At 41.6% G+C, this 72,089-nt stretch overlaps 1 protein-coding gene and 2 long non-coding RNA genes across 3 annotated transcripts; 2 read left to right on the top strand and 1 right to left on the bottom strand.

Moving 5' to 3' along the window:
- The first annotated feature begins 6,240 nt into the window (after nt 1-6,240).
- On the top strand, nt 6,241-8,570 carry LOC135495176 (uncharacterized). The gene is made up of 2 exons (XR_010448534.1): nt 6,241-6,372; nt 8,355-8,570. It is a non-coding gene; the product is annotated as an uncharacterized LOC135495176 (long non-coding RNA).
- A 3,694-nt stretch (nt 8,571-12,264) lies between these two features.
- On the bottom strand, nt 12,265-19,816 carry LOC135494922 (uncharacterized). The gene is made up of 7 exons (XM_064783258.1): nt 19,748-19,816; nt 17,540-17,605; nt 16,621-16,644; nt 15,543-15,632; nt 14,791-14,889; nt 14,090-14,167; nt 12,265-13,468 (listed from the first exon to the last, which is right to left on the bottom strand). The coding sequence occupies exons 2-7, from the start codon at nt 17,598-17,600 to the stop codon at nt 13,140-13,142; spliced, it is 681 nt and encodes a 226-aa protein (XP_064639328.1). The 5' UTR covers nt 17,601-17,605; nt 19,748-19,816; the 3' UTR covers nt 12,265-13,139.
- Nucleotides 19,817-38,237: 18,421 nt separating this feature from the next.
- LOC135495109 (uncharacterized) lies at nt 38,238-44,602 on the top strand. The gene is made up of 2 exons (XR_010448513.1): nt 38,238-39,836; nt 42,500-44,602. It is a non-coding gene; the product is annotated as an uncharacterized LOC135495109 (long non-coding RNA).
- Nucleotides 44,603-72,089: the final 27,487 nt, after the last annotated feature.

The raw sequence follows: 72,089 nt of genomic DNA, 5'->3' as shown, positions 1-72,089 counted from the left end.
ATTCGGGAAAAACTCCCTAACAAGACCACAGTCAGCTACGAACTTTGGGCTACAAACGGCCCCCGCCAAATATTGATATATCTTGGGACAGTCTTAATGCATAGAGTCTATCAATATCCAACCCTGTTTCTATATTATCGTACCGGTATAAAAGTTTGAAATTTCCTAGGATAGATTAGAATGTCCGGGGCAAAATTATTCTGTAAATTACACGCATCAAATCATATATACCAAAAATCCGCCAGAATACAATAGGGCTGGGCACTCTTTCCAGAGGGACATATTCGTATTCTACACTTGTCTTGAGAAAATAAAACTTTCAGAGAAATATGACATGACCAAGTGATTGAAAATGGCGTGGCGGTTTGCCGCTTTCCTTCTTCATCATCATCGTTGCATTCGGCTTTATCACTGAATTAAACGGTTCCGGATTTCACTGTTTTGTTGTGTTTTTTGGTCTAGCGCGCGATACGTTCTGAACTTTTGCTATAGGCCCTACCATTTTTTGAAATCGATGTATATTGTGTTGTGTCATTGCGAGAAATGCCGTGGTAAAATATCTTTCGCTGCATGGTATGCTCCCACCTGGGATTTGTGGGAGTGTTATCATTTTAAATGCCGGTACAGTCAGTCAGATCGAACTTACATGACAAATAAGTAACGTATTTTGCCGGAGCAATTGGGAAAACGATACGAACGGTTGCGAAGTGCAAGACGTTGTGGCGTTGTTATGTGTGCGCTGTGCATGGTGGGACACCGGAACGTCGTGACGTTGCTATTGGTTGGAACGCATGCTGATGTCACAACAGAATGAGGAGGGCGGGGCTCCCAATCGCACCCTCCAATTTCGAAATTTCTTTCGACAGTCATAATTCAAATTGTCATAATTTTCCGGTTGGGGGGGGGGGGGGGGGGGGGCTTTTCGGCGGTGGGCACTGACGTTTCAAAAATATGTTCAAAAGTTGTTTTTTTTGTAATAAGTATTTTTTATCGTAAAGCTCACATGAATATTTTGTACACAAAAAATTCTGATAACAATCCTTTTTGTTTACAATATTTTCCTTTCCTGAAGTGCAGTGTGCAAAATGAGAAGTGCAAATGGGCGAAAAAGACTTGGAAATAAACGATGAAAAAAGTACTCCACGTGGCACTAGTGATCGAATACGGCAATATTTCCTCCTCCTCAATATCATCACATTTCGGTCACATTATATGTGTTATACGTTTCTGGATTTTACTGGTTATTTTTCAATTTGTTTCGATTGTGCGCAGTGCCTACTGATGTTTGCTATCCAGCTTCGAAATCAGTGACCAAACTAGAAATGGTTCGAGCCGTTCGGAAAGTATAAATCCAGTATGATTCTTTGGCTAGCAGACGATTTTCTAGGAGAAGGCCTACATAAATTCTTTCATTTTTCGTTTGAGGTAACTTTTCAAGTCCATAGATACGGAGGTCTTTAATAGAGTGATTACTGCTATTAAAGTGAGAGCGAATCGATGTGGGTTTCTCATTGTTTATGCCAGAGCGATGTTCATTCATTCGGGTTTTGAGTGTCCTTTTAGTCTGACCCACATATTGATAGTTACATTTGGCACTTTCAATGAGGTATATGACCCTTTATGAGTTACACGTTATGTTTTGTTTATCATAATGTTTTTTGCCGGTGACTCTACTGGTTACTGAGTTTGATTTCTGCATATATTTGCAGTTGGGGCATTTGCTGTTGTTGCATTTGTTGCTGCCTTTTGTTGGTGGGGGTGCGAACAGTAAGAGGGTTTGTCTTCCTATCTCATTGATTGTGCCAGTGTTGGGTCTATAAAGACTATTTTCTTTGATATCGGCTCTAGTCAGAATGTCTCTCAGGTTTTTACATCTACGGTAGCTGATAAGTGGTTTGGCTGAATTAAGGGCAGTCCTGAGTTTATCAGAGCTTTCTAGGACATCCCAGTGTTTATTTACTATTTCTCGTAGATTCGGAAGTGATGGGTTGTACGTTGTAACTAGAGGAATGACAGTGTCTCTGCTAGTTGCTGTAGATTGTTTTTGCAGCAGTGTGTCTCTGTCTAGAGATCTGGTTTTAGCTATGGCTTCATTGAGGTCGTTTAGCTCGTGTCCTCTGACATGCAGCATCCGGATGAGACGTTTGCTATGTTGATCATAGTCGTCAATGCGTGAACAGATTCGGCGAATCCTGATTGCTTGACTGTATGCAATACCTCTATTGGTGTGGTCTGGATGACAGGAGGTTGAGACCAAATAGCTATGACAATCTGTGGGTTTAGTGAATAGGGAAGTTTCTATGTTGTTATTGTCCCCAATACTAATAGTGACATCTAAGAAATCTACTGAGGTTTCACTAATGTTAGCCACGTATTTGATGGTGGGATGATGTTCATTTATGTCTCTTATAGTTTGATCTGGTTCGTCTCCGCCGTGTGGCCAGATCATGAAGATGTCGTCAATGAATCTGACATGCATAAGGGGTTTATGGGGTTGGCGGTTCCAGAAGTCTGATTCCCATTTAGCCAAAGACAGGTTGGCATACGATGGGGCCATGGATGTGCCCATGGCTGTACCTGATTTTTGTAGATAGTGTTTGTTATTGAAGCTGAAGTTATTAGTTTTGAGTATGAGTTCAGCAGCATCCGTTAGGATGTCTGTTGGGATAGTACATTGTCGTCTGGTGTTGAGATGTTCTCTCATAGCAACCAGGCCTTCATCATGGGGGATGTTAGTATACAGGGATGTAACATCTAAGGTGACCAGGAGTGGTTCGGGTTTGTCCGGCTTTGGTGATCCGAGATCAATGGTGTTTAGTTTGTTGATAAAGTCGGTAGTGTCCTTTAAGTATGTGTGTGTCTTGTACCAGTGGTCTTAAGTGATGGTCGACAAATTTGGATAATGCCTCTGTAGGGCTATTGTTGCCAAAGACAATGGGTCTGCCAGGGTTGTTCTTTTTATGGATTTTGGGCAAGCAGTAGAACATGGGAGTGCGGGAATCAATAGGTTATAGATAGTTGTAGGTTTTCTCGTCTATGTACCTATGGTCACGCATGTTGTTGACAAGTTGTTGTGTCTGCAGTTTGTGGCGGGTAGTAAGGTCGGTAGCTTGTTCTTCATAGAATTTTGTGTCAAGTAATTGCCTATTACATTCTTTGATGTAATCAGAGGTGTTGAGCACCACTGTAGCACCACCTTTGTCATCTCTTTTTATGGTTATGTTGGGTTTATCTCTTAGGGAGCTGTGAGCTTCTCTCTCATCCGGAGATATGTTGTCAAACGTTTTCTTGGGTTGGATTCTGTTGAGGTTGACAGAGATGGTGGCGATGTATGATTCAAGGTGGCCATTGCGGTCAGTGGGCGGGGTCCAATTTGATTTTTTACGTAGTTGGTAGTCACTGGGGTTCGTACCTTCGGTCTTAGTGTCTGTTGCGTCATCAATGTTAAAGAATTCTCTCAATCTGATTCTTCTGAAGAATTCTTCTGTGTCTTGGTTGAGCTGATGGTTGTCATATGATTTTGAGGCAGGGCAGAAGTTTAAGCCTTTGCTAAGTAATTTAATTTCATCATTAGTTAGTTTGTAGTCACTGAGGTTTACTACCGATCTTTTTAATTCGTTTTCTTCAATGGATTTTAATGTCTTGGGTTACCCCATAGCATATCGCCTAGTGGATTTAGGGACCCCCTCCCACAGAACTGTCATAGCATTTGGGTCCAGACCTAGAGCATTCAGGCTTACCGAGCGTTGTTGGTATTGTCTTCGTGGCTGATTGAGCTGGTTGTGCGGCACTTGTGGAATCCTGTTGTTGTTGTCTGTTTGTGGTCGGCGTTGCTGCCGGTTCCCTTGATTCCTTTGTCTGGAGTTGGATCTGGGTCGTCTTGTCTCTCGGGAGGTTCCTCCGGCGTTTTTTGATTGTCGTTCGCGGTTGGTACTGCGTTTACGTTCACTTGGACGTTCCTTTCCCACCTGGCCAGTGCTAAACAATAACTTGATCGATCGAGATAATAAGTCAATCGATTGAGATCGAAAGACTTCAGGAAAACTTGTTTTTGTTTTAAAAAGGTTTTATGTCATGTCCTTTTCAGCCATAGAATGGTATGGAATAGATTCAGTTCCTCAAAAACGGTATTGATCGACAATAGCGAGTGAATAAAGTACAGAATAAAGTACATGTACATTGTTGTCATAATTCTAACTTTATCGCCTTTCACATCCGTCTACCTGGCATAAATCTGAATTGCGTCCACTCGCGCCAGCCATATCCATAAGGCTAGTTGCGAGCAGGAGCAGGTTTCATACGTCTACATCGGGTGGCTCATTCTAAAAAATCCGATTATCATACTTGTGTGGCGAGCACCTGGAATACAAGTCACAAAGTAAGCAGTAGGGTGTTATGTACTTCACGAAGTACACAGTAGGGTGTTATGTACTTCACAAAGTACACAGTAGGGTGCTATGTACTTTACAGAAGATAAAGTCGAAGAATGCGTTTCCTCAATCTTTTTTCTTCAAGTAGAGGAAACAATCGCTTATTGAAATGTAAGGAAGATAATTATCGACTTTAAACTGGCTCATTCCTATAGCATCCGGTGACATGTGTCCCATGTTGCAGAGGACGACTGGGATTAGGTCAAGCTTGGGCTAGGGCTATGCTGTCCGAAAGTAGCCAATTGAATTACAAGTAATGTCAGGAATTGCCCAACCATCCCACTGATCTTCCCATTATTGTTTGGGAATGCTGAAAGACAGATCGACAAGTCATTTTTCTTTGTTTCCTCCTATTGAAAACTTTCTCTTTTTAGCTGTCTATTGGAAACACTGAACTATGGAGAACAATCAATCAACGTTTTACCGGAACGCATAGTACCCGCCCCTAAAACAAAAGTACTGCTTAATCAACAACAATCCATTTTACAATCATTGCTTTACCAACACGAGAAACATGACAACGATCTGTGTATGCTACTCTAGAACTACCCACTCCTCGAAGCCCTCAGACAAGAAATCCGACTAAAAGTGTCAAAATACACAATAATTGTACGGGGACGTGGTGAAAATGCTGTGGACAACTCAGTAAACCTATGCCAACAACAGGGACTGTACGCAAAGAAGAAGAAAAAAGCCATTAATTTAACGAAGATGTACATGTGGTATACGTACTGAGTTACGTGTAAATGGTAATGGCGGTACACATCAGATCAAGCTGGGAACCTAGATCAATATCCAGAACGCGGTTATTACTGGAATTTGCCCCATCATACACTGTAGGAACACCAAGCATTGAAGATATATGTACCGTCGAGACAATAGTACATTTCACTTTCGCATATTCATGAGCGAGCTCGCGTGACAATAGTACATGTACATTTCCAACTCCCCAATATTCACGAGTGGATCTGCGAGAAACAACAAAAACATCTTTTTGGGGCTAAAATGGCGGGTCCCCCCCCAATGACAGATTTGGTTGACGTAGGAGCCGCTGTCAAACGATAGATCGTGGTGCACTCTCAGTGCACAATCTGGTACGTTGCCAATGTGTAGACCGCCACCCATGCATGCGGATGCCGCCATTGTTTTTCAATCTGGCGTCATAGTGTGACAATTCTGGCGCATAAAAAGGTAAACGGGTGAAAGGTCGCCCCTGCCCATGTTTTTGATTAATACGACACGCCATCATTGAGTATATCCGACCACCAAAGCATGCATGTGAAAGCAGGAACTCCCGGCCTATGCATCCTAGCAAGTAATCAATTGTGTATTACGCGGCCGTTATATTTTCGCCGTCGAGCGACCTTTACATAGATTAGATAAAACCTATTAGTGCTAAACAAATTTGAATGTCTGAGTACAGCGCTTCATCAGCTGATACCGGGCATCCAGGCAACAAGAAATCAGCCGGTCAGTTCGTGTTTCTTACCGATAGAGGTCATGGAGACGTCGGTATTGGCTGCCATCTTAACTACAGCTGCAACACATGAGCTAGGGACTCACTCCACAGTTTCAGAAATAAGCAAAATAGTGATTGGAAGTAGTTCGTACACAAATTATGGTGGCTCTTAAATGTTCACACATGCTGAGCACAACAGCCCAAACCATTTCGCGTTGTCGAAATCCCCGGAGAATGATAACGAGCGCTGACAGGTGAACCACTTGAGGCGATTCTTTTCGCAGCTGAACTAGACTCTTGAAAACAGAACGTATCAAATAAATCCCCGCCGGTTTCATCTACTTTCTCATTCTCTCATCCAACGTCGAAAGGACTTTCATCAGGATTTGCCGCCACACCCCTCTATGTCAAAATGAACGTATTGGCACTCGTCGTCATCGCTGCTGCTCTGCTGATGTGTAATGTTGAAGTCCAGGCCGAGACGTAAGTACATGTACATTTTATTATTTAAGTATTACGGCATTCATACTAGCGACTAAAGGTCGACGCCACGTCGATTTCTCTGGTGTCCAGGCAAAACGTCCCCTTGCCAAAATGTCCCCTGTTAGCAATAGTCAAATCTTCCGCATGCCAGAACATCGAGTCAAAACGTCCTTGCTGCTAACACAGTCTTTCAAAGAAAGAGTCAGGCAACTAGGGAACATTTGCTTTCAACATCAAAGCCACCGCCCTTTCCGAAAGACGCGCTTTGGGACAGAGCTCTCTCGGGTCAGGCGTTCACCCAAGCCAATCTTGAACAATTCTTCGATCACCTGAACATAGCCATTACAAATTCTCCGTTTTAAAGCAAACGCCAGCTTCAAATTCACTGATTTCTATAAAACTATTTAGATATAGTGTCAAAGACAACTATGATATAAAAAGCGATATGTTTCGTCCTTTCGCCAGTTTTGAGAAGTAGTGATGACACTGATTTAAGAATAATTTTCGAGATGCGTTTTTCTGCTCCACATCATCACGTATTTTTGTGCCTAAATTGTTAGATCGTTCACATCAATAGTAAGTCAGCAATTTGTGTTGTATACATTTGTTTTTCGATATACCGCATTTGCAGAGTATATTTTTTCTTTGAATTGTTGGTTGTTTTATTATTGTTCTGCACCTCAAGTCAGTTTGTAGCTGAATTAAAATTGGCCTCGTCATGGCTTTAAGTTCGTTGCCCGAGAAAGCTGTGGGATCAAACAATGTCAAAGGAAACTTGCCGTGACCTGATTCTTTACTTGAAAGAGTCTTTCAAGTAAAGAGTCAGGTCAGAATTTGTAGTATGTTCAGCTGATCAAATAATAGTTCAAGTCCCAGTTGTGCGGAATTGGCTTGGGTCAACACGTGACCCGAGAGAGCTCTGTCCTGAAGCGCCTCTTTCGGAATGGCTCTGGTGTTGAAACTATATGTTCCCTAGTGGTTGCCTGACACTTTATTTGAACGACTCTGGCCTAACAAACACAAATTCCACCCCTCTTCAATGACTTTTGCCTAAATTAATGCTCATCTTTTGTGCTTAATTACTTTATTCATTGAGGCCTGTTGGATTTGAGTATACTGTATAGACACGGACACATCATCACCTATTCTCTAGTATAGTTCTTGGTCAAAATAGAGATTTTTATTTAACTAAGAAAAATATCCTGACTCACGAAAAATTCATGCCACGAATATTTCCATCGGCCGGCATTCGCGAAAATATTGTATCGCGATAATTTTCTCTTCTACACTATTTCTTTTAAGTTTTATTAGCCGACACTTTTACACCTTTCCTTGCACTTACACTTGCAACTTTGTAGGCTACAGCCCAATTCAATTCCGTTCTAAACATTGCATTCGAAGAAAAGAAAACGAAATGCTTTTATCAAACAAATATCTCTTTAGCATCTTTAAAATTGAAAATTCGAAATAGACCAATTATGGTAGATTGTTGTGTAGCAGAACCTAAACGCGAGGACAATCTCTCCTGACCCGAGGACGTTTGGGTTACCATAATACAGAGGTAGTACATCATTTACGACCGCCTTATATCATGAGACCCAAGGGATGACGCTAAATCGGTCACAGACTGCCGGGGGCCATTTCAAAACGATTTAATTTTGATTCTCTGAATGAACTGATAGTTTCGTTAAATGTATCTTAAATCTGGCAAGATAAAATTTGCTAATGGAAGTCAGCAATTAGGTAAAATTAAATTTGTAAGGCGCCGTTTTTACAATTTTTCAAGATCGCCATTCACTTGTCAGTCCATTATGTAAATGTCTCCCAAATAGGTAAGTTTTTAAGGCCTTTCGGAAATTGCCCAGAGTGTCCATCTGGCGTATACAATAGTCAAACCAAAATCTGCAGGCCAAAATCTGTCAACAGATTGTTTCTATTCTAATTTGTTTTATTTCTACAATTCTTATTTTGTTTTTTTACAGACGCGCAGCCGAAAAATTGAAAGACGGGGCGGACTGCTTGAAAAGTACCGATTGTAGTTCAGAAAAATGTCGTAGGAAACCTTATCCGGAGGCGACCGAAACCGACCTTTATTGCGAGCCGTAGAGTGCTCGTATTGTCTGTACTCTGGCAAGTCCGAATAAAATCATCCACCAGATGTTTCAAATCTAGGTGCTAACAACGAGATCGAAATTTAGCATCAGTCTTCTGAATTTCTTATTGACCACCTCCATTTTCCCTCATATGAGCTTGAACCAACACTGGTTTAACAAGTGCTTCTTGCAAAACTAAACGACGTCGGGTAAGGCTTGGAGGTGTACTGCAGCTCTAAAGAAGCTTGACTGAAGCACTGCGCTTTCTATTACAAGAGCATGATTCAGAAATTGTGAAATAGTATATTATGCCCTTTTTTTGTGAAATAGTATATTATGTACTATGTGTGGATAAAGGTTTTATTGGTAAAACACTAGAAAAGAATTTTGGTGTACATGTAGTCCGTTATTTGTTACCGCTAGATGACAATAATGCTGATCAGAGTCTTCCAATCTCTGCTCACAGAAACAGAAAAAAGACGCGTTTAGGCCTATAGGTCTTTGAAAGCACATTTCGGATTATCCCTCCTATATACCTTTTCTGAATAAATCCTCCGAAATGTGCTTTCAAAGACCTTTAGGCCTAAACGCGATTTTTTCTGTTTATCTGTTCTTTTTATTTTGCGCACTGCTAATGCCACAAGTACCACGGCGCGAGATAAAACGAGATTGCAAGAAACGTCCTCGTCCCTAAGATCCGTAAGCCAGGCAAAAAGAAGCTGGGTGCTATTTGTCTAGTGTAGTGGCACCCAGGGTGCTTATTGTCCAGTCGATCTCGAACCTGGGTACCATTTGTCGGCACCCACCCTTTCAGCATCCACCCTTTCAGCACCACTGGACTTGACAGTGATTAGAGGATTCAAATGCATTCCAAGGGCTAAGTGGGCAGACTGGAAATGGAGGAATACAACACCAGACGGAAAGTGCCCAAAAATCTGTTATTATTGTCAGCGAAGCATGGGCGGCTGTTTCAGCTGAAGCTCCAGACCGTGCATTTCGAGCAGCTGGACTTATTGGGCTTCGCTGAAGATAGAATTGTTCTTATTTCTGCACTGACAATCCTACCCTAAACATCCTGTTTGGTTTAAGGAATTGATACCTCACTGGAGGTATTGGTTGTCTCACCCAAACCGCGAGGGTTGAGCTAAAATGCAGACCTCGGCGTAGCCGAGGTTTTGGCCAATATTTTAGCACCACCCGAGCGGTTTGGGTTAGACAATCAATATCGACAAATTAAATATCGAATAATGTGGTTTAAATGCTTGTGAAATGCTTCCACATTTTGCACCAACCCAAGCGGTTTGGGTTATCTCACCTAAACCTCTGTGGTGAAGATCAATAAAGAACAAGACTTCAAAGATATGACAAATAGCTTGGCGTTCCAGAGGCTTATTATAAACCGCGAGATGCGTAATGCGAAATCGCGAGATGCCAACCTCGGTGAGGGTACCATGCGCCACAGGAGGTATTGCAAATGTAGAACCTGAAAAGGCCAACATTCACGAGACCGAGGCTGTAGTAAGGAGCTGTCCTTGTTTTGATTGGCCATTGAAATAGACTCCGCTGTGCGATGTGTGGAATTTAACCTAATTTATAGCCTAGTTTCGATGGTCACGCGCTATTTTTAGGGATGGCAAGACGTTCACCAAGTGCATGCCCTCTGTTATCGGTCAATCGTGTGTATGATGACTTGTGCCGCCAGGCGTAACGGGAAAATAATCTTGATACATGCAGCATCCTGAACCTCGTGGTATTCATACTCAGTATATTTTGATAAATTGTTAAAACCTTTGTGGTCAAGATGAACATGCAGTTGCATGTAGTCTTTGTATTGTCTTTGGCCCACTATCATTGAATGGAGAAGTGACAAGTAGAAATGGTGATAGTCATGGTCAAGGGAAATAGAAAATCTTGTGGCAGAAAATAACTAGAATTGTCAGTTGAGTCTTAGCAGACTCTGGAGTCTCCGCCTCATTGTAGGGGTATTGTTCGCATTGTGAATGGAAGGGGGATTGAGAAATTGTCTGGGTGAGAGTGGATGTTGGGATAAGACGATCGATTCGGTTGATTGGAGGGGAAAAAGACGAAATAATGTGGTCTTAGTGGTAGGGAGGGGGTTGAGAGTGATATAAATTTATGTTCTGAAGAATTATGGGACATTTGTTTAGTTTTGTTGCAAGAGCGGGGAGGGGTGAAGGGGGAGACCGAATTATGTCGTCTTTTTCATAAGGACATTTTGAGATGAGCCCTTGAGGAAGGGATGTGAAGCCGCAGTTGAATGTGTGCTTCGTATGAATGGAAGGAATGAATGAATAAATATAAATGAATAATATTAATTTTGTTTATTGATTGCTGGTGTATTTCAAGCAATATATATGATTGACAATAGTTATGATTGCGATTAGGTTTGCAGTATACTCATCCCGAAAATGTTTGGGTGGCTTTTATTGTTTTTATTGCCATTTGGTTGATATGGCCTGTTTGTTGTTATGCTGCGTTCCAACGACAACTTCCTGTTTGCTTGGCGTGGCTGGTGACGATGACGACGACGACGTTTTCTTCGAAGGGGTAGTGTGATTTGAGCTTGTGGACGATCTCTTCAAGGGTGATGGGGATGATGTCATTGAAGTTGGTGATGAAGTTTACTTTGAAGGGGTGGTGTAATTTGTGGTTGTGGAGTACGTTATCTTCAAGGGTGAAGCTGATGATGATGATGATGATGGCGGCGATGACATAGTTACTGCAAGAGGTAAATAAAGATATGAGCCACAGGCCGACTTAAATTCGCCACATACTGTGGAAAGTGCTATAGATCCACGTCGGTAGGCCTACAGCACATTTTCACCGAATAACGTGGACTAACTATACGTCCAGGAACTAAAAATGCTCTCCGACCAAAATCCAGTGCATGGATGATCAGCCGTGAATGCACACAGCCATGCATGTTGACAAAAACAAAACAAAAACATCGCACTTTCACTTCAGCGGAGCGATGGTTTATGTGCGAAATACGACTGATCAAGGCAACATAAAGTGTCCAGAAGGGAAGAACACATTCTTGAAACTCAGCCGCTTTAATTCACTGCCGTTTTTTCTTATTTCATAGCCCATAAACTCAAAATATTATATTATATTTACCGGTATTATAGAAAAATGCTTCGATGGTGTAGACTAGTCCCTGGTCTTTATCCATTCTGTTCCTCCATATGTGCAGCCAATATGTAATACACATAACGCGGGGCACCAGTCATCGTGCCGGTATGGCGAGGTTTATTGGTTAAAAATTTACATGTATTGCACTATGCATGCCCATAGCACTTTCGCGGCTGTAACCCAGATTGACTTCTTAGTTCATGGACACCCTCGTTTTATCGATGTTTTGCAATGCATTGCCGTGTTCATGTACATATGAAGCTTTCACCTGCAGACGAGAGTTTGCTGGAATAATTTCTTGAGGAGAATAACTTGAGGAGAATAATACCCTAATACAAAAGTCTCAGCCGATGGCGGAGACTAATGATTACTCATCTCGCGATTTCGCGATTTCTCATCTCGCGGTTTATAATAAGCCCGTTTCAGAGCCCCAGAGATGCGGACATAACATCAACGAATGGATTGTAGCTGATGTCTTAATCATATTTTTATAGTTTCAATTATCATTTGATGTTGTCGTGGGCATTATTTGTAACTCGATCAATGAATATACTTTAATGGGCTTTTGAAGGTGGCATCGTCAGAGAAGGTTTTTGTGTTAAAAGAAGATTGAAGACAATATTTCTTGATAGAATTGACACTTTATTAACTTGTACCTTTTTGATATTCATTGCGCAATAAGATTCAGTAATTTACATACATGCGAATGTATTCTAGTAAAAGTAAAATCTATGGCGTCAGATGCTTCATGAATCCTGATTTGTAGTAGAGTGACTCAATCACTCTCATGCATTACATTACAGAGAGGGCCGTAATTGGCCAATAGTGGTTACCCAATGGCCACATATCGGGTGCTTACAGAAGTTGGTCGTCGATTTTCAAACGTGAAATATTTTATTGAATTAAATCTGCTAGTGCATACTAACAATCTAATTTGTGTAATTCATGATGAACACACACAACTCATATGAAAAACTAACAATTAGCAATTTTTCGCATCGTTAAAACACTAAAACTTATTTCCAGCCGAAGATCGTGCCACGACAAAATTCTGTCGCGGAAAACAAAAAGAAAGTTGTCAATTAGGCCCCCGGTAGTGACTGCTTTAGCGCCACCAAGTGGGGCCTAATAGTATTAGGCTACGTTTAGTTGAAGACAACTAAACGTAGCGCACAGCAGGGAATTAAAGGTTTCATCTGATCGAGTCCATATCGACAAAGATTTGTAAATCGAAAAGGTGACAAGTAATGGCACCTAATAATGATAGGGATGAAAGATAAATCAGTGTCCCCTTAAGAAGATGTCCCACCTGGTTTGAAAACAGATTAAGACGAATGGCAACTGAAACCCATTACCTAGAAATGAATGTTTTTTTCCGTCGGCACATCTCTTTTGACAGATTCTAACAAACACTGAAAAAACAAATCGGCTGTCACGGTGTGGTGGTCCCTGTCATGCCTGTGCATTTACCATCTGGCAAGTCGCGACGGCTCCTGCTTACTTTCACAGTAGCTGAAGTGTCTACGATTTCTTGGCATTCATCTTTTTTTGTTTGCCTTTTTCTTTTTGTTTGCCTTCTTCTTCTTGTTTGTTTGCCTCTTCCCCTGCCGTCTTCGTCTTGTTTGCTTTCTGCTTCTTTCTGTTGGCCTTTTGCATAGCTTTGAACGCGGCCATTTGCGCTTTCTTTATGTCAAGTTTTTTCTTCTGATCTTTGGTCAGGTGCTTCTTGGTCTTGGCGACCTGATGTTTGGCGGGCTTTCCTTTCGGAGTCAGTATTTTTCTCATGTATTTCTTCTCTTGCCCGTTTAACACAGGCTTTTCTGCCAATTGTTTTGCCGCTTTGTCGTTATCTGCAAAGTGATGAGACCAGAGATGCCGTAAGATGGAGCGAAAATGGACCAGAATAGAGTAAAATTGGACCAAAAGGAGGGGTGAAGAAATTGGCCCATACTTTTTTATTCCACAGTTTGAACCATACAGACACGATGAACCTTCTATTTTACATTAATTATTTTACAAACATGCGTTAAATGATGGCCCTTTGGATTAAATTGCCCCAACCGTACCTCTTGGCCTACATATTTGGGGAGGTTGGACAACTACACTAAGTATCAATTTCACTCCATTTTACGGTAATTAGAATTATACCCATCAACAGTCCATACATGTTCATAATGTAGAACGAAATGAAGCAAGTATTCGACTAAAAATGAAATCGTCAAACCTTATGGAGCCGAACATCACTTAAGTATGCGACTAAAATGGTGTCCGTTTCTGGTTGTTCAACATATTTCAGTGTTTCAAAACAATTCACAGCAAAGAGACCACGACGTCTCAACCATTGTCAATCGGTGAAACAGAGAAAAAGTGTCAATCAGTCTTTCAGCGATCCCAAACAATGAGGGTAAACACTCCGACTCGGCCCACACTGAAAACGTCCACCGGCGTGGTTGTCAATCATCTCTACTCACCGTTGATGCATAGAGGCGAATGGTACAACCCCCTGGTCCAGTCTATTTTTTTGCCCTTCGGACACATTCCTTTTGGCACTGCAACAAAAAACGTCATCATATCAGGAAATCAGGATGTAAAAATACTTTGTACTCATAAATGACGCAATGCCATCAAGTTTTTACCTCCACACTGGACACATCTTCGAGCTCCATGGCAAAATTTGATATAGCAAAAAAGGCAGTATGAAGCATTGAACTTGACTGCCATAGTGCATTTTCCATTGCTTTTTACCTATTTTCTCAGAATGGAACGAAATGCTGCTTGACCACCACCTTACCTCAAAATTTGCAATTCGCCCCTTGCTGTCTCACGACATGGTCGCAGATGTACATTCTTAGGGGACCTTCTATTCGGCGGTGGGGCTATAGAATGTGAGCTAGCTGAGTATTTTGATGTTAAAAGGTTCCACTATAATTTTATTATTGAGAAACGGTCAAATCGACTCTCCTCCTCCATCAATACGCTGATGAATTTCATTTCCGCGCTGACCATTTCTAGCCATGTTCTGCTAGAGGAGGTTATGTGATCACACCAGTTCCTGTGATTGCATGTCGTTATTGTAAACGGTCAACGTGTGCATGATGGAATGTTTAGGAGTTGATCTGCCTTTGGCGCTGACGTCACCACAACACCCCTCATGCCGATCTGTTTGACTTACACACGCTCATACACTTCCCAGTCCCTTCATAGTAATATTCCGACCTGGCGCAGCACTTGCGAGTGGAGGAGTTATAGATAAGGTGCTTCGCATGACATTCTGGAAAAGGCACAAAGACAAATCACAGATTAAGATTGAAGCAGCAATGATAAAATTGTATTTTTCATTCAATACCGGCCCATACGGAATGCGACTCGATTATCAAAAGCCTCTCATAGCCAACTTTACAGTCAAATGTCATGGGCCCGCCGGTCATGGGCTTCTCCATTCAGCGCTCAATTGATAGGAAAGCGCATTTGGTCATTTCCCAGCCTCCACCGCAGGCTGTGTTCCGATTACTGGTTTCGCTCAAGGGACGAGGAGGCGGGCCACTGCGAGGATGGTTGGACTCGGCGCCTGGAATTAAGAGGCTAACGACGTAGGCCCAACAATGTTTTCTGTTTTATCACATCTGAGCTGTTTGTGAATAATATAGGGACGATCAATAAAACGTCTTTTAACTGGAACTAGTAAGCATGTATACGCCGAGTTAGGACCCCGTTGCTCGATTAGCGTTTGCAGTATCGCCCTAAAGCCACTATAATTGCTAATGGAATTTAAAAGAGATAACGCTCAGTTGAGCTAACAGTAACGTTTGTCCCAAACGCCAATTCAGCAACTGGGGCAATATTTTGGGTGTTACATATACTGTGTGGTAATTGCAGTAATCATTACAAGTTACCACTGCAGTTTTGCCATGTTATGCGACTCACCGGCTCTTGCCTTCTTGTCGACATCAACGTGGTATGGCAACCTGACCACGCCGTGCATGCCTCTTTTCATTCGTAACATCTTCCCGAGCACTAGAAGAGGAAAAAATAAGGTTTAATATTACTACATGTACTTTCCGTTTGAGTGATTATCTTCTTAACGTAGAATTATGATGATACATAATCAGCGTTTTGTGTTTACAATTAGCGCTTTCGGAGTTAACAATGAGTTTTCGCAAATCCATGAAACGCCAACGTGAACGCCTATCTCGTTGTTCGCCTACCTGATAACGATATCGGACAATTGCGTTGACGTTTCGGGGGCCCTTTGCAAAAACTCCCTAATATCCATTAGTGTATCTGTGCTTAACTCTCTGTCAGTGATTTCCAACAATACAAAGTTTTCGCAAAGCCACCGAAACGCGAACGTGAAAGCCTATTTCATGTATGATCCCTGACCACGGCGTAGAACAAAGGGATAGGCGTTCGCGTTGGCGTTTCGGGAGATTTGCGAAAACTCCCTATGTCAGGCCTCGAATGGTTGTTGTTTGAATAGTGGTATTCTTGTTCTGTGACTTCTGGTCACAATGAAGGAAGCACTGAACTACGGGAAACGCTGACAGATGATACACCGCCCTCTACATTTTCTTCTTCTAAGTTGTTGCTATTAACTTGTTGATGATTGCTACAACTTGAAATAAGGTTCAATTGCGGACCTTGGGGGGAATTAACTCGATGAAAAATATAGATACGTCAAGTTGTAACACACTGGCGGAGTTTCACCCACGACCTTTTAGTATGCAAAGTGTAAAGAACCAAGAGAATGGTCGCCGAATAGTCATGAGTCGGGGTCAGATTATAGATACATTTGGCCATGGTAAAAGATTTTTTTTTGCGGGGGGTCACTTCTCTAAAAGACCTCTATGGGGTGCATATTTGTGTTGGCGTAAAAACCCTTGAAGCTTTTTCAAAAGCTCAACAACTCAAAATTATTTATGAGTGTAGGTATCAGTGCGAATGGGGAGCGTCCACGCATGCGCTCTACATTAATATGATATCATCCCGACCAATATAGAATTACCTGAAGCTCCCTCTATGCTGTTGGCTGGAATGTAAAAGTCAAAAGACACGTATACATTATCAGGAAAAAGTGCGTTTTTTATAACATAATCGGGAAACGCGACCTTTGACCAAAAATCATGATAATACAACTCAGTTGAAAGGGAAACACTGATTTAAAGATAAACTGATAAACTCAGACCTTGATTACGACATAGATACATGGTGACAAAAACTCGAACGAGCTCATTTTCATCACCTTCAGAATCGAAGTACCAGTACCAATGGATGAACTGTATTCAGAGGAAACATGAAACCACGATATCTCGATTCGGTCGAGTATTTTGAGCATCAGAACCAATTTTGTGAAGTAAAGTCGGGGTTAAAATGAGTGGCAAATAGAACTGAATTAAGACAACTTTAAAATAACTCAAGATTTTGCATCATAAGATAGAACGACGAAACAAATTGAGATATCTCGCTCGTTTTTTCCTTCTAGGCATCCGACTGATTCTGGTGCTTTGGGTCTTGTTGGTTAACGTGCTGTGCTCCGCGGACACCTCTTTATTCTAAGGACACTCTATAAACGACACTAGTTTTGGCCCCAAATTGGTTGTTTCCATTTAATTTGATCTCTCTCATCAGGATATCTCGCTATTGAGGACAGCACTTGTAAGTCCCATGGGTGTCCGCAATAGAGGAATATGGTCGTTCAGTTTGTTTTTGATCAGGCATTGTATACTGTACGGGTTTCGATAAAGAACACTCTTGCTTGGATAAGACGAAGAGTAAAATATCAAATAAGGAGGGTTAATTTCTCCTCGGTTTGTTTGGATTTGTCTTGGAATCGAAACATGCACTTTTATTTCCATATACACGTAGACAAAAACGGTAATACTTCATTCAGTAGGAATACAGTTTTTAACGCTTTTTTTACTTACCAACTGTTGCCACGAGTAGGCCTGCGGCCAAGACGGCCACTGAAATAGGTATTGGCCTCATGGTCACTGTAAAGAAAGAGGCGAACGCAAGAACAGCTTTTTTTTCTTCAGCCCTTGGAAGAGTACACATCCCCTAGGAAGACGCAAAATTGCTCATTCTCCTTGGAGGATAAATACCCCAAAGCGTGATGAGCGTTTCTGCGTGACACTCTACAGTAGACCTTGGTGTACGGTAGGAGAGGCTGAGGGCAGAATGGAACCAGGATAGTAGGCCAAATCATCACTTTGTTTAATTTGCAAAGGTGATCCACAAGCAATGATATTGACATAACTTCAAAACCCATAATTATCAAAACATAAATTTACACATGCTGTGGGGGAAATATACATGCATTTTCATTGGGACTGGCCGGGTGCCTTTTGAGATTTTGGAATAACATTTGATCTTGACGAGAGTATTGCTGTGATTTTTTGATACAGCATTTGAATTTTCCATAAATCTAAAATTTTCAAGCTTATCATAAGCAAAATGTAGAATTATGTTGAGAACAAACAGGGCCTATTATTCATCAAATCTCATTTTCATAGACTGGTTGCCTTTGTAGTAATAATAAACCCGTGAAGTTCGGCGCGTTTTTTATCTACCCTTTATATTGTTCCTATCTCGATCGGTCTGCAAAATAGGCATTGTTTGAAATTATAGTCAATGGGCATTTTCAATTTGAACCAAAGATTCGACTACTCTGTCGTGGTATAGGTGATTGTGGAATAACATTCATGATCGTCACCATGCACCACCACATCACACCAATAATATAACATAATGCTTATTTTCATAGGCACTTTCCATCACTGACTTAGGCAATGTCCAACAAATGCTTATGTCACGGCAAAAGAAAGAACTAGAAAAATGCCTATGTCAGATGCTTGAGTTGGCGAAAATGCCTGTTTTAAGTAATCTGCGACGTAATCGGTTGTTTGACTTAGGCATATAGTCCAGATTGTGCTGCTTACTATGGGGAGCCATTTCTGTAAAAAAAAACCAATTTGGCCAAAAGTGCGTTAGGCACTTATGTTAGTAGTGTGATGACATGTAGTGTCACACAATATGCTGATCTCAAATAAATGATTAATTGTTTATGCTCGTTAAATTTTGAGGTGGTTTTGGACATCGCTCGCGAATTCAGCCAGGTCGACTAACGTTAAGATTGCGTTCTAGTGCATTGTTTATTGCAGTGCAATGTTTTTTTCAATGATTTTGTTAGGAGGAGTCACTGTCCTGTTGGCAGTAGTTTTCGAATTGAAAAATCTTACGTCGTGCATGTCCCCTTAGATGAGTGCATGGTAATGTAATTGGAGCATCTGGTCAGGAGTATCATCCATATCGACCAGAAAGGTTCGGCGAGATCGATCTTGAATTGATTTTGAAATATTGTTTGAATGTGCATGATTAAATGTATTATGCTATTGCTAGATCTATAACAGAAATTATTTTTGTACTAACGCAATGCTGTGTATATATACGTTGATACACTAACTGTTTTTTGCAACAAAAATAAATAATAAACTTATCTTTAGGCAGAGGCAAGAGGCCCGTGGTGCAAGTGACCCCCTTTTCGGAAAAATCTTTGACTTTGACCGTGACAATACCCAAAGCTGAAAGGCAGCTCTAAAAGTGAACACGAAAATCCCTTAATTTTTGGAAAGCGCCTATCCATCGGGCAAAACGGACCCCCTTGACTTATCTTAGATACGCATACTATTCACTGATTCATTCTTTTTATTAGTGACGATAACATGTACTAATCTATCCATGGTAAAGATAAATGTACAATGTTATAAGATAGACAATAATTGTGTTACAGTTGATAAATTTAGACTGGAATGTGCTTTTTTGCAACTTCCAGAACACAGACAAGATTGTTGACTAAAAGAGTTGTTCAACATGATCTTGCAGACATTCCCAAGAAAGAAAGAAATACAGTACGAATACTCAGGAACATCGCGCTGGGAACTGTGCGATACATTGCGTTTAAATGATATGGTCTTAATTATATAGCTAGACATATACCAGTAGGAATGGCGGAACTACACACAGGGTCGCTACAATATGAATCAAGGCAACTTTCCCGGGCTATCGTACTGTACAGAAAGTTATTATATCTCAGGTTTCGACTAAATTTGAAGTAAAATTGAAAAAAAACTCACCTGTTTCTGTGCGTGTCACGACCTAAGCCGTGTTTGAGAGGACCATCTGTATCTTTGAACGACCTTCACCTTCTCGACCTGTCAAATTGATTTTTTAATTCACGATTCGTAGGTTATGAGCGCCCATATTAAAGTATCAAAGTCTCCAGTTCATTGAGGCTACCAGTCAGCCGGTCACGTGACTGATATTCGGAAGGACCGGCTTGTTGACCATTATTATTTTCTCATCACTTTTCCTTTGTCTAAGATGTGTATACCCGCGTTCCCTGCACACGTGGAGTCATGTGATACTTCATCAAATATACACTACAACGAACAGGTTCAGCGGGGGTAGTCGTGGCAATTATCATGCGCTAATCTAGGGTGGCCCGCTTGAATAATAATAATAAAGCATGATTTTCGTGATCGCATGAACATTGTATATCTATAACACACTAATGATAATTATATGAAGTACTTGAGCTGCTGTTTCGAGGAGTTGCTTGGTAATCACTCCTCTCTCGCGATCTATATCTTCCTATTATACGGTTACCCAATATATCCTTTCGGGGCATAAGAACGTGAAAACAAGAGGTCAATATACTACCACAGCCCCCCCCCCCCCCATCGACTGACAAATCCCCCTTCCATCCCAGCCCCCCCCCCCCTGACACAGGCGCACGCACGCCCACACACCAGAGAGATCATTTGTATAGTATCTTTTAGACGGGACGTTTCGAAGTGCATTACCGTACATGAATGTACATTGTATTAATGAAGATTGTCTCTCCATCTTTTTGATAAAATCATCTGTATAAATCCAACTATAGCACATACATGGATACTCATACATTGCCTTTTGGGACGGCGTTGCGAAAACACGGAACGGAATAATGTTACGGAATACTTGTCGGATTGTTTTTGCCACTTCAACAGCACCGCATAACAAAATTTAGGAGGATCAGCATGAACTTGTGAACTAAAAAACATTTATAGGAGGAAGGCCTGCGGTCTTATTGAAGTATAAGAGAGGAAATAACCTAAATAGGCCGCGTAAACAGGTGGCATGCATGTCAAGACATGATCATCGCGACGTTAAATGGCTAAGAATCGACTCTTCGTTAGTCACTACACTCTTAGCTACGATGTAGCTGAGAAATAGACCACAAAAATAAACTCGAAACCTGGAACTATATTTTGAGCGCTCAACCTTGCCTTTTTAGGTAGTTATAAACTACAGACCGGATTTTCACCCTATTCCGTAACATTATTCCGTTCCGTTCCGTTCCGTGTTTTCGCAACGCCGCTTTAGGGATACTCTGTTTGGCTTGTGGTATTCGACTCGATGACTCGACGACGCGATGACTCGATGACGCGATCAAGTTGGAATCTTTTTAAAGAATATCACTGCTTGGACTGTAATTTATACATAGAATCATAAGTGGAGGAAAATAAAAAAGAACCGATCATTACCAACCCCTTTCCAGCTGTTTTCACCGTATCTAATCCGACCATTTTTCGTTTCCTACAAGTTCGCATTTTTGATAAAACCATGCGCCATGTTGCTATGCAAGCCACTGGTATCTTACCGTCAATACAGCTAAATACACCTAAATATAGCTGGTTCAGATCAACCTCCTACCCAGGTTCTTTACGAGCAGAAATTCCAATGTTAAAATGACACGCGAGTTCCTGGAGACAAGGTTGGCTCTAGATATCCGTTCAGCACGGCAATATTAAATGCCCTATACCCCTTTCCAGAAATGGGGCGCTGAGTGTCCGAAATAGTGATGTCATAAGGGGAAACTAGGCCTGTGGTGGAGGGACAAAGGAGATAGTCATGGTTGACCAACACACTTGAATGCCTTTAATGACGGACAAGGGGGAAGAAGCCCGCCCCCCCCCCACTCCCCTTATTTAGGGGGTACATAGGCTTGTTCCCAAGTTTTAAAATCACCCCCTAATGGAAGGAAACAGCATTTTTTTGTACCCCCTATTTGCGGGCTTTTGTGAGGAAATTGACCCCCTATTTGAAGGAAGGATTTGATCTTACCCCCCTAATTGAAGGGAGTATTGGATCCCTACCCCCTAATTGAAGGGAGTCTTGGATCCCTACCCCCTAAAGGAAGGGTCAGCCCATACATGTCCTCAGGCCAACTTGTAGATTTCCAATTAATTTTAACCGGGGATAAAACGGCCCGTAAAACGGGCTTTTTAAAAATCTTTTCGGGGAAGAAGACCCAGGGAAGGAAAACATGAGAAAATATACCCCTATTTTCAGTTTTTGAAGGGAAAATAGCAGTAATAACACCCCTATTTATTGATTTTTCGGGGATTTTTCCCCGAAACAAGAGTGAAAATTAACCCCCTTTTCCCGAAAAATCGGGAACGCGCCTGCGGCCCCCTTGACTATGGAAGTGTGTGTGTGTGTGGGGGGGGGGGGGGGGGGGGGGGGGGGGGAAAAAGTTAGTTCCAATGCAAGCCACCAATTTCGGAAAGCATGTATAGGGGCTGATGTATTGGGGGGGGGGGGGGGGGGCAGATGTCAAGGGACGGAAGAGGGACTGAGGGACTGAGTCTAAAAAACTGCACATATGCGAAATTCCGATTGTTGACAGACTACCACATGACATCTGACGATGGCCACTAGAAGCTTGTTTGTCAATTAAATCTCCGGTCATTTTGCATGCTATGAAACTTCCGCGAGTCCTTTAAATATCAAAATCAATCGCGGGGACCAATCTCCAGTGGCCATGGCTGGGGGGGGGGGGGGCACATCCTTCCACATACCGTAGCAGGGAATGGGAAGGCCGAGCTAAAACCTTTGCTGTTGCAGCGGTAGCCCGGAGACCAGGATCATGGGATTCCGTATTTTAGCAAAATCCATAGCAACGATCGCGTCATCGAGCCATCGCGTCGTCGAGTCATCGAGTCGAATCCCACAAGCCCTCTGTTTCAGCTTTTTCATATGTTATTATCAGATGATAATAAAGGATGCCTTGGGCAAATAGTCTTTTTAATGGAAAATGTTACAAAGTGTCACTATAAATTAAGGCAATTGTTACATTAGCAGCTAGTGACAATAGAAATTGAAAATTCTAGAACAATTATCAATCTATACAACCATGAAAGCAAACTCAACACAGCCATTTCAGAAGAGAAGATAATACGTGTGTTGGTCATAGAACATCTCCTACTACCATCGTACGCCCTTCAACCAATTCTCGCGCCGTTTGTCTCGGTGAACCTGGGCAAGGATATTGTTAGGGCCGGCTGAAACCTTTCTCGACGGTGTACATTTAATGAGTTCCTTGTGAGTGCGAGCATTTCGTCATGTTCGTTTGAGACTGCATTGGGCGGGGCTATAAGCAACGAGAAGATCCGTGAGGTGAATATTCCTCAGCCAACTCACAGTATTTTAGCAAACAGCCTCGTTCCGAAGATCATTGACAAAGGGAAATGGATGTTCCTGGAAAGCTCTGGTGAGTTTTTTAAAAATAATTGTTGGTTGACTGAAGAATATCCACCTCTCAGGTTTGGATTCCCAGCAGAAAAATCTACATCAGATCAACGGAAAGATCGTACACGTCCGTCACTATGAGTAACATAGCTCGAAAAATAGCTGTTTTTAAATGAAAATAATATAATAAGAACGATTTCCATGAGTGTAGTTGGGATTTCTAGTGACATTATACTGCCCGTCACAGTAGTATTTTGCTAGTTTTTGGGTTTCTACGCGATGATGACCGATCAAGAAACCTTAACGTTTCCCGATGGCCATTTTACAATGATTTACAATGGTGAGTGACAATGTTGAAGTCGCCTGTCATACCTATATAACGAAGCTCAACGGATATCGAAAGCGACCATGGGCAGTTTGATAAGCGGTCAGTTACCAATTGGTTTCATCTTGATGATAGTCGTTGCCGTTTATGCTTTAATGTTCAGTACGTGTACGGTACACGGTTTGACAGGTAAGCGTCCAAACAGGCGTATTTCGAAGTGGATCCGAACAGCTCCGAGATGACGGCGAAGGTAACGTCAAATAGCGGCGTCTTTCCGCTAACTGTGCAATGATCACTTTAAAATGAACCAAACGGTATAAGTAGTGGTGCATGTATGTTCGGCCCAATGCATTTTCTATTGAAATGCACATTTATTTTGCCTAGTTTTTCATCGAAATAAAGAAAACTTACAGCGGGACTTAAACGAGCTAGAAATGTATGGACGACTCAATCATGCGTTTTGCATTACAGGAAGGCTGTACGAGGAGGACGTTGCTCTCATTCCCTATGGTGTTATTCAGAACTTATTAGAATCATTGGCATTGGTCAGTTCTATACCATGTATAGTCGAAGTCACTAATTTTCTGGAAGATCTTTAATTTGATAACGCTTACATGATACTTAATCAATATTTTAGCTATATGGCCGTTTACGCAATATTACGACCTAAAAAAGGCACCTCTAAAAGAAAGATTTAAAAACCTATATTCACATCATTGTGAATCGAAATATGGACCTCAAACTAAGTTTGCCAAGGGACCGACTGGATACCCCAGAACTGCCCATACATGCATATGCAGAATACTTATACACTCTATAAATGATGGGTTCACGTTTGTCTTTGATATATATCCAGGAAGCAAATTCCGGGGAGACATTTTAAAATTCAAGTGGCAAAATACAGTTGACGTGAAGATGACAATCCAGCCACTATTTCAATTAAGAGTTCGGATAGGTATGAACGATCAAGATATGTTCAAGCCTGGAATTTGTGAAAGTCTCCCAGGCAATAAAGCATGTCCTGAGCATATAAGCTCCTGGGTGACCGTCGCCGTTAGTTTGTCGTTTAACCGACAAAGAGCTGTGGTTTATTGGAAGGGCTATGAAAGTAATCGGATCTTTATACTCACATATCACCCAGTAACAGAAATGTCGAGATATTTCAGGCCTGCTGCAAAAATTCTCAATAGACCTGGTCCAACATTAATACATTTTTTTGCAGGATGTCGCAGAGGAACACTCATTGCCTGTTTTAGCGTCTTCTCTAAGTTCATATCCTACAGAGTATTTGGTCGGTTCAGAAATGGTTGTCCCTGGAAACCAACGGATGCACTAGGTTAGTATTACAGGTCGTCCTCGTGAATACCGGTATCAGGTGCCATTTTTGAAGAGGACTCTTGGGGTGCCATATATTGCATGTATTATAATTGGCTATTTATGCTCCATGAACAGTGTTATTTAAATGTTATTGTGTGCACAGGTCGTCACAGTCATTGGCTAAAGATCTGTAAGCCACACCAGCGGGTATTTCTAATGTTTTGTTAGTCAATGGGCCATATGAATAAAAACTAGCATTTGCTTGCAAGCAAATGCTTCAAGTAGAAGCAGCATTTGCTAAAAGTAAAAGATTATGCTTGTTTTCGAATTAATAAAGCAAATGCTTTGCTAGAAATTTTCAAGTAAGTGCTTGAGGGTCAATCCCGATGTCGAATTTCGGATGAATGGACTGTGCGGTAGGTACGATTTGAACCGGTGGTGATCTATTTCATCTTGTGGTTTTGGTATTGTTCGTTGAGGTCATGAGGTTATGTTTTGACGGCATAATGCGTGTGTGTGACCTGTGGAATACTCGCTTGTAGGCCTACTGCTCAAAAGATGTCAGAATCGGATTCATCTGTCGACAATTCGGGAGATACAGCGGCTTTCGACCGCCAGATGACTTTCGTGTCTGTCTTGAGGGAATTCCCAGTACTTTTGAGTAAGTCTCAGCTCCCAAAAATAAAAGAGCGAAAAGTGTTGCGCAAAAGGAATTCTTGCAGAAATACAAGAAGGCAGGAGGATAACATTTAGATGAAAAACAACTGCTGAAGAAGATAAATAACATGAAGGCTGATATTAAGGCTGAACAGGAAATCGAGCGATCGTTATGAAAAAGTGGGAAAGGATGCTGTTGACGATGATGGAGGCAGACACGAATCCAACCATCAGTTGTGTGAAAGGTAAGTTCAAATGGAAATATAATCGCATTTCCAACGAATGATTACAATTAAGCGAGCCAGCTCTTTCTGGTGTTACATATTTTTGCCCTGATCATTCCAGAAGGTAATAGTTCTGAGCTCTTGTCATCTTCAAGTCACGTTGCTCAGACAGTGTTAACCACCTAAACTTTACCTGAATCCGACCTCCAGGTTTAATCAAGGAGTTCCGCGATAGTGCGTCGTTTGTCCTGTCCTAGTTACTGCATCCTAGCGTCAACATCATCATTGCCATCACCATCCGACTCGTCGTCGTCGCTGTCAATGTCTTCTGCAACATCGGTGAAGTCCTCATATCAATCATTCAAATACTTTGCCACATTGTGCAGCATAAAGCACGCTACGATGACGCTTGGAACTTTATGTAAAGGAAGCCTTACTTGGCTGGCCAGGATAGGGAATCTGCGCTTTACCTGCCCGAAGCATCTCTCTATTACAACCCTTTCATGCGCATGGATTCTGTTGAATCTTTTTTCTTCTGGTGTAACTGGATTTTCATACGGAGTCAGTAACCAGGGTGCAATTCCGTAACCCTGGTCTCCGAGGAGGAGTGCACCTGCCGTGATGAGGCGAGTGTGTAATAAACCTTCCAACATCTGAGTTTTTCCAATTTCTACTGTCGTGCACGGAACCTGGCCATTTTGCATCCATGCTTATAAAGTGTTCGGCGGAATCACACGTTGCTTGAACGTTGATGGAGGCCAAGCCTTTTCTGTTGATGTACTCGTCTCCATGTCCGCGGGGTCCATCTGGTTTTAGAATTTTAACATGTGAACAGTCCAGTGAACCGACAGTACCCAGAATCTGGTACTTCTGCTGCCAGAGTTGCTGCGAATGACGTATTCCATCTGGGAAGTTGGACATTTTATCCAGAGCCTTGCTTTTTCCGTCACCTGAGATAAGACTTTCGCAAATGTTTTGGAAACAGTGCTTTGATGGATTCCTTTGTCCTCTGCCACGCCAGATTAAAATCCCGGGTCTCCCAAATACCGAAGAAAAACTTCCATTTGGTGTCTTGCACTCAAACACCCAGCTCGAGTTTCCCTCGAATCAATAAGAAAATGCTCCGCCATCCACTGCACGTGGTCCTCATCAAATTAATACAGTAAACGATATGTCCCTACAAGACATGCCCTTCGCGGCAAATACACCTTTTTCTGATGAACACGCATAAAACCAGCCATAGCGATGATGACCAACCATTTACTTCGACTTTCAAGTCTGCTCTGGAGCAACCTTAAAAAATCGAAGCATTTCCTACCAAGTAAAAAGCATAAGCTACACTTTATTCATATCGAGACAAGCATTTACTTCATTACGAAGCAAACCCTAGATGCTAAATAGCATTTGCTTTGACTTGAAGCAAAACTTTCATTTTCCTAACATTTGCTATATGGTTTTATTCATGAGTACAAGCAAATGCTTCAAAATCGGTAGTAAAAGCAAATGCTAGTTTTTATTCATATGGCCAAATGTTTTAGGGCGGTATGGGAAGCGGCGCTTTGCAGATTGTGCATGACAAGTCACAATAAAGGCGGGACCAGGGCCTACTGAGTCCTACTATTATAGTACATAAATGATAGGCTACCGGTATTGACGAGGACATACCGTGTATTCATTTGCTATAATAAATTATTTTAATAATGGCCTTGTTTCAAAATTAAGTTATCCATATATATCATTATCATTTTATCTTCCGCATCAAGTGAATCATGTGAAGCCCCAAAATGCAGATGCCGATTGCTCATCCTCGACACGAGGGACAAACCACGTCAACAACCATGTTTTCCATTCCCGTTGGAGACGCCGCAGTGGCTGCATTGCATAACACGATTGTTGGACCTGGAATTACAGGAAAGTCCCTTACTATTACGATATCCCTTGAACGAACGATAACGTAGTTATTAGCGCTAAAAAATCAGACTGGCTGTGAACAATTGAACTAATCCATCAAAATAACCCCAATAATCTGAAATCTGACAGGTTATAGCAACAAAGCCGACTACGCTAACATTATGTTCTATTAGCATCACACACTCTCTTAAACATGTTTAAGGTTTGGATTCACACACAGCCAGCACTTTTGACAAGCGGTGATCCACTCAACTCATGCTTTCTGCACACCATTTACATTACATGCAAATCCACCGGACATCTACAACGACATAGAATTGTATCAGCGATGTCGATTTGATCGGCAAACAATTAATCCGACTGCACGATTTCCCGATATCATCGGTGTGGTTCATGGAACACATATTTGGATACTACGACCTTCGTTTCACGAGTGGAGATAATATGTAACAGGAGAAGACTCGTATTCCATCAATGTCGACGTTTTTTTCAATGCAAATTTTAGGTTTATCAATGTTGTGATTAGATGGCCCACTAGCACCCATAACCCCGTTGTGCTCAGAGAGAGCGCAGAAATCGATATCATGAGACCTTGGGAAGGGGATGAGATCATCCTTGGTGACCGTGGGTATCCATTGCGGCCTTGGCTGATGATACCATTTTTGAACCCTAAGGCCCCCGGGCAACGACGGTACATTCGGTCTCACAGGAAAACTCCGTGTTTGGTTTAACGGAGCACCGGAAGGCGATGCAGTCATTCATGATGACAGTGGGGATCCATTGCCACCTTGACTGATGACACCATTCTTGAACCCTCACACACCCGGGCAACGACGGTACAATCGGTCTCACTACAAAACTCGGTGTTTGGTTGAACGGGACATCGGCCAAGGGAAAAGGCGATTCCACTGCCTGCATGGATATCTGCGTTATGCACCGGTGAAAGCCAGTGCAATTATTGCTACGAGTGCAATGTTGCACAATATTGCTTTCAACAGAGCTCTTTCGGATTTCGATCCAGTAGACAAAGAGGATATCAAACATCGGCCACAACCCGATGATGATAGGAACGATGAAGAGAATGTCGTACCATTTGGAGATGCAAATGCAATTGCAACAAGAAATCACATTGTCCAGCAACATTTCTGAGGCACGTGTGTCTCTTCCTATTCAATATAGCTGCTCTGGTGTACAGAAATTGATTTGTAATTTGCACATTTGATGGCCAACGATCAATGAATATCGAATTAATTCATAGGCACAAATCAACAAGAAATATGAGACTGGTCTTTTGAAGAAAGATTATTGGTGCACTCAAACTTAAGTGGTCAACCTGGTTGAGTATTTTATGCATCCCATTTTAGGTGGGGCGGGAACTTAGGGAAGATGACCATTTAGGGTTTTATGGCACTTCAGTTAAAAACAGTAATTTATGAATATGGGCCCTGTTGTTGAATAAACACTGATGTTCACACCAGTGTCAAGAGCTGGTGTCAGCAGCTGCCATGCTGTTTTGGGCTCTGAGAAGACACCAACACTGTCAGCCAACACTAACACTAACACCACTGAACACCAACTTTGAAATCACCCGTCAATGTACAGGTATTCTCCGATGAGTGCACCGCACCATGATATCGCAATCAAAAAAAAATATTGTCAGCAATAATCTACTGCTGCATCGGACATTGCATGATACAAGGTGATAAATTGCCATCCGTAATCTGGACAGGTGCCTATACACCTTTCCAGAAATGGGGCGCTGAGTGTCCGAAATAGTGATGTCATAAGGGGAAACTAGGCCTTATGGTGGAGGGACAAAGGAGATAGTCATGGTTGACCAACACACTTGAATGCCTTTGATGACGGACAAGGGGGAAAAAGTTAGTTCCAATGCAAGCCACCAATTTCGGGAAGCATGTATAGGTCATGGTCAACATCAAAATTTTTATTGACGACCTTCCCCGCAAAATTGGTAAGACAAGACGGCGCACTCCGGTCGACATATTCAATGAATTGAAATATCTATTTCAGGTAATACGTATGTGACGTTTTTCACCAAAATATCGGCAGCAAACACAAGTAGTCTTCGCAGGAATTCGAATATTAAATTTTCAGCAAGATCAGCAGTTACTTGTGTTACAATTTGTATCTGGACACAAGTCTGTGCATCATGTCACTTTTCTGCGGAGGATGCAATATGTCACATTGCAAGATGGCCTACACTAACATACCGCTTTAAGGTTCCGCCTCGTCATGTCAAAGAGATCGAGCTTGGCTTCTGATTTTATTTGGAACGCATTTCGCTGCTCCACGGAACGGTAGCCTACAATAGCTACATTTTGACAGGGAGTGGATTATTTCGCACAGCGAGAGCAGAGGGTCTCATTTTATATTGAGTAACTTTATCAAACTTGCGCTGAGTGTAGTGGTAAATTATTTCATGTAAGTAATGTAGGACTATAGGCAGGAGCTGGCCATATTGATGCATTTTTCTTCAAGAGTTCAAGCAAAATTGTAAAAACGCAAAACAGCTTCAGAATAGCTAAAGAAAGAAACAGGAGAAAAAAGTATCGAAGGAATTATCTGCATTGTACTTTACCCTTTACGGTGTGATCGCAGCATTGACCATACTTGGCAATATGTAAGCCTTTTGATGTCTTTGATTAAAATATCGAAAGCAAATATTACTGGTCTACAGAAGCAATCGAATATAATATATTTAGAAAGACCAGCATCTATTTATTTAACAGCTTGTATCTGGACGAGAGCCTTTGCATCATGTCACTTTTCTTAGGTTACGATATGTTACATTGCAAGATTACCTTCACTAGAATACAACATTAAAGTTCGACTTAAAACGTTGATATATGTATATAAACGTTTAGTAAAATTTGATATGGCAAAACGTTATATGCACTGACAGTGTGTACGAATGAACTATAGATTTTACGTCAAGTCTAAGTCCCTTCATAACCACAGTGTCGCCTGCATTATGTGTAATCTCGACATTGGTTGGGAGGGTATCAGCGAAGATACACACAAAACCCAAGTACAATTCACTTATTGAACGCAGACCATCTCTTATTCCTCGCGAACTACCCCTGGGATTCACCCCCATGAAACCCGACTCTTGACCACTGACGCTTTCTAAACCACTGCCTGAGCACTGCCCGAGCACTGCCCACTATTTCAAGGTCAGTTGATCTGCTCATATCCACATTGTCCCCTGCCTTGTGTGTGCTGTCCATCCAACATCTGTCAAGATTGGTGACCAAAACATTGCTGCAGTCTCTTTGGCTAGAAATATAGGCGCGTTGTTTGACGAACATGTCTCAATGAACCACCATATACGATCTATCTGCAGGTTCAGTTATTATCACCTGCACAACATTGGTCTGATCAGAAAGTTTCTGACCCCTGATGCAACTGCTACGCTTGTAAATGCATTCGTGACATCCAAATTGGATGGGCTGAGTGCACTGCTGATTGGTTTACCTCAGCAGAGTGTTGCTTCATTGCAAAGGGTCCAGAATTGTGCATCGAGGATGGTGACTGGAGTTGCAAGATCAGATCATATTTCTCCCATTCTCCGTGACCTCCACTGGTTGCCCGTAGCCAGCAGAATTAAATTCAAAGTTCTGTTGCTAACATTTAAATGCATAAATGGTGTTGCGCCAGCTTATTTGCAAGATCTTCTAACAATGTATAACCCGTCCCGATCATTGCGTTCCTCGGACAGACTGCTGCTGGTGCAACCACGCAGCAGGATGGCTTCCTCTGGAGACAGGGCTTTTGCTGGTGTTGCGCCGCGCCTGTGGAACGGGCTACCACAGGAAATTCGTGAGAGCAGCACTATCCTTGTCTTCAAGAGAAAGCTGAAAACTTTCCTGTTCTCTAACTAGGCAGCAGTCTGTCAAAATAGCCAGCAGCTTATATTTTTTGGATTGATTTCTCTGGTGTCTTTGATCACGTTTTTTTTGTGGATATGGGCACCTTAAATCCCAAATGATTGATTGATTGATTGATCACCTCAATTAATAGTGAGTTTGTGGATTAATTGGTAATCTTAAAGGAAGTGACTATTTGGCGAGCCCGGCATGCCAAACAGCGACTTTTTTGCCTTGAATGGAGAACCGAACTCATTAATATCTATAGTTGTCGAAGAGCTCATTATCATTCAATGGCAAAGCGGTTTACAACACTACTCGAGTTATAGCGATGGGCATTCGCAATCTACCCAATGCATTTATTACGCTTATCAGTAAATCACATACTCGTGTATATTCCTCCTTAGAGTAACCAGACTAAATCGATTTTTGACAAGAACACGAGTTTAGTAAAAGAAACTGAATCGAGAGTGAGAAATCGGCCATTGTTAATTATGCGTATATTAATTCAAAGATGACGTCACTGCTCTCCGACCGATTGGTTAATGTGTTGTAAAGTCTCCAGCTCGCCAAACAGGGTCGAATTTTTTACCTGTTTGGCGAGCCGAGCCCGCCAAACAGGGTTGCTTTTCCGTGCTGTTCGGTGAGCGGTTCTCCAATCAGGGCAAAAATGATGCATGTTCGGCGAGCAGCTCGCCAAATATACCCAGCCAATATTAGCTGGTACATTTATATTGGTACAGTAATGGGATAGTTGGGTTGAACTTAATCTACTGGACCGCTTTCGAAATCTATGAGCAGCGTATATGTTGAGAGAGCACTGTATATGAGGAAGACGAGCTAGATCCGGTACCCATGGTCCATTAGAACGCCCCACTTGCATGTAGCAAAATATGTGCTTACCTGTATGGATGTCCGAAACCTAGAAAATAATGTCCTTGCTCTAAATTTTTTTTTAATGATGACCAAAGGAGGAAGGACACTCAATAGATAAAATAGTATGGATGGAATGGTAACTGACAAGGATGGAAGAGGTACCCTACCTCGGACTTGAGCTCGTAAATACATATAGTTCTGATAGAGTTCCCCGTGAAGAAGTTGATAGTGGACGCACATTAGGGAGTGGCGTCTCCCTATAGTTAATGGTTTTAGATTATAATGAATGTACAGTTAGTATGCCAGATAGGCTTGCAACCAAAGTATTTACAGAGAGAACCAGCCACCTAATTAACTTTCACTCGACTGTCACCAGTACCGCAATAATGACTATATATACTGTACATTTTCCTTGAAAAGAACAATGCGATGAGTCAAACCATTCAGATACAGCGACTTGAAGCGTGCCTTAATGAGATTGGTACGTGGATGGAGAGCAACCTTTTGAAACTAAACGGATATAAAACTGAAGTTATGCTGTATACTTCCAAATTTTCCCGTGGAGAACCGATCGCCGTGAATGTTAACATCGACGGGTTGTCTATTTCTCCGGCCGAATCAGTTCAAAATCTCGGTGTTGTTTACGATCGACATCTATCGATGGAAAAACACGTGAACAATGTTAGTAGAACGTGATACATGTATCTCAGGAATATTGGCAGAATTCGCAAATCTCTGACTCCCATTGCAACAAAGTTTCTCATTCATGGACTTGTTACATCACGTTTGGATTATTGCAATGCCTTGCTGTATGGTCTGCCTGACACAACAATAAGCCGACTCCAATGGGTTCAAAATATGGCAGCCAGGATTATTACGAGAACCAAACGAAATGAACACATCACTCCAGTTTTAAAATCACCACATAATTGGCTGCCAGTCAAATATAGAATTTTATTCAAGGTTTTATTGCATGTTTACCGCGCACTTCATGGCACAGCACCATCATATTTATCCGAACTAGTCAATCTTTACCAGCTAACTAGGCCACTACGCTCACAATTCAAACATAGATTAATTATTCCAAGGACAAAAAATAAAAATGGTCATCGTTCGTTTCAATGTAGTGGTCCGAACTTGTGGAACTCTCTGCCGGAAGATCTTGCTGTGATAAATGACTCCAAATCTTTTAGTCGTGCTTTAAAAACCCACCTTTCAAATCAGCTTTTGACATTTAACCCTTTTGGACACTTTTAGTATGGACACTTTTAACTAAAATGGACTCAATTATTATTTTCATATAGACATTTTAAAATGCTTGAAACTCTGTACAGTGCCCTGGAGCAAGCCTAGAGCTTGGACAGGGCACTATAATATACTGTATTTTATTATTATTACTATTATTATTATATATACCTCCAAATTTTAAGGCATTTAGAACTCTTTCGAAATGAATTGAATGCTCATTTCAAGGTTGGGAGCTCCTCTCTAAACGAACTGAGGTCATCTTCATTTAAGGAATTGTTACAGAACTGGGGGTATTGGTTGTCTCACCCAAACTGCGAGGTGGAGCTGAAATGCGGACCAAAACCGAGACAGAGCCAAATTTTTGGCTAATATTTTAGCTCCACCCGAGCGGTTTGGGCGAGACAATCAATACCGACAGTGAGATATCAATTTCTATTCTAAAACATCTCCAATTAAGTGTCAAATAAAATAAAATCTCAGTTAATGATCGGTATAAAACCGAAACCGCTATTGTCCGGGTAAAAAATTTACAACTTCGCTGGACTGTACTTTTCAAATCAGGCCTGGGTCAGACGGCGAGGTATGCGCGAAACTTCTGTATAAAAAATGACATTTTTTCCCGAAAAATTGAAATTCTCAGATTTGTTGCAGTAAGTATAACGTCTGGCACCGGATCCAGGATGTTTTTTTCTCGAGTGTGTGTGTGTGTGCGTGCGTGGGGGGGGGGGGGACAACGTTGAAAGTAAAGGTTAAGTTCTGAGCATCTGATCACTATCATCAATGAATGTGCATCTGACTGTGGTGATGGACCTTTTGGCCGAAAAGCAGTTAGTCTGCGTAAATACATGTAACGAGAGTCTTTCGTTATTGAAAGACTCTGATATAACACTGCTCACCTCTAGTGTTCGACCGATCTGAGAGTTGAGGGAGACAAGAGCATAGTCGCGAGTTATCACGAAATCTGGCACCCGAGCAACAGTTAAAGACGGGGGGGGGGGGCAATTTGGTAATTGTTTTCTTTCATATTTGCCCAATATTGATGCCTGTTCCAGATCTTGCCGATGTGTGCAAAGTCAGAGAGAAGCGTAGAAATGATCCTTCTCAACTGAGAAGGAGTGTCACCAGCGCCGGCCTGAATGCACACGGTCCTGGTTTAGGGATCCGCCGACGTTTTATACTAAAAATAAAAAAGAAACGGAAGTTTTAAAGGTTTTACTTTATTGCACAATATTTTTGAAAAAAGCTTTGGTTGTCGGGAGCACGGGGTCACGACCCCTCCCCCCGAGTTCACGCCTAAGTTTCCGTTGGTCTTGGGAGCTGGCGTAAAAAATGGCAGATAACCTGATGTGAGACAATATATGATTGACAGATACTTTGCTACTTCCTAACCTTTAAAAATTTTGGGAGTGGAAAACACTTAAAAATCTATTTAGAACTTGATGACATCACTCATGTCAAGCAGATCGTGAAATGCAGCTGCACTATAAACCTTTTCTGGTAATAAGTACAAACATAAGTCTGGTTACTACAGAAGAACCTCTCTATTAAGGACACCCTCGGGACTGACAAGTGCTCTCCTTAATAGAGAGGTGTCCTGAGTAGAGAGGTGAAATTGAATGGAAACACCCAATTTGGGACCAAAACGAGTGTCCTTAATAGAAAGGGTGTCCTTAATAGAGAGTTATCTGCTAAGGGAGGTTCTACTGTACGTTTTTACGCCAAAAACAAATATTGACTAAGGAATTGGCATGAGCAATTTGGTTGGAAACCGACAGAATAGCAATTGAACTTGCAGCGATTTGCCACTGGTAACATGTATGACGTCACATGCAGGCTCAAAACAAACCAACGGGTTTCTCCGGGGTGCACGTACAATATTTACCCATGTATTTTTCCAATTCGTAGATTATCCATGGGGCAAACTGGCGGTGCATTCTCATGCTTGAAAAACCGTATTTCCAGATGAACACAACCGTATTTTATTGAAAGGCTCCAACAACACAGCATTATCTAACCGTATTGACTGGCTTCTTCCTTTCCTGGGACAGGCAAACTCGGCAAGTTGAAAGGCTTGTCTGATTCTCGGCAATCTGGAGAATTGATTTTCAAGGGTGGTCATGCACGGCACGGATGTATAGCACATACATTCGACCTACACTTTCGTGGTCATAGTAACTTAATATTTAAAGGGGTACGCCGTTCGTAATTACTTGTGGTCCAGTTAAATAGAAATCAACTTATACACAATGCCGTAGTGCAGTTATTGTGAATACAAATTTGTTTAAACTTGGTATTCATAGTATTTGTATATCAGTCTACACAACGGCAATGTTGAAATTTATATTTAGTACGTATTTCCGCAATTGGACATTTTTAAATTCAATTACAAATTAAAATTTTTGAACGAACGGCGTAGGCCTTTAACGGTTATATATCGATATACCACATGTACATACTATATGTACATTACATGTACAGTCCTTCAAAAAAGTAAATGGACACACAAAAATCTAATTTTCTTGAAAACGGCTGGTGATAAATCGATTCGGTTTGCTGCATTTGATAGGACATTTAGTTGTGCATCATGGTATTTACCACATAAAAATTAGCCATTTTATCTAATACCGACTTTTATTGATTTACAAAAGGCCCCAAAATCAACTTTTTCGTTTCTGATTTTTTTCGTACTTTTTCTTGATAGGATGAATCACCATGATGAAAAACCCACGTCCCCATCAAGGTGATGAAAATATCTTGTGTTAATTGGTGGGAAAACAGCATTTTATGTCAAAATTTTGCACCTTGTTTATTGACTTTGGAATTACTTTGGAGAAGTCGACCATAGCCAATTATGTCAGTTTCAACATGCAGCCCGAGTGTTAATTCCTTATTGGCTGAGGTTTTGAATGGGGGTGGAAATGTTGTTAACATTGATGTATTGTAAACGCGAGGGTAAAGTAATATTGGTGAACCCATTGTCCAGCTGCCAAATCCAGGCCTGGGAGAGCTATTCATAGGCATATTAAACAAGGCCATTGAAATGGTGACATGATTCCGGTTGTCTGGGCCAGATGAATAATATCAAGGGGGCATCTCCGCAGTAGAAGACCGGGTAACAAAACCCTTTTGCACAAATGGGTTAATAAGTTGCAGATTCAAGTGAAAACTGTGGAATTTCTTAGATATTCACTCATAACTCAACAGAAGCTTCCAGTCAATATAAAATTTGCCCCCAAAAAATGCGTGATAAAAAAGTTGATTTTGGGACCTTTCATAAATCGAAAAAATTGACTTATAGGTAAAATAGCAAATTTCCAAGTGGTAGATATCATGATGCACAACTAAATGCCCTATCAAATGCAGCAAACCGCATCGATTTATCACCAGCCGTTTTCAAGAAAATTAGATTTTTGTGTGTCCATTTACTTTTTTGAAGGACTGTACATGTAACTGTATCCCGAGGACCGTACAGTCTGTTCTTGATAGCGGGGTTTGATTGTTCCTCAATCCGTGGTGATTGTGGCAGTAAAAGCAACGTCCTTGCAGGCAGGCTAACAGAATGATGGTTAAACAATGTCGATGTCGCATGAACATTGTATATCTATAACACACTAATGATATATGAAGTACTTGAGCTGCTGTTTCGAGGAGTTGCTTGGTAATCACTCCTCTCTCGCGATCTATATCTTCCTATTATACGGTTACCCAATATATCCTTTCGGGGCATAAGAACGTGAACACAAGAGGTCAATATACTACCACAGCCCCCCCCCCTCATCGACTGACAAATCCCCCTTCCATCCCAGCCCCCCCCTGACACAGGCGCACGCACGCCCACACACCAGAGAGATCGTTTGTATAGTATCTTTTAGACGGGACGTTTCAAAGTGCATTACCGTACATGAATGTACATTGTATTAATGAAGATTGTCTCTCCATCTTTTTGATAAAATCATCTGTATAAATCCAACTATAGCACATACATGGATACTCATACATTGCCTTTAGGGATACTCTGTTTCAGCTTTTTCATATGTTATTATCAGATAGTAATAAAGGATGCCTTGGGCAAATAGTCTTTTTAATGAAAAATGTTACAAAGTGTCACTACAAATTAAGGCAATTGTTACATTAGCAGCTAGTGACAATAGAAATTGAAAATTCTAGAACAATTATCGATCTATACAACCATGAAAGCAAACTCAACACAGCCATTTCAGAAGAGAAGATAATACGTGTGTTGGTCATAGAACATCGCCTACTACCATCGTACGCCCTTCAACCATTTCTCGTGCCGTTTGTCTCGGTGAACCTGGGCAGGGATATTGTTAGGGCCGGCTGAAACCTTTCTCGACGGTGTACATTTAATGAGTTCCTTGTGAGTGCGAGCATTTCGTCATGCTCGTTTGAGACTGCATTGGGCGGGGCTATAAGCAACGAGAAGATCCGTGAGGTGAATATTCCTCAGCCAACTCACAATATTTTAGCAAACAGCCTCGTTCCGAAGATCATTGACAAAGGGAAATGGATGTTCCTGGAAAGCTCTGGTGAGTTTTTTAAAAATAATTGTTGGTTGACTGAAGAATATCCACCTCTCAGGTTTGGATTCCCAGCAGAAAACTCTACATCAGATCAACGGAAAGATCGTACACGTCCGTCACTATGAGTAACATAGCTCGAAAAATAACTATTTTTAAATGAAAATAATATAATAAGAACGATTTGCATGAGTGTAGTTGGGATTTCTAGTGACATTATACTGCCCGTCACAGTAGTATTTTGCTAGTTTTTAGGTTTCTACGCGATGATGACCCATAAAGAAACCTTAACGTTTCCCGATGGCCATTTTACAATGATTTACAATGGTGATTTCTTCATGTTGCTGTGAGTGACAATGTTGAAGTCGCCTGTCATACCTATATGACGAAGCTCAACGGATATCGAAAGCGACCATGGGCAGTTTGATAAGCGGTCAGTTACCAATTGGTTTCATCTTGATGATAGTCGTTGCCGTTTATGCTTTAATGTTCAGTACGTGTACGGTACACGGTTTGACAGGTAAGCGTCCAAACAGGCGTATTTCGAAGTGGATCCGAACAGCTCCGAGATGACGGCGAAGGTAACGTCAAATAGCGGCGTCTTTCCGCTAACTGTGCAATGATCACTTTAAAATGAACCAAACGGTATAAGTAGTGGTGCATGTATGTTCGGCCCAATGCATTTTCTATTGAAATGCACATTTATTTTGCCTAGTTTTTCATCGAAATAAAGAAAACTTACAGCGGTACTTAAACGAGCTAGAAATGTATGGACGACTCAATCATGCGTTTTGCATTACAGGAAGGCTGTACGAGGAGGACGTTGCTCTCATTCCCTATGGTGTTATTCAGAACTTATTAGAATCATTGGCATTGGTCAGTTCTATACCATGTATAGTCGAAGTCACTAATTTTCTGGAAGATCTTTAATTTGATAACGCTTACATGATACTTAATCAATATTTTAGCTATATGGCCGTTTACGCAATATTACGACCTAAAAAAGGCACCTCTAAAAGAAAGATTTAAAAACCCATATTCACATCATTGTGAATCGAAATATGAACCTCAAACTAAGTTTGCCAAGGGACCGACTGGATACCCCAGAACTGCCCATACATGCATATGCAGAAAATGTATACACTCTATAAAGGATGGGTTCACGTTTGTCTTTGATATATATCCAGGGAGCAAATTGCGGGGGGAAATTTTAATATTGAAGTGGCAAAGGACAGTTGACATGAAGATGTCAATCCATCCACTATTTCAATTAAGAGTTCGGATAGGTATGAACTATCAAAATATGTTCAAGCCTGGAATTTGTGAAAGTCACCCAGACAATAAAGCATGTCCTGAGCATATAAGCTCCTGGGTGACCGTCGCCGTTAGTTTGTCGTTTAACCGACGAAGAGCTGTGGTTTATTGGAAGAGCTATGAAAGTAATCGGATCTTTATACTTACATATCACCCAGTAACAGAAATGTCGAGATATTTCAGGCCTGCTGCAAAAATTCTCAATAGACCTGGTACAACATTAATAAAATTTACTGCAGGATGTCGCAGAGGAACACTCATTGCCTGTTTTAGCGTCTTCTCTAAGTTCATATCCTACAGAGTATTTGGTCGGTTCAGAAATGGTTGTCCCTGGAAACCAACGGATGCACTAGGTTAGTAATACAGGTCGTCCTCGTGAATACCGGTATCGGGTGCCATTTTTGAAGAGGACTCTTGGGGTGCCATATATTGCATGTATTATAATTGGTTATTTATGCTCCATGAACAGTGTTATTTAAATGTTATTGTGTGCACAGGTCGTCACAGTCATTGGCTAAAGATCTGTAAGCCACACCAGTGGGTATTTCTAATGTTTTGTTAGTCAATGGGCCATATGAATAAAAACTAGCATTTGCTTGCAAGCAAATGCTTCAAGTAGAAGCAGCATTTGCTAAAAGTAAAAGATTATGCTTATTTTCGAATTAATAAAGATACCCTTTTACTGCAAATGCTTTGCTAGAAATTTTCAAGTAAGTGCTTGAGGGTCAATCCCGATGTCGAATTTCGGATGAATGGACTGTGCGGTAGGTACGATTTGAACCGGTGGTGATCTATTTCATCTTGTGGTTTTGGTATTGTTCGTTGGGGTCATGAGGTTATGTTTTGACGGCATAATGCGTGTGTGTGACCTGTGGAATACTCGCTTGTAGGCCTACTGCTCAAAAGATGTCAGAATCGGATTCATCTGTCGACAATACGGGAGATACAGCGGCTTTCGAACGCCAGATGACTTTCGTGTCTGTCTTGAGGGAATTCCCAGTACTTTTGAGTAAGTCTCAGCTCCCAAAAATAAAAGAGCGAAAAGTGTTGCGTAAAAGGAGTTCTTGCAGAAATACAAGAAGGCAGGAGGATAACATTTAGATGAAAAACAACTGCTGAAGAAGATAAATAACATGAAGGCTGATATTAAACGCAAGGCAGATGTGTTAAGAACAGGAAATCGAGCGATCGTTATGAAAAAGTGGGAAAGGATGCTGTTGACAATGATGGAGGCAGATACGAATCCAACCATCAGTTGTGTGAAAGTTAAGTTCAAATTGAAATAAAATCGCATTTCCAACGAATGATTACAATTAAGCGAGCCAGCTCTTTCTGGTGTTACATATTTTTGCCCTGATCATTCCAGAAGGTAATAGTGCTGATGAGCTCTTGTCAGCTTCAAGTCACGTTGCTCAGACAGTGTTAACCACCTAAACTTTACCTGAATCCGACCTCCAGGTTTAATCAAGGAGTTCCGCGATAGTGCGTCGTTTGTCCTGTCCTAGTTACCGCATCCTAGGGTCAACATCATCATTGCCATCACCATCCGACTCGTCGTCGTCGCTGTCAATGTCTTCTGCAACATATTCAGTGAAGTCCTCATATCAATCATTCAAATACTTTGCCACGTTGTGCAGCATAAAGCACGCTACGATGACGTTGGGAACTTTATGTAAAGGAAGCCTTACTTGGCCGGCCAGGATAGGGAATCTGCGCTTTACCTGCCCGAAGCATCTCTCTATTACAACCCTTTCATGCGCATGGATTCTGTTGAATCTTTTTTCTTCTGGTGTAACTGGATTTTCATACGGAGTCAGTAACCAGGGTGCAATTCCGTAACTCTCGTCTCCGAGGAGGAGTGCACCTGCCGTGATGAGGCGAGTGTGTAATAAACCTTCCAACATCTGAGTTTTTCCAATTTCTACTATCGTGCACGGAACCTGGCCATTTTGCATCCATGCTAAAGTGTTCGGCGGAATCACACGTCGCTTGAACGTTGATGGAGGCCAAGCCTTTATGTTGATGTACTCGTCTCCATGTCCGCGGGGTCCATCTGGTTTTAGAATTTTAACATGTGTACAGTCCAGTGCACCGACAGTACCCAGAATCTGGTACTTCTGCTGCCAGAGTTGCTGGGACTGACGTATTTCATCTGGGAAGTTGGACATTTTATCCAGAGCCTGGCTTTTTCCGTCACCTGAGATAAGACTTTCGCAAATGTTTTGGAAACAGTGCTTTGATGGATTCCTTTGTCCTCTGCCACGCCAGATTAAAATCCCGGGTCTCCCAAATACCGAAGAAAAACTTCCATTTGGTGTCTTGCACTCAAACACCCAGCTCGAGTTTCCCTCGAATCAATAAGAAAATGCTCCGCCATCCACTGCACGTGGTCCTCATCAAATTAATACAGTAAACGATATGTCCCTACAAGACATGCCCTTCGCGGCAAATACACCTTTTTCTGATGAACACGCATAAAACCAGCCATAGCGATGATGACCAACCATTTACTTCGACTTTCAAGTCTGCTCTGGAGCAACCTTAAAAAATCGAAGCATTTCCTACCAAGTAAAAAGCATAAGCTACACTTTATTCATATCGAGACAAGTATTTACTTCATTACGAAGCAAACCCTAGATGCTAAATAGCATTTGCAGCTGCTTTGACTTGAAGCAAAACTTTCATTTTCCTAACATTTGCTATGTATTTATTCTAATGAGTACAAGTAAATGCTTCAAAATCGGTAGTAAAAGCAAATGCTAGTTTTTATTCATATGGCCAAACGTTTTAGGGTGGTATGGGAAGCGGCGCTTTGCAGATTGTGCATGACAAGTCACAATAAAGGCGGGACCAAGGCCTACTGAGTCCTACTATTATAGTACATACATGATAGGCTACCGGTATTCACGAGGACATACCGTATATTCATTTGCTATAATAAATTATTTCAACAATGGCCTTGTTTCAAAAATAAGTTATCCATATATATCATTATCATATCATCTTCCGCATCAAGTGAATCACGTGAAGCCCCAAAATGCAGATGCCGATTGCTCATCCTCGACACTAGGGACAAACCACGTCAACAACCATGTTTTCCATTCTCGTTGGAGACGCCGCATTGGCTGCATTGCATAACACGATTGTTGGACCTGGATTTACAGGAAAGTCCCTAACTATTACGATATCCCTTCAACGACCGATTACGTAGTTATTAGCGCTAAAAAATCAGACTGGCTGTGAACAATTGAACTAATCCATCAAAATAACCCCAATAATCTGAAATCTGACAGGTTATAGCAACAAAGCCGACTACGCTAACATTATGTTCTATTAGCATCACACACTCTCTTAAACATGTTTAAGGTTTGGATTCACACACAGCTAGCACTTTTGACAAGCGGCGATCCACTCAACTCATGCTTTTTGCACACCATTTACATTACATGCAAATCCACCGGACCTCTACAACGACATAGAATTGTATCAGCGATGTCGATTTGATCGGCAAACAATTAATCCGACTGCTCGATTTCCCGATATCATCGGTGTGGTTCATGGAACACATATTTGGATACTACGACCTTCGTTTCACGAGTGGAGATAATATGTAACAGGAGAAGACTCGTATTCCATCAATGTCGACGTTTTTTTCAATGCAAATTTTAGGTTTATCAATGTTGTGATTAGATGGCCCACTAGCACCCATAACCCCGTTGTGCTCAGAGAGAGCGCAGAAATCGATATCATGAGATCTTGGGAAGGGGATGAGATCATCCTTGGTGACCGTGGGTATCCATTGCGGCCTTGGCTGATGATACCATTTTTGAACCCTAAGACCCCCGGGCAACGACGGTACATTCGGTCTCACAGGAAAACTCCGTGTTTAGTTGAACGGAGCACCGGAAGGCGATGCAGTCATTCTTGATGACAGTGGTGATCCATTGCCACCTTGACTGATGACACCATTCTTGAACCCTCACACACCCGGGCAAAGACGGTACAATCGGTATCACTACAAAACTCGGTGTTTGGTTGAACGGGACATCGGCCAAGGGAAAAGGCGATTCCACTGCCTGCATGGATATATGCGTTAAGCACCGGTGAAAGCCAGTGCAATTATTACTACGAGTGCAATGTTGCACAACATTGCTATCAACAGAGCTCTTTCGGATTTTGATCCAGTAGACAAAGAGGATATCAAACATCGGCCACAACCCGATGATGATAGGAACGATGAAGAGAATGTCGTACCATTTGGAGATGCAAATGCAACTGCCACAAGAAATCACATTGTCCAGCAACATTTCTGAGGCACGTGTGTCTCTTCCTATTCAATATAGCTGCTCTGGTGTACAGAAATTGCTTTGTAATTTGCACATTTGAATGCCAACGATCAATGAATATCGAATTAATTCATAGGCACAAATCAACAAGAAATATGAGACTGGTCTTTTGAAGAAAGATTATTGGTGCACTCAAACTTAAGTGGTCAACCTGGTTGAGTATTTTATGAATCCCATTTTAGGTGGGGCGGGAACTTAGGGAAGATGACCACTTAGGGTTTTATGGCACTTCAGTTAAAAACAGTAATTTATGAATAGGGCCATGTTGTTGAATAAACACTGATGTTCACACCAGTGTTAAGAACTGGTGTCAGCAGCTGCCGTGGTGTTTGGGGCTCTGAGAAGACACCAACACTGACAGCCAACACTAACACTAACACCACTGAACACCAACTTTGAAATCACCCGTCAATGTACATGTATTCTCCGATGAGTGCACCGCACCATGATATCGCAATAAAAAAAAAATATTGTCAGCAATAATCTACTGCTGCATCGGACATTGCATGATACAAGGTGATAAATTGACATCCGTAATCTGGACAGGTCATGGTCAACATCAAAAATTTTATTGACGACCTTCCCCGCAAAATTGGTAAGACAAGACGGCGCACTCCGGTCGACATATTCAATGAATTGAAATATCTATTTCAGGTAATACGTATGTGACGTTTTTCACCAAAATATCGGCAGCAAACACAAGTAGTTTTCGCAGGAATTCGAATATTACATTTTCAGCAAGATCAGCAATTACTTGTGTTACAATTTGTATCTGGACACAAGTCTGTGCATCATGTCACTTTTCTGCGGAGGATGCAATATGTCACATTGCAAGATGGCCTACACTAACATACCGCTTTAAGGTTCCGCCTCGTCATGTCAAAGAGATCGAGCTTGGCTTCTGATTTTATTTGGAACGCATTTCGCTGCTCTACATTTTGACAGGGAGTGAATTATTTCGCACAGCGAGAGCAGAGGGTCTCATTCTATATTGAGTAACTTTATCAAACTTGCGCTGAGTATAGTGGTAAATTATTTCATGTAAGTAATGTAGGACTATAGGCAGGAGCTGGCCATATTGATGCATTTTTCTTCAAGAGTTCAAGCAAAATTGTAAAAACGCAAAACAGCTTCAGAATAGCTAAAGAAAGAAACAGGAGATAAAAGTATCGAAGGAATTATCTGCATTGTACTTTACCCTTTACGGTGTGATCGCAGCATTGACCATACTTGGCAATATGTATGCCTTTTGATGTCTTTGATTAAAATATCGAAAGCAAATATTACTGGTCTACAGAAGCAATCGAATAATTTAGAAAGACCAGCATCTATTTATTTAACAGCTTGTATCTGGAAGAGAGCCTTTGCATCATGTCACTTTTCTTAGGTTACGATATGTTACATTGCAAGATTACCTTCACTAGAATACAACATTAAAGTTCGACTTAAAACGTTGATACATGTATATAAACGTTTAGTAAAAATTGATATGGCAAAACTTTATATGCACTGACAGTGTGTACGAATGAACTATAGATTTTACGTCAAGGCGGTGGCTTCGGCATATAGATAATGACCGAGTCTCGACTCTTGTGAACGTTCTCTGGGGTTTCGGAACGAGGAGCCAATAAGATAATCCTATAAAGCCAAAAACCAACGCTATGAAAAGTTTTCCCATGGTGATCCTTTTTATTGGGTATCTGTAAAATATTTCTAAGTCTCCTCATAACCACAGTGTCACCTGCATTATGTGTAATCTCGACATTGGTTGGGAGCGTATCAGCGAAGATACACACAAAACCCAAATACAATTCCCTTATTGAACACAGACCATCTCTTATTCCTCGCGAACTACCCCTGGGATTCACCCCCATGAAACCCGACTCGTGACCACTGGCGCTTTCTAAACCACTGCCTGAGCACTGCCCGAGCACTGCCCGCTATTTCAAAGTCAGTTGATCTGCTCATATCCACATTGTCCCCTGCCTTGTGTGTGATCACCTCAATGAATAGTGAGTTTGTGGATTAATTGGTAATCTTAAAGGAAGTGACTATTTGGCGAGCCCGGCATGCCAACAGCGACATTTTTGCCTTGAATGGAGAACCGAACTCATTAATATCTATAGTTGTCGAAGAGCTCATTATCATTCAATGGCAAAGCGGTTTACAACACTACTCGAGTTATAGCGATGGGCATTCGCAATCTACCCAATGCATTTATTACGCTTATCAGTAAATCACATACTCGTGTATATTCCTCCTTAGAGTAACCAGACTAAATCGATTTTTGACAAGAACACGAGTTTAGTAAAAGAAACTGATCGAGAGTGAGAAATCGGCCATTGTTAATTATGCGTATATTAATTCAAAGATGACGTCACTGCTCTCCGACCGATTGGTTAATGTGTTGTAAAGTCTCCGGCTCGCCAAACAGGGTCGAATTTTTTACCTGTTTGGCGAGCCGAGCCCGCCAAACAGGGTTGCTTTTCCGTGCTGTTCGGTGAGCGGTTCTCCAATCAGGGCAAAAAATGATGCCTGTTCGGCGAGCAGCTCTCGAAATATACCCAGCCAATATTAGCTGGTAATTTGGTACAGTAATGGGATAGTTGGGTTGAACTTAATCTACTGGACCGCTTTCGAAATCTATGAGCAGCGTATATGTTGAGAGAGCACTGTATATGAGGAAGACGAGCTAGATCCGGTACCCATGGTCCGTTAGAACGCCCCACTTGCATGTAGCAAAATATGTGCTTAGTTAACCTGTATGGATGTCCGAAACCAAGAAAATAATGTCCTCGTTCTAAATTTTTTTTTAATGATGACCAAGAGAGGAAGGACACGCAATATATAAAATAGTATGGATGGAATGGTAACTGACAAGGATGGAAGAGATACCCTACCTCGGACCTGAGCTCGTAAATACATATAGTTCTGATAGAGTTCCCCGTGAAGAAGTTGATAGTGGACGCACATTAGGGAGTGGCGTCTCCCTATAGTTAATGGTTTTAGATTATAATAAATGTACAATTAGTATATGTCAGATAGGCTTGCAACCAAAGTATTTACAGAGAGAACCAGCCGCCTAATTAACTTACACTCGACTGTCACCAGTACCGCAATACCTCCAAATCCTAAGGCATTTAGAACTCTTTCGAAATGAATTGAATGCTCATTTTAAGGTTGGGAGCTCCTCTAACGAACTGAGGTCATCTTCATTTAAGGAACTGATACAGAACTGGGGGTATTGGTTGTCTCACCCAAACTGCAAGGTGGAGCTGAAATGTAGACCAAAACCGAGACAGAGCCAAGGTTTTGGCCAATATTTTAGCTCCACCCGAGCGGTTTGGGTGAGACAATCAATACCGACAGTGAGATATCAATTTCTATTCTAAAACATCTCCAATTAAAATCAAATCAAATCAAGTCTCAGTTAATGATCGGTATAAAACCGAAACCGCTATTGTCCGGGTAAAAAATTGACAACTTCGCTGGACTGTACTTTTCAAATCAGGCCTGGGTCAGACGGCGAGGTATGCGCGAAACTACTGTATAAACAATGAAATTTTTTCCCGAAAAATTGAAATTCTCAGATTTGTTGCAGTAAGTATAACGTCTGGCACCGGATCCAGGATGTTTTTTTCTCGAGTGTGTGTTTGTGTGTGTATGTGGGGGGGGGGGGGGGGGGGACAACGTTGAAAGTTAAGTCCTGAGCATCTCATCACTATCATCAACGAATGTGCATCTGACTGTGGTGATGGACCTTTTGGCCGAAAAGCAGTAAGTCTGCGTAAATACATGTAACGAGAGTCTTTCAATATTGAAAGACTCTGATATAACACTGCTCACCTCTAGTGTTCGACCGATCTGAGAGTTAAGGGAGCCAAGAGCTATAGTCGCGAAATCTGGCACCCGAGCGACAGTTTAAGACGGGGAGGGGGACGGGGGGGGGCAATTTGGTAATTGTTTTCTTTCATATTTGCCCAATATTGATGCCTGTTCCAGATCTTGCTGATGTGTGCAAAGTCAGAGAGAAGCGTAGAAATGATCCTTCTCAACTGAGAAGGAGTGTCACCAGCGCCGGCCTGAATGCACACGGTCCTGGTTTAGGGATCCGCCAACGTTTTATACTAAAAATTAATAAGAAACGGAAGTTTTAAAAGTTTTACTTTATTGCACAATATTTTTGAAAGAAGCTTTTGTTGTCGGGAGCACGGGGTCACGACCCCTCCCCCCGAGTTCACGCCTAAGTTTCCGTTGGTCTTGGGAGCTGGCGTAAAAAATGGCAGATAACCTGATGTGAGACAATATATGATTGACAGATACTTTGCTACTTCCTAACCTTTAAAAAGTTTGGGAGTGGAAAACACTTAAAAATCTATTTAGAACTTGATGACATCACTCATGTCAAGCAGATCGTGAAATGCAGCTGTACTATAATTCTTTTCTGGAAATAAGTACAAACATAAGTCATGTTACTACAAAAGAACCTCTCTATTAAGGACACCATCGGGACTGACAAGTGCTCTCCTTAATAGAGAGGTGTCCTGAGTAGAGAGGTGAAATTGAATGGAAACACCCAATTTGGGACCAGAACGAGTGTCCTTAATAGAAAGGGTGTCCTTAATCGAGAGTTAAGGGAGGTTCTACTGTACGTTTTTACGCCAAAAACAAATATTGACTAAGGAATTGGCATGAGCAATTTGGTTGAAAAAAACCGACAGAATAGCAATTGAACTTGCAGCGATTTGCCACTGGTAACATGGACACTACATGTATGACGTCACATGCAGGCTCAAAACAAACCAACGGGTTTCTCCGTGGTGCACGTACAAGATTTACCCATGTATTTTTCCAATTCGTAGATTATCCATGGGGCAAACCGGCGGTGCATTCTCATGCTTGAAAAAACGTATTTCTAGATGAACACAACCGTATTTTATTGAAAGGCTCCTACAACACAGCATTATCTAACCGTATTGGCTTCTTCCTTTTCTTGGACAGGCAAACTCGGCAAGTTGAAAGGCTTGTCTGATTCTCGGCAATCTGGAGAATTGATTTTCAAGGGTGGTCATGCACGGCACGGATGTATAGCACATACATTCGACCTACACTTTCGTGGTCATAGTAACTTAATATTTAAAGGGGTACGCCGTTCGTAATTACTTGTGGTCCAGTTAAATACAAATCAACTTATACACAATGCCGTAGTGCAGTTATTGTGAATACAAATTTGTTTAAACTTGGTATTCATAGTATTTGTATATCAGTCTACACAACGGCAATGTTGAAATTTATATTTAGTACGTATTTCCGCAATTGGACATTTTTAAATTCAATTACAAATTCAAAATTTTGAACGAACGGCGTAGGCCTTTAACGGTTATATATCGATATACTACATGTGCATACTATATGTACATTACATGTACATGTAACTGTATCCCGAGGACCGTACAGTCTGTTCTTGATAACGGGGTTTGATTGTTCCTCCATCCGTGGTGATTGTGGCAGTAAAAGCAACGTCCTTGCAGGCAGGCTAACAGAATGATGGTTAAACAATGTCGATGTCGCATGAACATTGTATATCTATAACACACTAATGATATATGAAGTACTTGAGCTGCTGTTTCGAGGAGTTGCTTGGTAATCACTCCTCTCTCGCGATCTATATCTTCCTATTATACGGTTACCCAATATATCCTTTCGGGGCATAAGAACGTGAAAACAAGAGGTCAATATACTACCACAGCCCCCCCCCTCATCGACTGACAAATCCCCCTGCCATCCCAGCCCCCCCCCCTGACACACGCGCACGCACGCCCACACACCAGAGAGATCATTTGTATAGTATCTTTTAGACGGGACGTTTTGAAGTGCATTACCGTACATGAATGTACATTGTATTAATGAAGATTGTCTCTCTATCTTTTTGATAAAATCATCTGTATAAATCCAACTATAGCACATACATGGATACTTATACATTGCCTTTAGGGATACTCTGTTTCAGCTTTTTCATATGTTATTATCAGATAGTAATAAAGGATGCCTTGGGCAAATAGTCTTTTTAATGGAAAATGTTACAAAGTGTCACTACAAATTAAGGCAATTGTTACATTAGCAGCTAGTGACAATAGAAATTGAAAATTCTAGAACAATTATCGATCTATACAACCATGAAAGCAAACTCAACACAGCCATTTCAGAAGAAAAGATAATACGTGTGTTGGTCATAGAACATCGCCTACTACCATCGTACGCCCTTCAACCATTTCTCGCGCCGTTTGTCTCGGTGAACCTGGGCAGGGATATTGTTAGGGCCGGCTGAAACCTTTCTCGACGGTGTACATTAATGAGTTCCTTGTGAGTGCAAGCATTCGTCATGTTCGTTTGAGACTGCATTGGGCGGGGCTATAAGCAACGAGAAGATCCGTGAGGTGAATATTCCTCAGCCAACTCACAATATTTTAGCAAACAGCCTCGTTCCGAAGATCATTGACAAAGGGAAATGGATGTTCCTGGAAAGCTCTGGTGAGTTTTTAAAAAATAATTGTTGGTTGACTGAAGAATATCCACCTCTCAGGTTTGGATTCCCAGCAGAAAACTCTACATCAGATCAACGAAAAGATCGTACACGTCCGTCACTATGAGTACCATAGCTCGAAAAATAACTGTTTTTAAATGAAAATAATATAATAAGAACGATTTCCATTAGTGTAGTTGGGATTTCTAGTGACATTATACTGCCCGTCACAGTAGTATTTTGCTGGTTTTTGGGTTTCTACGCGATGATGACGCATCAAGAAACCTTAACGTTTCCCGATGGCCATTTTACAATGATTTACAATGGTGATGTCTTCATGTTGCTGTGAGTGACAATGTTGAAGTCGCCTGTCATACCTATATAACGAAGCTCAACGGATATCGAAAGCGACCATGGGCAGCTTGATAAGCGGTCAGTTACCAATTGGTTTCATCTTGATGATAGTCGTTGCCGTTTATGCTTTAATGTTCAGTACGTGTACGGTACACGGTTTGACAGGTAAGCGTCCAAACAGGCGTATTTCGAAGTGGATCCGAACAGCTCCGAGATGACGGCGAAGGTGACGTCAAATGGCGGCGTCTTTCTGCTAACTGTGCAATGATCACTTTAAAATGAACCAAACGGTATAAGTAGTGGTGCATGTATGTTCGGCCCAATGCATTTTCTATTGAAATGCACATTTATTTTGCCTAGTTTTTCATCGAAATAAAGAAAACTTACAGCGGTACTTAAACGAGCTAGAAATGTATGGACGACTCAATCATGCGTTTTGCATTACAGGAAGGCTGTACGAGGAGGACGTTGCTCTCATTCCCTATGGTGTTATTCAGAACTTATTAGAGTCATTGGCATTGGTCAGTTCTATACCATGTATAGTCGAAGTCACTAATTTTCTGGAAGATCTTTAATTTGATAACGCTTACATGATACTTAATCAATATTTTAGCTATATGGCCGTTTACGCAATATTACGACCTAAAAAAGGCACCTCTAAAAGAAAAATTAAAAAACCTATATTCACCTCATTGTGAATCGAAATATGGACCTCAAACTAAGTTTGCCAAGGGACCGACTGGATACCCCAGAACTGCCCATACATGCATATGCAGAAAATGTATACACTCTATAAAGGATGGGTTCACGTTTGTCTTTGATATATATCCTAGAAGCAAATTGCGGGGGCAAATTTTAATATTGAAGTGGCAAAAGGCAGTTGACATGAAGATGTCAATCCAGCCACTATTTCAATTAAGAGTTCGGATAGGTATGAACTATCAAAATATGTTCAAGCCTGGAATTTGTGAAAGTCTCCCAGGCAATAAAGCATGTCCTGAGCATATAAGCTCCTGGGTGACCGTCGCCGTTAGTTTGTCGTTTAACCGACGAAGAGCTGTGGTTTATTGGAAGGGCTATGAAAGTAATCGGATCTTTATACTTACATATCACCCAGTAACAGAAATGTCGAGATATTTCAGGCCTGCTGCAAAAATTCTCAATAGACCTGGTACAACATTAATAAAATTTACTGCAGGATGTCGCAGAGGAACACTCATTGCCTGTTTTAGCGTCTTCTCTAAGTTCATATCCTACAGAGTATTTGGTCAATTCAGAAATGGTTGTCCCTGGAAACCAACGGATGCACTAGGTTAGTAATACAGGTCGTCCTCGTGAATACCGGTATCGGGTGCCATTTTTGAAGAGGACTTTTGGGGTGCCATATATTGCATGTATTATAATTGGTTATTTATGCTCCATGAACAGTGTTATTTAAATGTTATTGTGTGCACAGGTCGTCACAGTCATTGGCTAAAGATCAGTAAGCCACACCAGCGGGTATTTCTAATGTTTTGTTAGTCAATGGGCCATATGAATAAAAACTAGCATTTGCTTGCAAGCAAATGCTTCAAGTAGAAGCAGCATTTGCTAAAAGTAAAAGATTATGCTTGTTTTCGAATTAATAAAGATACCCTTTTACTGCAAATGCTTTGCTAGAAATTTTCAAGTAAGTGCTTGAGGGTCAATCCCGATGTCGAATTTCGGATGAATGGACTGTGCGGTAGGTACGATTTGAACCGGTGGTGATCTATTTCATCTTGTGGTTTTGGTATTGTTCTTTGGGGTCATGAGGTTATGTTTTGACGGCATAATGCGTGTGTGTGACCTGTGGAATACTCGCTTGTAGGCCTACTGCTCAAAAGATGTCAGAATCGGATTCATCTGTCGACAATACGGGAGATACAGCGGCTTTCGACCGCCAGATGACTTTCGTGTCTGTCTTGAGGGAATTCCCAGTACTTTTGAGTAACTCTCAGCTCCCAAAAATAAAAGAGCGAAAAGTGTTGCGTAAAAGGAATTCTTGCAGAAATACAAGAAGGCAGGAGGATAACATTTAGATGAAAAACAACTGCTGAAGAAGATAAATAACATGAAGGCTGATATTAAGGCTGAACAGGAAATCGAGCGATCGTTATGAAAAAGTGGGAAAGGATGCTGTTGACGATGATGGAGGCAGACACGAATCCAACCATCAGTTGTGTGAAAGTTAAGTTCAAATTGAAATAAAATCGCATTTCCAACGAATGATTACAATTAAGCGAGCCAGCTCTTTCTGGTGTTACATATTTTTGCCCTGATCATTCCAGAAGGTAATAGTGCTGATGAGCTCTTGTCAGCTTCAAGTCACGTTGCTCAGACAGTGTTAACCACCTAAACTTTACCTGAATCCGACCTCCAGGTTTAATCAAGGAGTTCCGCGATAGTGCGTCGTTTGTCCTGTCCTAGTTACCGCATCCTAGGGTCAACATCATCATTGCCATCACCATCCGACTCGTCGTCGTCGCTGTCAATGTCTTCTGCAACATATTCAGTGAAGTCCTCATATCAATCATTCAAATACTTTGCCACGTTGTGCAGCATAAAGCACGCTACGATGACGTTGGGAACTTTATGTAAAGGAAGCCTTACTTGGCCGGCCAGGATAGGGAATCTGCGCTTTACCTGCCCGAAGCATCTCTCTATTACAACTCTTTTATGCGCATGGATTCTGTTGAATCTTTCTTCTTCTGGTGTAACTGGATTTTCATACGGAGTCAGTAACCAGGGTGCAATTCCGTAACCCTGGTCTCCGAGGAGGAGTGCATCTGCCGTGATGAGGCGAGTGTGTAATAAACCTTCCAACATCTGAGTTTTTCCAATTTCTACTATCGTGCACGGAACCTGGCCATTTTGCGTCCATGCTAAAGTGTTCGGCGGAATCACACGTTGCTTGAACGTTGATGGAGGCCAAGCCTTTATGTTGATGTACTCGTCTCCATGTCCGCGGGGTCCATCTGGTTTTAGAATTTTAACATGTGTACAGTCCAGTGCACCGACAGTACCCAGAATCTGGTACTTCTGCTGCCAGAGTTGCTGCGACTGACGTATTCTATCTGGGAAGTTGGACATTTTATCCAGAGCCTGGCTTTTTCCGTCACCTGAGATAAGACTTTCGCAAATGTTTTGGAAACAGTGCTTTGATGGATTCCTTTGTCCTCTGCCACGCCAGATTAAAATCCCGGGTCTCCCAAATACCGAAGAAAAACTTCCATTTGGTGTCTTGCACTCAAACACCCAGCTCGAGTTTCCCTCGAATCAATAAGAAAATGCTCCGCCATCCACTGCACGTGGTCCTCATCAAATTAATACAGTAAACGATATGTCCCTACAAGACATGCCCTTCGCGGCAAATACACCTTTTTCTGATGAACACGCATAAAACCAGCCATAGCGATGATGACCAACCATTTACTTCGACTTTCAAGTCTGCTCTGGAGCAACCTTAAAAAATCGAAGCATTTCCTACCAAGTAAAAAGCATAAGCTACACTTTATTCATATCGAGACAAGTATTTACTTCATTCCGAAGCAAACCCTAGATGCTAAATAGCATTTGCAGCTGCTTTGACTTGAAGCAAAACTTTCATTTTCCTAACATTTGCTATGGTTTTATTCTAATGAGTACAAGCAAATGCTTCAAAATCGGTAGTAAAAGCAAATGCTAGTTTTTATTCATATGGCCAAACGTTTTAGGGTGGTATGGGAAGCGGCGCTTTGCAGATTGTGCATGACAAGTCACAATAAAGGCGGGACCAGGGCCTACTGAGTCCTACTATTATAGTACATAAATGATAGGCTACCGGTATTTACGAGGACATACCGTATATTCACTTGCTATAATAAATTATTTCAACAATGGCCTTGTTTCAAAAATAAGTTATCCATATATATCATTATCATATTATTTTTCGCATCAAGTGAATCACGTGAAGCCCCAAAATGCAGATGCCGATTGCTCATCCTCGACACGAGGGACAAACCACGTCAACAACCATGTTTTCCATTCCCGTTGGAGACGCCGCAGTGGCTGCATTGCATAACACGATTGTTGGACCTGGATTTACAGGAAAGTCCCTAACTATTACGATATCCCTTCAACGAACGATTACGTAGTTATTAGCGCTAAAAAATCAGACTGGCTGTGAACAATTGAACTAATCCATCAAAATAACCCCAATAATCTGAAATCTGACAGGTTATAGCACCAAAGCCGACTACGCTAACATTATGTTCTATTAGCATCACACACTCTCTTAAACATGTTTAAGGTTTGGATTCACACACAGCTAGCACTTTTGACAAGCGGCGATCCACTCAACTCATGCTTTCTGCACACCATTTACATTACATGCAAATCCACCGGACCTCTACAACGACATAGAATTGTATCAGCGATGTCGATTTGATCGGCAAACAATTAATCCGACTGCTCGATTTCCCGATATCATCGGTGTGGTTCATGTAACACATATTTGGATACTACGACCTTCGTTTCACGAGGGGAGATAATATGTAACAGGAGAAGACCTGTATTCCATCAATGTCGACGTTTTCTTCAATGCAAATTTTAGGTTTATCAATGTTGTGATTAGATGGCCCACTAGCACCCATAACCCCGTTGTGCTCAGAGAGAGCGCAGAAATCGATATCATGAGACCTTGGGAAGGGGATGAGATCATCCTTGGTGACCGTGGGTATCCATTGCGGCCTTGGCTGATGATACCATTTTTGAACCCTAAGACCCCCGGGCAACGACGGTACATTCGGTCTCACAGGAAAACTCCGTGTTTGGTTGAACGGAGCACCGGAAGGCGATGCAGTCATTCTTGATGACAGTGGTGATCCATTGCCACCTTGACTGATGACACCATTCTTGAACCCTCACACGTCCGGGCAACGACGGTACAATCGGTCTCACTACAAAACTCGGTGTTTGGTTGAACGGGACATCGGCCAAGGGAAAAGGCGATTCCACTGCCTGCATGGATATCTGCGTTATGCACCGGTGAAAGCCAGTGCAATTATTGCTACGAGTGCAATGTTGCACAATATTGCTTTCAACAGAGCTCTTTCGGATTTTGATCCAGTAGACAAAGAGGATATCAAACATCGGCCACAACCCGATGATGATAGGAACGATGAAGAGAATGTCGTACCATTTGGAGATGCAAATGCAACTGCCACAAGAAATCACATTGTCCAGCAACATTTCTGAGGCACGTGTGTCTCTTCCAATTCAATATAGCTGCTCTGGTGTACAGAAATTGCTTTGTAATTTGCACATTTGAATGCCAACGATCAATGAATATGGAATTAATTCATAGGCACAAATCAACAAGAAATATGAGACTGGTCTTTTGAAGAAAGATTATTGGTGCACTCAAACTTAAGTGGTCAACCTGGTTGAGTATTTTATGAATCCCATTTTAGGTGGGGCGGGAACTTAGGGAAGATGACCACTTAGGGTTTTATGGCACTTCATTAAAAACAGTAATTTATGAATAGGGCCATGTTGTTGAATAAACACTGATGTTCACACCAGTGTTAAGAACTGGTGTCAGCAGCTGCCGTGGTGTTTGGGGCTCTGAGAAGACACCAACACTGACAGCCAACACTAACACTAACACCACTGAACACCAACTTTGAAATCACCCGTCAATGTACATGTATTCTCCGATGAGTGCACCGCACCATGACATCGCAATAAAAAAGAAATATTGTCAGCAATAATCTACTGCTGCATCGGATAATACAAGGTGATAAATTGACATCCGTAATCTGGACAGGTCATGGTCAACATCAAAAATTTTATTGACGACCTTCCCCGCAAAATTGGTAAGACAAGACGGCGCACTCCGGTCGACATATTCAATGAATTGAAATATCTATTTCAGGTAATACGTATGTGACGTTTTTCACCAAAATATCGGCAGCAAGCACAAGCAGTTTTCGCAGGAATTCGAATATTACATTTTCAGCAAGATCAGCAATTACTTGTGTTACAATTTGTATCTGGACACAAGTCTGTGCATCATGTCACTTTTCTGCGGAGGATGCAATATGTCACATTGCAAGATGGCCTACACTAACATACCGCTTTAAGGTTCCGCCTCGTCATGTCAAAGAGATCGAGCTTGGCTTCTGATTTTATTTGGAACGCATTTCGCTGCTCCACGGAACGGTAGTCTGCAATAGCTACATTTTGACAGGGAGTGAATTATTTCGCACAGCGAGAGCAGAGGGTCTCATTTTAAATTGAGAAACTTTATCAAACTTGCGCTGAGTATAGTGGTAAATTATTTCATGTAAGTAATGTAGGACTATAGGCAGGAGCTGGCCATATTGATGCATTTTTCTTCAAGAGTTCAAGCAAAATTGTAAAAACGCAAAACAGCTTCAGAATAGCTAAAGAAAGAAACAGGAGAAAAAAGTATCGAAGGAATTATCTGCATTGTACTTTACCCTTTACGGTGTGATCGCAGCATTGACCATACTTGGCAATATGTATGCCTTTTGATGTCTTTGATTAAAATATCGAAAGCAAATATTACTGGTCTACAGAAGCAATCGAATAATTTAGAAAGACCAGCATCTATTTATTTAACAGCTTGTATCTGGAAGAGAGCCTTTGCATCATGTCACTTTTCTTAGGTTACGATATGTTACATTGCAAGATTACCTTCACTAGAATACAACATTAAAGTTCGAATTAAAACGTTGATACATGTATATAAACGTTTAGTAAAATTTGATATGGCAAAACTTTATATGCACTGACAGTGTGTACGAATGAACTATAGATTTTACGTCAAGGCGGTGGCTTCGGCATATAGATAATGACCGAGTCTCGACTCTTGTGAACGTTCTCTGGGGTTTCGGAACGAGGAGCCAATAAGATAATCCTATAAAGCCAAAAACCAACGCTGTGAAAAGTTTTCCCATGGTGATCCTTTTTATTGGGTATCTGTAAAATATTTCTAAGTCTCCTCATAACCACAGTGTCACCTGCATTATGTGTAATCTCGACATTGGTTGGGAGCGTATCAGCGAAGATACACACAAAACCCAAATACAATTCCCTTATTGAACACAGACCATCTCTTATTCCTCGCGAACTACCCCTGGGATTCACCCCCATGAAACCCGACTCGTGACCACTGGCGCTTTCTAAACCACTGCCTGAGCACTGCCCGAGCACTGCCCGCTATTTCAAAGTCAGTTGATCTGCTCATATCCACATTGTCCCCTGCCTTGTGTGTGATCACCTCAATGAATAGTGAGTTTGTGGATTAATTGGTAATCTTAAAGGAAGTGACTATTTGGCGAGCCCGGCATGCCAACAGCGACATTTTTGCCTTGAATGGAGAACCGAACTCATTAATATCTATAGTTGTCGAAGAGCTCATTATCATTCAATGGCAAAGCGGTTTACAACACTACTCGAGTTATAGCGATGGGCATTCGCAATCTACCCAATGCATTTATTACGCTTATCAGTAAATCACATACTCGTGTATATTCCTCCTTAGAGTAACCAGACTAAATCGATTTTTGACAAGAACACGAGTTTAGTAAAAGAAACTGATCGAGAGTGAGAAATCGGCCATTGTTAATTATGCGTATATTAATTCAAAGATGACGTCACTGCTCTCCGACCGATTGGTTAATGTGTTGTAAAGTCTCCGGCTCGCCAAACAGGGTCGAATTTTTTACCTGTTTGGCGAGCCGAGCCCGCCAAACAGGGTTGCTTTTCCGTGCTGTTCGGTGAGCGGTTCTCCAATCAGGGCAAAAAATGATGCCTGTTCGGCGAGCAGCTCTCGAAATATACCCAGCCAATATTAGCTGGTAATTTGGTACAGTAATGGGATAGTTGGGTTGAACTTAATCTACTGGACCGCTTTCGAAATCTATGAGCAGCGTATATGTTGAGAGAGCACTGTATATGAGGAAGACGAGCTAGATCCGGTACCCATGGTCCGTTAGAACGCCCCACTTGCATGTAGCAAAATATGTGCTTAGTTAACCTGTATGGATGTCCGAAACCAAGAAAATAATGTCCTCGTTCTAAATTTTTTTTTAATGATGACCAAGAGAGGAAGGACACGCAATATATAAAATAGTATGGATGGAATGGTAACTGACAAGGATGGAAGAGATACCCTACCTCGGACCTGAGCTCGTAAATACATATAGTTCTGATAGAGTTCCCCGTGAAGAAGTTGATAGTGGACGCACATTAGGGAGTGGCGTCTCCCTATAGTTAATGGTTTTAGATTATAATAAATGTACAATTAGTATATGTCAGATAGGCTTGCAACCAAAGTATTTACAGAGAGAACCAGCCGCCTAATTAACTTACACTCGACTGTCACCAGTACCGCAATACCTCCAAATCCTAAGGCATTTAGAACTCTTTCGAAATGAATTGAATGCTCATTTTAAGGTTGGGAGCTCCTCTAACGAACTGAGGTCATCTTCATTTAAGGAACTGATACAGAACTGGGGGTATTGGTTGTCTCACCCAAACTGCAAGGTGGAGCTGAAATGTAGACCAAAACCGAGACAGAGCCAAGGTTTTGGCCAATATTTTAGCTCCACCCGAGCGGTTTGGGTGAGACAATCAATACCGACAGTGAGATATCAATTTCTATTCTAAAACATCTCCAATTAAAATCAAATCAAATCAAGTCTCAGTTAATGATCGGTATAAAACCGAAACCGCTATTGTCCGGGTAAAAAATTGACAACTTCGCTGGACTGTACTTTTCAAATCAGGCCTGGGTCAGACGGCGAGGTATGCGCGAAACTACTGTATAAACAATGAAATTTTTTCCCGAAAAATTGAAATTCTCAGATTTGTTGCAGTAAGTATAACGTCTGGCACCGGATCCAGGATGTTTTTTTCTCGAGTGTGTGTTTGTGTGTGTATGTGGGGGGGGGGGGGGGGGGACAACGTTGAAAGTTAAGTCCTGAGCATCTCATCACTATCATCAACGAATGTGCATCTGACTGTGGTGATGGACCTTTTGGCCGAAAAGCAGTAAGTCTGCGTAAATACATGTAACGAGAGTCTTTCAATATTGAAAGACTCTGATATAACACTGCTCACCTCTAGTGTTCGACCGATCTGAGAGTTAAGGGAGCCAAGAGCTATAGTCGCGAAATCTGGCACCCGAGCGACAGTTTAAGACGGGGAGGGGGACGGGGGGGGGGGGCAATTTGGTAATTGTTTTCTTTCATATTTGCCCAATATTGATGCATGTTCCAGATCTTGCTGATGTGTGCAAAGTCAGAGAGAAGCGTAGAAATGATCCTTCTCAACTGAGAAGGAGTGTCACCAGCGCCGGCCTGAATGCACACGGTCCTGGTTTAGGGATCCGCCAACGTTTTATACTAAAAATTAATAAGAAACGGAAGTTTTAAAAGTTTTACTTTATTGCACAATATTTTTGAAAGAAGCTTTTGTTGTCGGGAGCACGGGGTCACGACCCCTCCCCCCGAGTTCACGCCTAAGTTTCCGTTGGTCTTGGGAGCTGGCGTAAAAAATGGCAGATAACCTGATGTGAGACAATATATGATTGACAGATACTTTGCTACTTCCTAACCTTTAAAAAGTTTGGGAGTGGAAAACACTTAAAAATCTATTTAGAACTTGATGACATCACTCATGTCAAGCAGATCGTGAAATGCAGCTGTACTATAATTCTTTTCTGGAAATAAGTACAAACATAAGTCATGTTACTACAAAAGAACCTCTCTATTAAGGACACCATCGGGACTGACAAGTGCTCTCCTTAATAGAGAGGTGTCCTGAGTAGAGAGGTGAAATTGAATGGAAACACCCAATTTGGGACCAGAACGAGTGTCCTTAATAGAAAGGGTGTCCTTAATCGAGAGTTAAGGGAGGTTCTACTGTACGTTTTTACGCCAAAAACAAATATTGACTAAGGAATTGGCATGAGCAATTTGGTTGAAAAAAACCGACAGAATAGCAATTGAACTTGCAGCGATTTGCCACTGGTAACATGGACACTACATGTATGACGTCACATGCAGGCTCAAAACAAACCAACGGGTTTCTCCGTGGTGCACGTACAAGATTTACCCATGTATTTTTCCAATTCGTAGATTATCCATGGGGCAAACCGGCGGTGCATTCTCATGCTTGAAAAAACGTATTTCTAGATGAACACAACCGTATTTTATTGAAAGGCTCCTACAACACAGCATTATCTAACCGTATTGGCTTCTTCCTTTTCTTGGACAGGCAAACTCGGCAAGTTGAAAGGCTTGTCTGATTCTCGGCAATCTGGAGAATTGATTTTCAAGGGTGGTCATGCACGGCACGGATGTATAGCACATACATTCGACCTACACTTTCGTGGTCATAGTAACTTAATATTTAAAGGGGTACGCCGTTCGTAATTACTTGTGGTCCAGTTAAATACAAATCAACTTATACACAATGCCGTAGTGCAGTTATTGTGAATACAAATTTGTTTAAACTTGGTATTCATAGTATTTGTATATCAGTCTACACAACGGCAATGTTGAAATTTATATTTAGTACGTATTTCCGCAATTGGACATTTTTAAATTCAATTACAAATTCAAAATTTTGAACGAACGGCGTAGGCCTTTAACGGTTATATATCGATATACTACATGTGCATACTATATGTACATTACATGTACATGTAACTGTATCCCGAGGACCGTACAGTCTGTTCTTGATAACGGGGTTTGATTGTTCCTCCATCCGTGGTGATTGTGGCAGTAAAAGCAACGTCCTTGCAGGCAGGCTAACAGAATGATGGTTAAACAATGTCGATGTCGCATGAACATTGTATATCTATAACACACTAATGATATATGAAGTACTTGAGCTGCTGTTTCGAGGAGTTGCTTGGTAATCACTCCTCTCTCGCGATCTATATCTTCCTATTATACGGTTACCCAATATATCCTTTCGGGGCATAAGAACGTGAAAACAAGAGGTCAATATACTACCACAGCCCCCCCCTCATCGACTGACAAATCCCCCTTCCATCCCAGCCCCCCCCCCCCTGACACAGGCGCACGCACGCCCACACACCAGAGAGATCATTTGTATAGTATCTTTTAGACGGGACGTTTTGAAGTGCATTACCGTACATGAATGTACATTGTATTAATGAAGATTGTCTCTCTATCTTTTTGATAAAATCATCTGTATAAATCCAACTATAGCACATACATGGATACTTATACATTGCCTTTAGGGATACTCTGTTTCAGCTTTTTCATATGTTATTATCAGATAGTAATAAAGGATGCCTTGGGCAAATAGTCTTTTTAATGGAAAATGTTACAAAGTGTCACTACAAATTAAGGCAATTGTTACATTAGCAGCTAGTGACAATAGAAATTGAAAATTCTAGAACAATTATCGATCTATACAACCATGAAAGCAAACTCAACACAGCCATTTCAGAAGAAAAGATAATACGTGTGTTGGTCATAGAACATCGCCTACTACCATCGTACGCCCTTCAACCATTTCTCGCGCCGTTTGTCTCGGTGAACCTGGGCAGGGATATTGTTAGGGCCGGCTGAAACCTTTCTCGACGGTGTACATTAATGAGTTCCTTGTGAGTGCAAGCATTCGTCATGTTCGTTTGAGACTGCATTGGGCGGGGCTATAAGCAACGAGAAGATCCGTGAGGTGAATATTCCTCAGCCAACTCACAATATTTTAGCAAACAGCCTCGTTCCGAAGATCATTGACAAAGGGAAATGGATGTTCCTGGAAAGCTCTGGTGAGTTTTTAAAAAATAATTGTTGGTTGACTGAAGAATATCCACCTCTCAGGTTTGGATTCCCAGCAGAAAACTCTACATCAGATCAACGAAAAGATCGTACACGTCCGTCACTATGAGTACCATAGCTCGAAAAATAACTGTTTTTAAATGAAAATAATATAATAAGAACGATTTCCATTAGTGTAGTTGGGATTTCTAGTGACATTATACTGCCCGTCACAGTAGTATTTTGCTGGTTTTTGGGTTTCTACGCGATGATGACGCATCAAGAAACCTTAACGTTTCCCGATGGCCATTTTACAATGATTTACAATGGTGATGTCTTCATGTTGCTGTGAGTGACAATGTTGAAGTCGCCTGTCATACCTATATAACGAAGCTCAACGGATATCGAAAGCGACCATGGGCAGCTTGATAAGCGGTCAGTTACCAATTGTTTTCATCTTGATGATAGTCGTTGCCGTTTATGCTTTAATGTTCAGTACGTGTACGGTACACGGTTTGACAGGTAAGCGTCCAAACAGGCGTATTTCGAAGTGGATCCGAACAGCTCCGAGATGACGGCGAAGGTGACGTCAAATGGCGGCGTCTTTCTGCTAACTGTGCAATGATCACTTTAAAATGAACCAAACGGTATAAGTAGTGGTGCATGTATGTTCGGCCCAATGCATTTTCTATTGAAATGCACATTTATTTTGCCTAGTTTTTCATCGAAATAAAGAAAACTTACAGCGGTACTTAAACGAGCTAGAAATGTATGGACGACTCAATCATGCGTTTTGCATTACAGGAAGGCTGTACGAGGAGGACGTTGCTCTCATTCCCTATGGTGTTATTCAGAACTTATTAGAGTCATTGGCATTGGTCAGTTCTATACCATGTATAGTCGAAGTCACTAATTTTCTGGAAGATCTTTAATTTGATAACGCTTACATGATACTTAATCAATATTTTAGCTATATGGCCGTTTACGCAATATTACGACCTAAAAAAGGCACCTCTAAAAGAAAAATTAAAAAACCTATATTCACCTCATTGTGAATCGAAATATGGACCTCAAACTAAGTTTGCCAAGGGACCGACTGGATACCCCAGAACTGCCCATACATGCATATGCAGAAAATGTATACACTCTATAAAGGATGGGTTCACGTTTGTCTTTGATATATATCCTAGAAGCAAATTGCGGGGGCAAATTTTAATATTGAAGTGGCAAAAGGCAGTTGACATGAAGATGTCAATCCAGCCACTATTTCAATTAAGAGTTCGGATAGGTATGAACTATCAAAATATGTTCAAGCCTGGAATTTGTGAAAGTCTCCCAGGCAATAAAGCATGTCCTGAGCATATAAGCTCCTGGGTGACCGTCGCCGTTAGTTTGTCGTTTAACCGACGAAGAGCTGTGGTTTATTGGAAGGGCTATGAAAGTAATCGGATCTTTATACTTACATATCACCCAGTAACAAAAATGTCGAGATATTTCAGGCCTGCTGCAAAAATTCTCAATAGACCTGGTACAACATTAATAAAATTTACTGCAGGATGTCGCAGAGGAACACTCATTGCCTGTTTTAGCGTCTTCTCTAAGTTCATATCCTACAGAGTATTTGGTCGGTTCAGAAATGGTTGTCCCTGGAAACCAACGGATGCACTAGGTTAGTAATACAGGTCGTCCTCGTGAATACCGGTATCGGGTGCCATTTTTGAAGAGGACTTTTGGGGTGCCATATATTGCATGTATTATAATTGGTTATTTATGCTCCATGAACAGTGTTATTTAAATGTTATTGTGTGCACAGGTCGTCACAGTCATTGGCTAAAGATCAGTAAGCCACACCAGCGGGTATTTCTAATGTTTTGTTAGTCAATGGGCCATATGAATAAAAACTAGCATTTGCTTGCAAGCAAATGCTTCAAGTAGAAGCAGCATTTGCTAAAAGTAAAAGATTATGCTTGTTTTCGAATTAATAAAGATACCCTTTTACTGCAAATGCTTTGCTAGAAATTTTCAAGTAAGTGCTTGAGGGTCAATCCCGATGTCGAATTTCGGATGAATGGACTGTGCGGTAGGTACGATTTGAACCGGTGGTGATCTATTTCATCTTGTGGTTTTGGTATTGTTCTTTGGGGTCATGAGGTTATGTTTTGACGGCATAATGCGTGTGTGTGACCTGTGGAATACTCGCTTGTAGGCCTACTGCTCAAAAGATGTCAGAATCGGATTCATCTGTCGACAATACGGGAGATACAGCGGCTTTCGACCGCCAGATGACTTTCGTGTCTGTCTTGAGGGAATTCCCAGTACTTTTGAGTAACTCTCAGCTCCCAAAAATAAAAGAGCGAAAAGTGTTGCGTAAAAGGAATTCTTGCAGAAATACAAGAAGGCAGGAGGATAACATTTAGATGAAAAACAACTGCTGAAGAAGATAAATAACATGAAGGCTGATATTAAGGCTGAACAGGAAATCGAGCGATCGTTATGAAAAAGTGGGAAAGGATGCTGTTGACGATGATGGAGGCAGACACGAATCCAACCATCAGTTGTGTGAAAGTTAAGTTCAAATTGAAATAAAATCGCATTTCCAACGAATGATTACAATTAAGCGAGCCAGCTCTTTCTGGTGTTACATATTTTTGCCCTGATCATTCCAGAAGGTAATAGTGCTGATGAGCTCTTGTCAGCTTCAAGTCACGTTGCTCAGACAGTGTTAACCACCTAAACTTTACCTGAATCCGACCTCCAGGTTTAATCAAGGAGTTCCGCGATAGTGCGTCGTTTGTCCTGTCCTAGTTACCGCATCCTAGGGTCAACATCATCATTGCCATCACCATCCGACTCGTCGTCGTCGCTGTCAATGTCTTCTGCAACATATTCAGTGAAGTCCTCATATCAATCATTCAAATACTTTGCCACGTTGTGCAGCATAAAGCACGCTACGATGACGTTGGGAACTTTATGTAAAGGAAGCCTTACTTGGCCGGCCAGGATAGGGAATCTGCGCTTTACCTGCCCGAAGCATCTCTCTATTACAACTCTTTTATGCGCATGGATTCTGTTGAATCTTTCTTCTTCTGGTGTAACTGGATTTTCATACGGAGTCAGTAACCAGGGTGCAATTCCGTAACCCTGGTCTCCGAGGAGGAGTGCATCTGCCGTGATGAGGCGAGTGTGTAATAAACCTTCCAACATCTGAGTTTTTCCAATTTCTACTATCGTGCACGGAACCTGGCCATTTTGCGTCCATGCTAAAGTGTTCGGCGGAATCACACGTTGCTTGAACGTTGATGGAGGCCAAGCCTTTATGTTGATGTACTCGTCTCCATGTCCGCGGGGTCCATCTGGTTTTAGAATTTTAACATGTGTACAGTCCAGTGCACCGACAGTACCCAGAATCTGGTACTTCTGCTGCCAGAGTTGCTGCGACTGACGTATTCTATCTGGGAAGTTGGACATTTTATCCAGAGCCTGGCTTTTTCCGTCACCTGAGATAAGACTTTCGCAAATGTTTTGGAAACAGTGCTTTGATGGATTCCTTTGTCCTCTGCCACGCCAGATTAAAATCCCGGGTCTCCCAAATACCGAAGAAAAACTTCCATTTGGTGTCTTGCACTCAAACACCCAGCTCGAGTTTCCCTCGAATCAATAAGAAAATGCTCCGCCATCCACTGCACGTGGTCCTCATCAAATTAATACAGTAAACGATATGTCCCTACAAGACATGCCCTTCGCGGCAAATACACCTTTTTCTGATGAACACGCATAAAACCAGCCATAGCGATGATGACCAACCATTTACTTCGACTTTCAAGTCTGCTCTGGAGCAACCTTAAAAAATCGAAGCATTTCCTACCAAGTAAAAAGCATAAGCTACACTTTATTCATATCGAGACAAGTATTTACTTCATTCCGAAGCAAACCCTAGATGCTAAATAGCATTTGCAGCTGCTTTGACTTGAAGCAAAACTTTCATTTTCCTAACATTTGCTATGGTTTTATTCTAATGAGTACAAGCAAATGCTTCAAAATCGGTAGTAAAAGCAAATGCTAGTTTTTATTCATATGGCCAAACGTTTTAGGGTGGTATGGGAAGCGGCGCTTTGCAGATTGTGCATGACAAGTCACAATAAAGGCGGGACCAGGGCCTACTGAGTCCTACTATTATAGTACATAAATGATAGGCTACCGGTATTTACGAGGACATACCGTATATTCACTTGCTATAATAAATTATTTCAACAATGGCCTTGTTTCAAAAATAAGTTATCCATATATATCATTATCATATTATTTTTCGCATCAAGTGAATCACGTGAAGCCCCAAAATGCAGATGCCGATTGCTCATCCTCGACACGAGGGACAAACCACGTCAACAACCATGTTTTCCATTCCCGTTGGAGACGCCGCAGTGGCTGCATTGCATAACACGATTGTTGGACCTGGATTTACAGGAAAGTCCCTAACTATTACGATATCCCTTCAACGAACGATTACGTAGTTATTAGCGCTAAAAAATCAGACTGGCTGTGAACAATTGAACTAATCCATCAAAATAACCCCAATAATCTGAAATCTGACAGGTTATAGCACCAAAGCCGACTACGCTAACATTATGTTCTATTAGCATCACACACTCTCTTAAACATGTTTAAGGTTTGGATTCACACACAGCTAGCACTTTTGACAAGCGGCGATCCACTCAACTCATGCTTTCTGCACACCATTTACATTACATGCAAATCCACCGGACCTCTACAACGACATAGAATTGTATCAGCGATGTCGATTTGATCGGCAAACAATTAATCCGACTGCTCGATTTCCCGATATCATCGGTGTGGTTCATGTAACACATATTTGGATACTACGACCTTCGTTTCACGAGGGGAGATAATATGTAACAGGAGAAGACCTGTATTCCATCAATGTCGACGTTTTCTTCAATGCAAATTTTAGGTTTATCAATGTTGTGATTAGATGGCCCACTAGCACCCATAACCCCGTTGTGCTCAGAGAGAGCGCAGAAATCGATATCATGAGACCTTGGGAAGGGGATGAGATCATCCTTGGTGACCGTGGGTATCCATTGCGGCCTTGGCTGATGATACCATTTTTGAACCCTAAGACCCCCGGGCAACGACGGTACATTCGGTCTCACAGGAAAACTCCGTGTTTGGTTGAACGGAGCACCGGAAGGCGATGCAGTCATTCTTGATGACAGTGGTGATCCATTGCCACCTTGACTGATGACACCATTCTTGAACCCTCACACGTCCGGGCAACGACGGTACAATCGGTCTCACTACAAAACTCGGTGTTTGGTTGAACGGGACATCGGCCAAGGGAAAAGGCGATTCCACTGCCTGCATGGATATCTGCGTTATGCACCGGTGAAAGCCAGTGCAATTATTGCTACGAGTGCAATGTTGCACAATATTGCTTTCAACAGAGCTCTTTCGGATTTTGATCCAGTAGACAAAGAGGATATCAAACATCGGCCACAACCCGATGATGATAGGAACGATGAAGAGAATGTCGTACCATTTGGAGATGCAAATGCAACTGCCACAAGAAATCACATTGTCCAGCAACATTTCTGAGGCACGTGTGTCTCTTCCAATTCAATATAGCTGCTCTGGTGTACAGAAATTGCTTTGTAATTTGCACATTTGAATGCCAACGATCAATGAATATGGAATTAATTCATAGGCACAAATCAACAAGAAATATGAGACTGGTCTTTTGAAGAAAGATTATTGGTGCACTCAAACTTAAGTGGTCAACCTGGTTGAGTATTTTATGAATCCCATTTTAGGTGGGGCGGGAACTTAGGGAAGATGACCACTTAGGGTTTTATGGCACTTCATTAAAAACAGTAATTTATGAATAGGGCCATGTTGTTGAATAAACACTGATGTTCACACCAGTGTTAAGAACTGGTGTCAGCAGCTGCCGTGGTGTTTGGGGCTCTGAGAAGACACCAACACTGACAGCCAACACTAACACTAACACCACTGAACACCAACTTTGAAATCACCCGTCAATGTACATGTATTCTCCGATGAGTGCACCGCACCATGACATCGCAATAAAAAAGAAATATTGTCAGCAATAATCTACTGCTGCATCGGATAATACAAGGTGATAAATTGACATCCGTAATCTGGACAGGTCATGGTCAACATCAAAAATTTTATTGACGACCTTCCCCGCAAAATTGGTAAGACAAGACGGCGCACTCCGGTCGACATATTCAATGAATTGAAATATCTATTTCAGGTAATACGTATGTGACGTTTTTCACCAAAATATCGGCAGCAAGCACAAGCAGTTTTCGCAGGAATTCGAATATTACATTTTCAGCAAGATCAGCAATTACTTGTGTTACAATTTGTATCTGGACACAAGTCTGTGCATCATGTCACTTTTCTGCGGAGGATGCAATATGTCACATTGCAAGATGGCCTACACTAACATACCGCTTTAAGGTTCCGCCTCGTCATGTCAAAGAGATCGAGCTTGGCTTCTGATTTTATTTGGAACGCATTTCGCTGCTCCACGGAACGGTAGTCTGCAATAGCTACATTTTGACAGGGAGTGAATTATTTCGCACAGCGAGAGCAGAGGGTCTCATTTTAAATTGAGAAACTTTATCAAACTTGCGCTGAGTATAGTGGTAAATTATTTCATGTAAGTAATGTAGGACTATAGGCAGGAGCTGGCCATATTGATGCATTTTTCTTCAAGAGTTCAAGCAAAATTGTAAAAACGCAAAACAGCTTCAGAATAGCTAAAGAAAGAAACAGGAGAAAAAAGTATCGAAGGAATTATCTGCATTGTACTTTACCCTTTACGGTGTGATCGCAGCATTGACCATACTTGGCAATATGTATGCCTTTTGATGTCTTTGATTAAAATATCGAAAGCAAATATTACTGGTCTACAGAAGCAATCGAATAATTTAGAAAGACCAGCATCTATTTATTTAACAGCTTGTATCTGGAAGAGAGCCTTTGCATCATGTCACTTTTCTTAGGTTACGATATGTTACATTGCAAGATTACCTTCACTAGAATACAACATTAAAGTTCGAATTAAAACGTTGATACATGTATATAAACGTTTAGTAAAATTTGATATGGCAAAACTTTATATGCACTGACAGTGTGTACGAATGAACTATAGATTTTACGTCAAGGCGGTGGCTTCGGCATATAGATAATGACCGAGTCTCGACTCTTGTGAACGTTCTCTGGGGTTTCGGAACGAGGAGCCAATAAGATAATCCTATAAAGCCAAAAACCAACGCTGTGAAAAGTTTTCCCATGGTGATCCTTTTTATTGGGTATCTGTAAAATATTTCTAAGTCTCCTCATAACCACAGTGTCACCTGCATTATGTGTAATCTCGACATTGGTTGGGAGCGTATCAGCGAAGATACACACAAAACCCAAATACAATTCCCTTATTGAACACAGACCATCTCTTATTCCTCGCGAACTACCCCTGGGATTCACCCCCATGAAACCCGACTCGTGACCACTGGCGCTTTCTAAACCACTGAGCACTGCCCGAGCACTGCCCGCTATTTCAAAGTCAGTTGATCTGCTCATATCCACATTGTCCCCTGCCTTGTGTGTGATCACCTCAATGAATAGTGAGTTTGTGGATTAATTGGTAATCTTAAAGGAAGTGACTATTTGGCGAGCCCGTATCTATAGTAGTCGAAGAGCTCATTATCATTCAATGGCAAAGCGGTTTACAACACTACTCGAGTTATAGCGATGGGCATTCGCAATCTACCCAATGCATTTATTACGCTTATCAGTAAATCACATACTCGTGTATATTCCTCCTTAGAGTAACCAGACTAAATCGATTTTTGACAAGAACACGAGTTTAGTAAAAGAAACTGATCGAGAGTGAGAAATCGGCCATTGTTAATTATGCGTATATTAATTCAAAGATGACGTCACTGCTCTCCGACCGATTGGTTAATGTGTTGTAAAGTCTCCGGCTCGCCAAACAGGGTCGAATTTTTTACTTGTTTGGCGAGCCGAGCCCGCCAAACAGGGTTGCTTTTCCGTGCTGTTCGGTGAGCGGTTCTCCAATCAGGGCAAAAAATAATGCCTGTTCGGCGAGCAGCTCGCCAAATATACCCAGCCAATATTAGCTGGTACATTTATATTGGTACAGTAATGGGATAGTTGGGTTGAACTTAATCTACTGGACCGCTTTCGAAATCTATGAGCAGCGTATATGTTGAGAGAGCACTGTATATGAGGAAGACAAGCTAGATCCGGTACCCATGGTCCGTTAGAACGCCCCACTTGCATGTAGCAAAATATGTGCTTAGTTAACCTGTATGGATGTCCGAAACCTAGAAAATAATGTCCTCGTTCTAAATTTTTTTTTAATGATGACCAAGAGAGGAAGGACACGCAATATATAAAATAGTATGGATGGAATGGTAACTGACAAGGATGGAAGAGATACCCTACCTCGGACCTGAGCTCGTAAATACATATAGTTCTGATAGAGTTCCCCGTGAAGAAGTTGATAGTGGACGCACATTAGGGAGTGGCGTCTCCCTATAGTTAATGGTTTTAGATTATAATGAATGTACAATTAGTATATGTCAGATAGGCTTGCAACCAAAGTATTTACAGAGAGAACCAGCCGCCTAATTAACTTACACTCGACTGTCACCAGTACCGCAATACCTCCAAATCCTAAGGCATTTAGAACTCTTTCGAAATGAATTGAATGCTCATTTGAAGGTTGGGAGCTCCTCTAACGAACTGAGGTCATCTTCATTTAAGGAACTGATACAGAACTGGGGGTATTGGTTGTCTCACCCAAACTGCGAGGTGGAGCTGAAATGTAGACCAAAACCGAAACAGAGCCAAGGTTTTGGCCAATATTTTAGCTCCACCCGAGCGGTTTGGGTGAGACATTCTAAAATACCTTGGTACCGTAAAGTCAACTTTTAAATGGAAAATGCATAAGCCTCGTTCTGAGAGCGGAGTGTTTTGGACACGCAACCAAGATGCTCTACCAAAGTTCCCTCGGGTTGCACTAAAATGTGGAACCATGCACACGTCACGTCAATGGAATTTCAGCTCACTTAAGAAGTTTGAGGCTCTCAAAACACTGCTTCAAACACAAATCAGTCAAGGAAGCATCAACCACCCTAAGTTTTTTAATGAGCACTACACATATTTGACGAGAAAAACGCTCCAAATAGCCCATTTGCGCGGATTTTAGCATCACTTGAGCGAGCCGATGCGGACTTCCTATGCGCGCTGTACAAAATGTACATGTCTCATTTTCTGTAACGTTGCCGGAACATAATGTAAACAACGGCGCTTCCAGCGCTCCGGCCGGGCCGGCGATGGATGGAATTTGCCAAATTCGCACATATTCAAGTTATTTTCGTGGCCTATCTTTTTAAGTTTGAGGTATTTTAGAATAGAAATTGAACCCTCGGCTTCGGACCTTGGTTGAGTTACCAAGACACTCTCGGGTGGAGCTAAAATTTC

The sequence above is a fragment of the Lineus longissimus genome, chromosome 10, assembly GCF_910592395.1.
Source record: "Lineus longissimus chromosome 10, tnLinLong1.2, whole genome shotgun sequence".
Classification (NCBI taxonomy): domain Eukaryota; kingdom Metazoa; phylum Nemertea; class Pilidiophora; order Heteronemertea; family Lineidae; genus Lineus; species Lineus longissimus.
Note: the sequence above shows the minus strand (reverse complement) of the source record. Positions and strands in the feature narration are given on the sequence as shown.

Coding starts and splice junctions, on each gene's coding strand:
- LOC135494922 (XM_064783258.1), bottom strand. CDS start 17,600: ATGAGGCCAATACCTATTTCAGTGGCCGTCTTGGCCGCAGGCCTACTC. Junction 14,890..15,542: donor CGACAAGAAGGCAAGAGCCG/GTGAGTCGCATA, acceptor TGCCTTTTCCAG/AATGTCATGCGAAGCACCTT. Junction 13,469..14,089: donor TTCGCCTCTATGCATCAACG/GTGAGTAGAGAT, acceptor ATCACTTTGCAG/ATAACGACAAAGCGGCAAAA.